Source organism: Panthera pardus, unplaced genomic scaffold (assembly GCF_024362965.1).
Source record: "Panthera pardus isolate Hobbes unplaced genomic scaffold, ASM2436296v1 HiC_scaffold_12, whole genome shotgun sequence".
Taxonomy (NCBI): domain Eukaryota; kingdom Metazoa; phylum Chordata; class Mammalia; order Carnivora; family Felidae; genus Panthera; species Panthera pardus.
In genome coordinates this window covers 9,746,792-9,806,306 of record NW_026526677.1, presented here as the reverse complement: position 1 = coordinate 9,806,306, position 59,515 = coordinate 9,746,792, and the positions used below count along the sequence as shown (strand labels likewise).

Genomic DNA, 59,515 nt, shown 5'->3' with positions numbered 1-59,515 from the left:
GCATCGGCTTGCTCTCCAGCGAAGTTTCTACAATGGCTCCTTTCCACTGACCTCATTAGAGAGAGGCAGGGTGATGTCCGGAAGGCGCCCGGCTATGTCACTTGCTAGCTTTAAGCATTTCATCTTTCTTAAACCTCAGTCTCTCCACACCGTATTAGCTGTAACAAGATGGGTCCTGTTTGTCATGGAACCCGTACCCCATCTGTTTGTCTCGCAACAGGCCAGTAAGTCGAGAGACAAGGTGTCGGGGCAAGAAAAGCAACTTTATTGAAGAATACCAGCTGACGGAGAAAATGATGAACGAACGTCCTGAAAGGCCATCTTCCTACCCCAGTGCCATCAGGAGTTCTTCGAGGGGGAGGGAAGCAGAAAAGAAGAAACGAGCTACAGTTGCCACGGGCGCTTAAGCAGTCAATCAGAAGTCTTTAACATAGGCCAGGTTGGGGGCACCTGGGTGGCTCAGTCAAACATCCTACTTCGGCTTGGATCGTGATCTCTCAGGTTTGTGGGTTTGAAACCTGCATGTGCTGTTAGCACAGAGCCTGGAGTCTGCTTTGGATTCTGTGTCTCCCTCTTTCTCTGCCCCTCCCCTGCTCGTGCTCTCTCTCTCTCAAAATAAATAAACATTAAAAAAAAAACCAAAAACATAGCCCAGGTTCTTCAATTTCCCTTAAGAAACTTTAATTTCTTTTTGAGAGAGAGAGAGAAAGACAGAGCATGAGCCCGGGAGAGGCAGAGGGAGAGGGAGACACAAAATCCGAAGCAGGCCCCAGGCTCTGAGCTATCAGCACAGAGTTCGATGCAGGGCTCGAAGCCATGAACCCTGAGATCATGACCTGAACTGAAGTCCAATGCTTAACCTGCGTAACCGACTGAACCACCCAGGCGTCCCTCCCTCAGAAACTTCAAACAATTGATAACTATAAGCTTATCGTGTGCTTATGGAGTGACAGGGCAAGAATGTTCTGTACTTTGTGCAACGTGTTCTGTCTTAATTCAGTACTCCTATTGAAACCTCAGGTCAACAGATGTCCCAAGGGCTTACAGTGCCAGACAGGTCTAGTGTGGATTAACAAGCGAGGGAGAAGTGTCCGGGGCAAAGTGAATTCCAGATGGAGTCAGTTTTGCTACATGTTCACCTCGCAGGGTTGGGGTGAGACACCCTCATCAGGAGAGCGTGCCGGCGCTCGGGGACCTAGAAACCATCCCATTGAAATATGAGGGCCCCTCCTTTACTCCTGATTCCCAAGGCTGTCCTCAACCCCACACCCGGTTTTCCTTACATCCCACTTAGCCTCAGTCCACCTTCAGGATCCAGGGCTCCAGGCGAGACCTTTCGCTCTGGACACCCATCCAGCTGGAGTCTGGGGGCCTGCCTCCCCACCTAGCCTTTAGATGCCTCCCCCTTTATTTCCTGGAGTCTGTATGCAACACTACTGTCCAGTGTGAGTCGTGTGTGGTCCTGTACCGCACGCCGGTTCCGTCTCCCACCAAAGACCGTGCGCTTCCAGAGTCCAGGGCCAGGACCGTCCGGATCAGCGTCGCGCCCCTCGCTCCCCCGCCACCACCATGGGCGCCTCGCACAAAGAGGCAGGGCGGAGGCCCCGCAATTCTTTTCTGAGATCTCCGCATTACCAGGGTTCCGAGCCCTGGGCGACGCCGAGGCCGGCTCCAGGGAGGCTGCAGGACGGCGCCAGCGTGGAAGGCGGGAGACACCGGAGTCCCGATTCCAGCGCGCGGGGGGGGAGGGCGTCACCTGGGCCAGCCGCTGCGGGAGTGGGCCGGCATCAGGTGCAAAGCCCCGGAGCGGGGGGCGCGCGCGGGGCCCTGCAGCCACCCCCGCGCCGCCGCGCGGCTCTTCTGGCATCTCCTCCGGCGCCCCGGGGCTGGAGTGGGGGTGGGGGGCGGCGGGGGAGAGGAGCTGGTGGAGGGAGGGAGGACACGTAGCGGCCTCGCCGCAGGGCTCCACTCCGCGCGAGCGGGCGGGGGGAGCCGGGGACCGCCGCTCCAGCCCGCTGGCCTTCGAAAGATCCTCCTGGGCCAATGGCAGGCGGGGCGACGCGCCCGGATTGGTGCAAGCGCTCTGCTGATCACTGTGGAAACCCGGGCGGCGGAGAACGCGGGAGGATGCGGAGCCGCGGGCGGGGGGAGCCGGAGGGGCGGGCGGAGGAGGCATCGGGGTCCTGAGCTCCCCGGGAGTTTTTACTGGAGGCGAAAGTCCACCGCGGGCTGGCGGGCGGAGGGAGGGGCGGAGGGAAGGGACCGATTGAGGGCCCCGGGAAGCCGGAGAGACTCGGGAGGCAAGGCAGGGATACTCCCGAGCGCGGGCGAGGAGGCCTGGGGGAGGGGGCGCGGCGGGAGGAGGAGTAGGAGAAGACAAAAGCCGAAACCGAGCAGGGCCCGGGCCGCACACTCGGGCCGCCGGCGGAGGAGGCCGCAGTGCACGGGGCGTCCCGGGCGGCAGGCAGCATGGGGAAAGGGGGGAACCAGGGCGGGGGGGCCACCGAGCGCGAGGCGCCGATGCCCACCTTCAGCTGGGAGGAGATTCAGAAGCACAACCTGCGCACGGACAAGTGGCTCGTCATCGACCGCAAGGTCTACAACATCACCAAATGGTCCAGCCGGCACCCAGGGGGCCAGCGGGTCATCGGGCACTACGCGGGGGAAGATGCGACGGTAAGGCTCTGGGGGCTCCCCCGCCACCTTTCTCTGCTGCAGGCGGGAGTCGGGGGCCAGGAGTCCCAGGGCTGCAGACGAGACCTCCAGCGCTGAATGGAGCCTGGGGCGTCGGGGAGGAAAGGAAAAGTGTGCCTCCTGCGCTCGCCCTCCGCGCCCCCCCAGCCCTCATCCTTTAGGACGGCCCGGGCCACCCGGCTATGGGGGTCGGATTTTGCGGCGCGGGAGGCGGCGCCGCCGTGGAGATCCGGGCGGTGGAGAAGCGCGCGGGGTCTACTGCGCGCGCTGGGACCCACGCGTCCGCTCCTCCCCCCGGGTTCACACGGAGCTAGGGACTCTCCGAAGGGGGCAATCGGGCTTTAGGGGGGGTGGCACCCCCAACGTGGAAGATGGCGGCTCAGGGGCACCGCGGGACCGAGCGGGAGAGGGGCCAGTTGTGGACTCAGCGCGCGTCCCTCACTCTCCAGCCAGACAAGGGGGCGGGGAAGGAAAAAGCTCGTCCAGGCCGGGCTTGCTCCTGCTGGAATCCTTGTCTAAGAAGGTCCACAGTGGCTGCCACGAAGGGACCGCCCGGGACCTCCTGTTCCCAAGCCCTCAAGGACCACCGGGGGGTCGGTTCTTGGGCCCCCGGGGTGGGGAACTGGAAGGAGCGTTTGCAAAGCCCAGGTGGAGAGGGGCCTTGAGCTGCGTGGATTCAGCGGCACTAGGCGGGCTTGGCTACAGGTCCCAGCTGCACCAAGGTTACTCGCGGGCTCCTCAACTACTCAATGGTCCTCTGTTTCTAAATCCTGCCAGGAATGCCCTTTCCTCATCTGCACACCGAAAGGTATTGGGGCGATGGGGCCTCGGCAGGAGCCACAGCTGCCCATCTTACCCACACCAAAGGTGTGGCTCTGCCCCTGGGGCACCTCCCAGCCCCCTCCCCTCACACCCCCGCCCCCAGTCTGAAATGCTTGCATTTCTTTAAGGTGCAGCTGGAGCCCAGTGGACTCAGATGGGAGAGAGGGAAGCGAAGAGAGAGTCAAGGAGGGAAGAAAGCCTCTCTTGGTGGCAATGAGCTGAAAGCTACTTGCGCAGGGTGAAGAGGGGAGAAGCCACGGGAGGGATACGTAGATCATTGCAGCTGGACGTTTGCTGTCCGGGGCTTTTGCTGTCCTAACAGTATGGGCCCCTGGCGGTGCAACTTTTGATCCCCCTGCCTCTTTCAAGGCTCCTTGGGACGGGCCTAGCCAAGGAGGCCAGACCAGGCAGCTATAATCTCCGGCTGTTAATGGCTTGCTGCTTTGATGAGCAGGGTCCAGGCCTATGCGAGATCCCCAGGAGGGCCCACAGGAGAAGATGCTTACAGCTTTGGGGCCCATCCGGTCTCACCTGCTGGAGAACAGTGCCCCGGGGGCTGTAATGCGAATCATAACTTAGTGGACATGAGGTTTTCAGACCATCTGCGTTACGGCTTGGGGACCTTCCCACAAACTGTTGGGGGAAGTTGGGTAAGGGCGACTCAAGTAAAAAACCTGACTCCGGGTTGGGGTCTTTCCGCTATCAAACATATTTTCTTATGTGGAAAAATAATGTATTGTGTGGCAAAGCACTTCGTAAGCTGTAAACGCTAGGAAAATGCCACGGACAAAGCGTTATCAGACAAGTTGGAGAAAAATGAAGATTGTGTAAAATGAGCAACAAGGCGGCGGGGGTGGGGGGGGGGCAGTGGCAGCGCCTGGGTGGCTCAGTTGGTTGAGCATCTGACTCTTGAATTTGGCTCAGGTCATAATCCCAGGGTCGTGGGATCGAGCCCTGAGTTGGGCTCCACACCGAGTGTGGAGACTGCTTGAGATTCTCTCTCTCCTCTCTCTCTCTGCCCCTCTCCCCTGCTTGTGCTCTTTCTCTCTCCCTCTCTCCCTCTAAAATAAAATTTTTAAAAAGTAAGCAACGAGGAATTGGGAGGAAAGAAGTTTGAATCTATGCCAGCTTTTATCGGAGTAGCAATGCATATATACAACCCTTTCCCCCAAAGCTTACTACCTTCTACGACGAGGCTTTTATGGAGCGGTATGCCCTAACTGGTGGTGTGGTTGAGTTAACAGTGGAGTGTAAGACTGGATTCTCCCTCTTTCTCTCTCTCTCTCTCTCTCTCTCTCTCTCTCTCTCTCTCTCTCTCTCTCTGCTGTCTGGGACCAGGATGGGAAAAGGCCATGGGAAGCAGGGGGTGTATAAGAGGACTCGGAGAGGCAGGAATAGGTTAGGAATCAAGAGTTCCTTGGTTTTAAGCTGTTCAGCAGGTAGCTTTGCCCCTCAGAGCATGGACCTCTTCCTCAGAGCTTGGGAAGAGCCAGAGTGTCTGGGCCATGCAAGCTTGGGGAGGGACTGGGCAGCAGACAGAGACTGCCCCCCCCCCCCCCCCGGAGCACTGCAGTGCACTGTTTTGAGCCCATCGCAAGGCAGGAACATCCTCCCAAGAGGTCAGAAGTCAAGGAAGCCATTCTTGAGACCATTCGGGGCCTCAAGAAGGGATTTTCCTGCTCCTGGAGAAAGGCCTCAGAAGTCAGGAACACCTCTTTGTTCCTCGAAAGGACAACAGAGCCAAGGACCGTTGTCATTTGGCACTTCTGCAGAAGTTAGCACTTGGCGTTGCCTGAACTTGATTTTTGCAACTCACAGGGCACATGCCCGCGTGTTAGCTCAGCCCCATAGGTATCTCTCATTGCTCTCGGGTTTAAAGACCTCGCTCAAGTTTAAAATTTTGCTCAAGTGGCAGGGCTCAGCCCTAAGCCGAGGGTTTCTGAATCTTCCCACCTCCCCTTCTCCCATCCACCCTCCCTTCCTATTCTTTCTTCCTCTGGCCCTCCGAACTTTCCTGACTTGGGGCTTTTCATCTTCAACTACGATTCATCTGACACACGTATTCACTGTCTCTGTGGCTTTGGGCTGGGCCCTGGGCATAAAGATGGATAATTCAGGGACGCCTGGGTGGCTCAGTTGGTGACGCGTTCGGTCCTTGGTTTGGGCTCAGGTCATGAGCGCGTGGTTCACGGGATCGAGCCCCGCGTCGGTCGGGCTCTGTGCTCATAGCAAGGGGCCTGCTTCAAGTTCTGTGTCTCCCTCTCTCTCTGCCCCTCCCCTGCTCGCATGTGCTCTCTCTCCTTCACTGTCTCTCTCAAAATCAATACACTTAAAAAAAAAAGATGAATAATTCAGAGAGTGACCGCATCTATTGGGTTCGCTTCACTCCTTCCTCAAGCCCCCTCCTTCTAGGCACCAGCTCCCTCATTTCTGCCCCCTGCTCCTGCCTTGTCTCCAACTTCTCCTGCCCTGTCTGCATAGGTCCCCTCTTAGAACCGAGGGAAGGTGGGAAGAGGTCAGGATTGGTTCCATCTGTGAACCTGCTCCTACGCTGTTCTGAAAAGGCACCACACTGAAAATGGAACAAATCTCTGACCTCCTGTAGATAGGGCAGGGGGGCCACGGTTTTGAAAGGCAGAGGACCTAGAATCGCATCCCAGCTTTGTGAATCCCGCGGCAAGGCACTTGCTATGCACTTTGCGTTCTAGGTCTGTGAAATGGGAGGTCATCGCCAGGCTCAAATGGGTGTGCGTGAGTTCACCCCTTGAACTTGAGGACGCGCTCTGAGTGTGAGGGATCGGTACTGTACTTACTGTGTGTCCCTTGGCCTCCCGCGCACAGGTGGGCATGTGCATGTCCCCAGCACACATGGCAAGGGGGTTCAGGAAATAGGAAACGGAGTGTGAAGAAGAGAGACTTCAGTGACCCCATTTTTACCAAAGGAAGAGGCATTCACTGCATTTGAAATCCGTCTTCTGGTTGTGACTGGAGGGCAGCTGTACCTCCTAGAGCTGGATCGGGACCGAGCAGTCCCGTTCCCACTGACTGCGGTCTCAGGGAGGGTACCGTCCCCAGCTCAGCATCCTCCCACGTCTTAGCATCCGTGAGAATCTGTTGCCTTTTGCAGGCACCTGCTTCCTGTGCGACTGCACCCTTCCCACCCCCGGGGGGGGCGTTGCATGGGCCAGACATCAGCTGGCGCACTCCCCTCGAGGGCCCTCTGGCTGCCCACAGCCTCCACTGCCCCCTTTCCCTTGGCCCAGGGCCTCTGCTGTGCAGAGGAAGTCAGCGACCCCGTCTCTGGCCGGGAACTCAGGGTCCCTCCTCTGCTTCTCCCTCTTTAACCCCTCTTGTTCTCCAGAGTCCCTGCAACCCGGAAAACCTGAAATGCCCTGATTTTGCTGCTCCTGTTCTTTCCCGGTCCCGGGTTAAGGCCCCAGATGTCCAAAGCCGGACCGGAGACTAGCTTTGCTCTGCTGAGAAGGGGACATAGCCAGAAACAGATCATGGCACCCAACCGTTCGTGTGGTCGGAAGACCCTGGGGCCGGGCCAGGGAAGGTGTCTTCATGCAGAGGTTGGCTGGCGTTGGCCCTGGGTTGGTGGCAGAAGCAGGAAATGTGGCGTGCGTGTCTTCCTTTTGGGAATCTTTGGTGCTTCTGCCTGCGGCCTGCCCTCCCCACCCCCCACTACACACACCTGCCCACCTGCCCTCCTGGGGACAGTTCCAGTCTGCTCCCAACCTGTCCCCACTCCCTTCTCTTTGCCCCTGTCCCAGCCCTTCCTGGAAAGCCTTTGGCCTCCCTTCCTGTCGGGCTAGGGTAGATTCTGGTTCCAAGTCAACGTTTGCATTGCCTGTCTTGCCTTGCCTGGGGACCCACCTTACACCAGCCAGACCCTTCTGTAACCAAACAGCTCCCGAGAACTTTCTGTAAGTGCGTGAGGCCTGCCCACGACACTCCACGCTCCGAAGCGGGGAGGCCCAAAAAAGTGCTCAACTCTCAGGGAGGAAAAGCTCGTTTGGATTGACACCTGTGTACTAACATTGGAAAACTCTAGAAGTAGGCACCCCTGGAATGTGACGGTGGGCTAGCAGTTTCACCTTCCCCAGCCTCTTGTCTCTAAAATAGGACCTGCCTGGGGTGCCTGGGTCAGTCAGTTAAGCATCCGACTTAACCGACTCAGGTCAGGATCTCGCGGTTCGTGAGTTCGAGCCCCGCATCGGGCTCTGTGCTGACAGCTCAGAGCCTGGATGGAGCCTGCTTCCGATTCTGTGTCTCCCTCTCTCTCTGCCCCTCCCCTGCTTGCTCTCTCTCTCTCTCAGAAATAAACATCTTAAACATTTTTTTTAAACCTAACAAAATTAAATAGGGCCTGCCTCAGAGTTTGGTAAAGATTACTGCCTTACGTGCACAAAGCCTGTGACTCAGTGGCTGTGTCAGTGTGGGATGGTTCCACAGTCAGCAGCACGGGTGCTGGAGAAGGTGAAGTGTTCTGGGGTCTTAGAAGCACGAGCAAAGTTGCACCAAACGGCGCAAGAAGAGTCTGAACGTGATTGCAGAGTGGAAAGGCTTCCGCGGGGTCAGAGAGAGCACAGCTGGGGGGTCCTGGGCCCTCGCATTCACTTGTGAGCCCCTCCTAGGCACTGGGGTTGCTCGTAGTGAACCAGACAGTTGGGGTCCTTCCCTTGTGGAGCGCGTATCCTTGTGGGAGAGACCAGCGAGAAGGAAGTGAGTACATACAATGGCTTGCGAATTCGACAACTGTGAGGAAGACCACATAACAGGGCGAGGCCCAGAGAAAGGGTGGGACTGGAGGGCGGTTGGGAAAAGCCAGCCGGGGGACACTATGGGAGCAGGGCTCCAGACAGAAGGAAGAGCCGTGCAGAGACCCCGGCATGGGCACGAGCTTGGTGGGTTCGTGGGTGGTCCCCCCAGGCCTGCTCAGAAAGCGGTCAGAACTACTTGCAGACTTGAACTTCACCTCCCAGCGAGGAGTAGAGAGCAGCCGAGGAGTAGAGAGCAGCCGGCCCTCAGGAAACTGCCTCACCAAGGACTTCCTGTCATTTCTCGAAAGCCGTGGTCTGATGTGAGGACGGCCAATGGAGAGGCTTCTGTAGGCTCTCACTGGAGGGCAGCGTTGCCTCCATGGCACCGCCGATGCCCGGGCCCTGCCTTCAAAGCTCCCGGCCGGCCTTTCCCCGGGGAGCCTCGAACTTGGCGCTGGGAAGGTCCTCACTTCTCAGAGGGCGCTGAGGCTGGCCCAGAGTGGCGGAGCTGGTCAGCGCCGGCCCCCAGGCCCCCTCCCCTCCTGCCCGGGGCCCAGACCAGCATCACATCTCTGCTCTGAAAATATACTTGATCTGAGCCCTTTCTGTTCAGCTAGCGGGTCATGGACTTTTTTTTTTTTTTGCCTCCAAAACTGCACAAAGTGTTGCTTTGTAAGTCTGTTCTAGATACAAATGGAATAAAGACTGGGCAAAAAGACTTGATGCCAGGGATGCAGTGAGGGAGCGGGAGAGGCCTGGCGATTGCTGTCGTGAATACCTGTATTTCCTCAACCAAGATCGCAACGTTTTGCCACTTTTGCATTTCCCCTCTTTATGCGCGTGCGATTTTCTTTGCAACCTCGGCCCTAGATTCTTCACCACCTCCCCCTAAGAATAATCACAATGCTTTTGCTGCTATTAAGAAACCTAATAATAACTCCTTAATGTGATCAGATGTCCGGCCCATATTCAAATTTTCTCATTCAACTCCCAAAATGTCTTGGAAAACGGCTGAGGTTTTTTTTTCTTCCCCCCCCCCCCGCCCCCGCAATATGAGCCTTTCAGATCAAGCATTGCTGTTTTTATGTTTCTGCTTTTTAAAAGTAAATGTTTATCCATTTAAAAAAATTTCCTTAATCTTTATTTTTGAGAGAGAGACAGAGTGTGAGCAGGGGAGGAGCGGAGAGAGAGGGAGACACAGAATCCGAAGCAGGCTCCGGGCCCTGAGCTGTCGGCACAGAGCCCGACACGGGGCTCGAACTCACGGACCGTGAGATCATGACCTGAGCTGAATTCGGACGGCTGCTCAGCCGACTGAGCCACCCAGCCGACTGAGCCACCCAGCCGACTGAGCCACCCAGGGAGGGGAGGGCAGAGAGAGAGAGAGAGGGAAACCGGTTCCGAAGCAGCCTCTGCGCTAACAGCAGAGTCCGATGCAGGGCTTGAACTCCTGAACCGTGAGATTATGACCTGAGCCAGAAGCGTGCACTCAACTGAGCCATCCAGGTGCCCCAAGCATTGCTGTTTTTATATCTTTGTGTCTTATCTTTGTCGGTTTTTAAAAATCGAAACACCCACCTCCCAACACGCACACGCACACTTTTTTCTCCACTACGGTGACATTTCTGATGATTTCTCGTGGCGTCATTCTAGTCCCCTGCCCTGCAATGTCTCAGTTTGGTTCACTGCAGGGTAAATGTTGTTGACCACTGGGACAGCATGTTGTAGCCCACGAGGGGGACCTGATGCCAGCTCACCTCTAATGGAACTGCTGCATCTGTTATGAGGTGGCTTAGATAATAATGTACGTAACAGAGGGGCGCCTGGGTGGCTCAGTCGGTTAAGCGTCCAACTTCGGCTTAGGTCACGATCTCACGATTTGTGGGTTCAAGCCCCTCGTCGGGCTCTGTGCTGACAGCTCAGAGCCTGGAGCCTGCTTCGGATTCTGTGTCTCCCTCTCTCTCTGCCTCCTTTCCACTCGTGCTCTGACTCTCTCTCAAAAAATAAACATTAAAAAATAAAAAAAAAAAAAGTAATGGACATAACAGAAAAAAACCTGGAGAAAATAAACTAAAATATTAACAGTGGTGCTCACCGTCTGGGTGGTATTTATTTTTCTCTTTATTCTTCTGTACATTCCTTCAATTTGCCCAAATTAGGCATGCTATTACTTTATAATCAGAATTACGATAATATGATGATATGATATTACAATATTATTTTTTTATTTTAAAGGCAATGTATCCGTGTTAGAGAAAGTTGGAAAAGGAATGAAATCAACTTAACACGTAATAGTGTAAGGCTTCTCCAAGGTTTTTTTTCCATAATTTCAGTAATTATTTTCATACTTTTTCAGATTACGGAAACTTTTTTTTTTTTTTTCAGAAATGGTTTTTACCTAGTTCTGTAATTGTTTTTGGTTTGACGTGATCTCCTAAGCACGTTTTCTGTGTCGTAGCAGGCTCCAGGATTCTGCGGAGACTCTCATCCTTCCTGGGCTCTGCCCAGCTCTGTGCCCGCACAGTGCCTCTCCCTGGAGGGGCACATTTTTCTGACTCACTCGGCGGCATCCTGAATGTCCGCGTGCACCCTTGGTGAGCTCAGGGTGGCGACCCAGGCATGCCGCCGGTGCAGCTGGGCACAGAGGGATCTGCCAAGATGAGGCTGGAGAGAACATTTAGGGCCGGGTCCCGGGAGGCCTCAATCAATGTGGGGACACAGAGAGCCGGTGCTGGTGAGCCCTGCCCTCCCTGGGTTGAGGCCCCCACTCACCACCTGCTTTCCTGCTCCCCAGGATGCCTTCCGAGCCTTCCACCGTGACCTTGATTTTGTGCACAAGTTCATGAAGCCTCTGCTGATCGGAGAGCTGGCCCCAGAAGAGCCCAGCCAGGACCATGGCAAGAATGTGAGTGTGCCCAGACCAAGAAAGGAGGGGAGGGTGTGTGGGGAGAGGGGGAGGTGCTCGCCCCAAGACAGAGAGTGCCGGGGTGGGCCAAGGGAGCTTTATGTCAGTGCAGAAGAGCCACTGCCCAATATCTGGGGTCAGAGAGCACCCAGAGGCTCTGCAGTGAGCCCTCTTCTCTCACTGCCAGCCTGGGCTGGCCCCCTACCTTCGAGTAATTCATCCCCCACCTCTTCACCTCCAGGGTCTCAGTCGAGCTAGGCTGGCACAGGGTCCTTCCTTCTTGTCCAGCCCCTGAACCCCCCTTCCACCCCCCCACACATTCACCATTTTCTCTCTCCTTCCCTGGGAAATACAGGCCATTCCTTGTGCCCTCCTAAGGTCAACCTCCCTTCTGCCCTGGATCTCCACCGCTCTGCCCCTACTCTCCCCTTTCCCTCAAGGTCTGAGCGGGGAGATTGTCTTCACCCCTCCCTGGAGCTGACCTGGGGCTCCTTCCTCCCCCCTCCCCCCTGCACCACAGGCAGGCAGCTTCTCTCCTCTCCACAGTGTCCTGTGGGCTCCCTCCTTCCTGGCTTTGCTTCTCTGGCCCCCACCTTGTTTCCCTGCTCTCCCTGCTGCTTAAATGGTTGGCAGATTCTTCGACATTTATCACCCAGGCTCCCAAACCTGGCTTTCTCCACACACGCCCCGCCCCATCTACCCTTTCAAAGCACCCTCTCTCCTTGCCTGCCTGCCCTACCCCTGCCGCCCAGCCCCCTTCTGTCTCCCAGTCACATTCGTTTCCCCAGAGCCACCCCCAACTCCTCCCTGGTCTCCAGGGCCCCACATCCCCAGTGCCCAACAGGTGTCCTGCCTCCCTGAGCTGTCTGCTTTGTCTCCCCCACCGCAATCCCCTCAAGACTCGACAGAGTGCCCAGAACAAGTCAGGGCAGTGTCGGGGAGTGGGAAATGCAAGCTTGCATGTGCCTGTGTGTGTGTGTGTGTGTGTGTGTGTGGTAATATATACATATCCACAGCATCAACTTTACCATTTTAACCGTTTTTAGATGCACAGTTCAGTGGCTTTGAGTGCATTCAAACTTTGTCATGCAAACTTTACCACCACCCACGTCCAGAACTTTTTCCCCACCCCGAACTGCTACTGTCCCCGTTAGACATGAACTCCCCGGTCTCCCTCCCGCCAGCCGCGGTCAACACCATTCTACATTCTGTCTGTGATATGCCCGCTCCAGGTAACTCAGTTGAGTGGAATCGTACAATATTTGTCCGTTGGCGTCTGGCTTAATATCACAGAGCACGATGTCTTCAGGGTTCATCCGTATGGCAGCAGGTGTCAGATTCTCCTTCCTTTTTGAGGCTGAGTGATATTCCACTGTGTGGATGCACCACATCCTCCACTGATGGAGGCCTGGGTTGCTTCTGCCTTTGGCCTTGTGAATAATGTCACTGTGAACACGGTGTGTACAAGGCAGGCTTTTGAGTCGAGTCCTTTCTCCGCTACTCGACTGGCTGTGGCCACACGGTGCGGTCCCCAGGGCTGCGGAGGCCCAGGCGGGTGCCGTGGAGGCCGCTGATGCGGTGCACGGTGGCCGGGCTCCCTGGGGTCGCAGGCTTGTGGATCGGCCCCCCCTGGCCACCGCTTCTCTGGGCCAGAAGACGTCGGTCCCCTCCAGAGCAGCCAGGTGGCCGACACCTTCCCTGTGCTCTTGCTCAACAGTCCCAGATCACGGAGGACTTCCGGGCCCTGAGGAAGACCGCCGAGGATATGAACCTGTTTAAGAGCAACCACCTGTTCTTCCTCCTCCTCCTGGCCCACATCATTGCCATGGAGAGCATCGCCTGGTTCACCATCTTTTACTTTGGCAATGGCTGGATTCCAACCGTCATCACGGCCTTTGTCCTTGCTACCTCTCAGGTGACGTGTGACACCCTCACCGGTCACCGGAAGCCCCAACCGCCCCCCTCCCCCGCCTCCAGCTCACAGAGGCTGGTTACGGGTGAAAGCTGGCACTGTGAAAGCATCTCTCTCCCCAGACCCAAGCTGGATGGCTGCAACACGATTATGGCCACCTGTCAGTCTACAAGAAGTCCACATGGAACCACTTCGTCCACAAGTTCATCATTGGCCACTTAAAGGTAAATACCAGCAGCCCTGGGCGTCCACCCGTCAGTCAGCGGTTGGCACGGCACCATCTCACTTTGTGGAAGCCAGGTCTCCTCTTGGATCAGTGGCCGTGGCCTCAGGGTAACGAGGCAGAGCCACCTGTGAGCAGTCTCTTCCCACCGGGCTGCTCTGGGCTCTGGGACTGAGCACATCCTGCATTTCTCTGACCTTCCGAGCCCTGTCTCCATATTAAATTAGACCCATAAAACCAGCAAAAAAAAAAACAAACAAAAAAAAAACCCAGAGGGCAGGTGTATCCTGCTTTTGTATATTGACTCAATTGATTATATTGTTTACTCCTTATCTAAAGCCTTATCTAGTAAATTCCTTTTAATCTCAAAGGGAGATATTGTCATAGAAGTCTTTAGATAAGGGACATCAAATAGCATGATGATCAGCTGAGCCCAAGGGCCAGTGCTGTTTATTTTTTATGAAAAAAAATTTTTTTAATGTTTATTTACTTCGGAGAGAGACAGAGCATGAGCAGGGGAGGGGCAGAGAGAGAGGGAGACAGAGTCCGAAGCAGGCTCCAGGCTCTGAGCTGTCAGCCCCGACGTGGGGCTTGAACCCACAGTCATCGAGATCATGACCCGAGCCGAAGTAGGAGGCCCAGCTCACTGAGCCACCCAGGCGCCCCGGGCCAGTGCTGTTTAAAGCTCATGAGTAAATAGGTCCTCCTTTCTCACCTCCTTGCAGATGAGGGGGTGTCCCCACAAAGCTTTACAGTGAGGCAAGTTCGGAAGAGGACAGGCTGGCCTTGCCTGTGACCTTGTGCTCATCTGATAGCCGTATGTCCTTGGTTTTGGAAATAAGTCCTTCCCAACTCATTCTGAAACAGATCATCCCCCACTCAGCCCTTCCCCAGCAACCCCCAGCTGCTCCCTAAGAAAGGTTGTGTCCTAAACAATTCCATCCCTCCTCACCCTGGCGTGGGAAGAGCTATATGTGTGGATTAAGCATGTCCCCCTGCAACTCAGGCTGCACGGAGCCCTTGGCTTGTCGGCTGCGGGTCTGGTTGGGGGTGAACTGGCGACGAACTAGTAACGAGTTCCGCAGGAGTTCGCCTGGCCCTGAGCCTGAAGGGGCCTGAGAACCTGGTTTCTTTCCAAACATTCAGGGGTGAAGGGAGAGGGTACGTATAGTGGAGCGCTTTGTTTTGTTCCATACTCTTTTCTGTTGGAGAAAACCCTCCTCTGTATTGGAAAGTAACAATTCACTCCCAACCGGTGTCAGCCCCACACGCTTAACAAAGATGGGCCGGGCCGCCGGGTCCTGTTTCCAGACGCCGGGTGGGAGCCGGGAGGGAAGGCCTTTCCTGCCTGATGTCCCTCGGTCTTTGAAGGGCCCTGGAGCCTCGCTCTTATGTCAGATGGAAGACGAGGCCAGGACAGAGGACATGAGTTTATGAAATCAGAACCCTGGCACAACGGGCAGAGGTCGGGGACATGGGTTCCGCTCGTGCCTCGCCAGCCCTCCGCTAACCGTGTCCTTCCGGCTGTGTCTAGGCTAGTGGCACAGTCATGCAGTTCACCCCGGGGGGGGTGCTCAGGAGCCAGGAGAGTAACGGCTTGCCTGAAATCGCTCGGGCACCCCGTAGTCACACAGCGGCAGGCAAGTCTTGTAGGCCCACCTGTTCGTCTGGTCCCTTTGCTGGGAAAAAAGGGGGCTGGCTGCAGGGAGGTCCCCAAGTGCCCTGCCAACTTGGATGTTTTAGCACAAGCCGGTGAGGACAGAGAACGGCGGGCCGGGAGCCTCGAGGAGCTGGGACCTGATCCTTACTGGCACCCTGCTGTGCTCCAGGATTCCAGTGTGAGCTCCCCACATCCCGAGGGCCCCCTCTCCTTCAGCCCTGTCACTTCCAGTGGACAAGAGTTCTGAGCCATCACGCCTCTGTTGAAAACCCTTTATTTGTTATTTAAAAAAAAAATTTTTTTTTAATGTTTATTTTTGAGTGACAGAGCGTGAGTCGGGGACGGGCAGGGAGAGAGGGAGAGACAGAATCCGAAGCAGGCTCCGGGCTCTGAGCTGTTGGCACAGAGCCCGACACGGGGCTCAAAGCCACGGGCCACGAGATCATGGGCTGAGCTGAAGTCAGACACTCAACCGACTGAGCCACCCAGGCACCCCTGTTTAAAACCCTTTAATCGGTACTCTGCATCTGGAGATGGAAACCAGAAGACCGACAGCCTTTTCAGTACATCATCTCGGGCCACCAGGACTAGGGTTAAGGCGAGGGAGGCACTTGCCTCGCGCACACAATTTCGGGGGACACCAAAAGACTCAGTAATCGACATTTGAATGTGTTTTTTAAAAAAACGAAATTAATGCAAAAAACTTGCCCGTGAACAAAATAGCAGCATTTTAAAGAAAGGTCAGGGCTGTGCTGAGCCATATTGGAACCTGAGACAAAAGGGAGGAAAGACGTGGGGCGGCACCTGGGTGGCTCAAGTCGGCTAAGCGTCTGACTCTTGATTTTGGCTCAGGTCATGATCTCGCGGTCCATGAGTTCGAGCCCCGCGTCGGGCTCTGTGCTGATGGCTCGGAGCCCGGGGCCTGCTTCAAGTTCTGTGTCTCCCTCTCTCTCTGCCCCTCCCCTGCTCGCGCTCTGTCTCCCTGTCTCTCTCTCTCAAAAATAAATAAACATTTAAAAAAATGAAAAATAAAGGGGCGCCTGGGTGGCTCAGTCGGTTGGGTGGCCGACTACAGCTCATGTCATGATCTCGCGGTCTGTGAGTTCGAGCCCCGCACCCTGCTCTATGCTGAGAGCTCAGCGCCTGGAGCCTGCTTCCGATTCTGTGTCTCCCTCTCTCTCTGCCCCTTCCCTGCTTGCTCTCTGGTCTCTCTCCTTCTCAAAAATAATAAACATTAAACAAATAGTAATAAATTAAAAAAATAAAAAATGAAAAAAAAAGAAGAAAGTGAGGCAAACCAAAAGTAGATTCAGAAACTCTTGTTGATGCATTTGCTTGCTTCATTACAGCCAGGGGTACACGTTTTTCCTTTTCCCTCAGGCTCTGATATAGCTCAACCCCGGGATTACTGGCCTCGATCCTGGGTCTCCGACTCAACCAAAGGGCTTTTGGCTTCTGGAGCAGTCCACACTACCCCTTCCCTGACCCTCAAGGCCTGCCCCCAGCCTCCTCCCTCTGTCTGGAAAGCACCTGTCACTCACTCTGCCAGGCCCCCTCCTGCCCAGCCTGCAGAGCGAGCCAGTCCCCTCTTCCTGCAGGTTTGCTTCTCTTCCTGGGCCCCATCTCAGTGTGCTAGGGTGCCTTCCTCTCCTTCCCTAGTCAGGGGCTTGCCGCTGGATCGCTCTGCCTAGTGAAGAATGGAAAAGAATCGCGGCAGGGGAACAGCAAGATCAAACAACATTTTGTCTCTGATCTGCCCAGAGAGTGAGATAGCTCTCGGGCAGTCGGTCACTGAGTCATCCCCGGTGGCGGTGGTGGGGGAGGGGGGGCGGTTTCACAGTTCAGCCTTCTTTCTTTCACTTACTTATTCATTCAACAAACATCGCTGGGTTGGTGTATCCTAAACATCATGGCTTGCTCCTCAATTTCTTTGTGCCAGAGACTTCTCCATATGACCTTCCCCAGGAGTTGGGTTCCTTCCTTCTGGCTGGAAAGGCGAATGTGTCATCTGATTATCTGATTTTCCAGTCCTCTGAACTCTCGCTCACTGTCTTCTTTTTTTTTGTTTTTTTTTTTGGCTCTGATGGGTTTTGAGACTCACCTGCTCACAGGTCTCCACAAAGGCTACAGCTGCGGGTGGCTGTGCCAGCCCATGACTCTTAGTGTCCAGAGGTCGTGTGTGTGCCAAAAGTATCTTCCAAGTAAAATATTTGTTTTAGCAATGAGGCCTTTTTGCAGATGGCCGGACCCTTGGCCAAAGAGTTGATTGATCATGGAGTAGTTCACCAGTAAAGAGACAATCATCAGGAAGGTCTTAATTTCCTTTTGTGGGCCACAGGGCAACTTTGGGGGATGGGCATGTCTCCAAAGTGTGGCAAGAGCTGGAGTTGGTGAGCCAGAACTTTCTGACCTTGCGGGACATCCTTACATAATGCTTCTTGTCTCCTGGAATCATGGTTTTATATTTACATATTAGGGGCGCCTGGGTGGCGCAGTCGGTTAAGCGTCCGACTTCAGCCAGGTCACGATCTCGCGGTCCGTGAGTTCGAGCCCCGCGTCAGGCTCTGGGCTGATGGCTCGGAGCCTGGAGCCTGTTTCCGATTCTGTGTCTCCCTCTCTCTCTCTCTCTGCCCCTCCCCCATTCATGCTCTGTCTCTCTCTCTGTCCCAAAAAAAAAAAAAAAAAAAAAAAAATAGAACTGGGAAGCTATTACCTGTTCCTGTTAGGGGTCATTTCTTAAATCCGCCTTCTGGCCTCCCGGGTGTGACCTCACCCCTCGGTACAGCAGCCTATCCGGCTGTCGGGTTGCCTCTTGCCAACGGCTTATGGTATGTGCTCAGATTTATGCAACCGTCGTTTGGGGGAGCATCTTCATCACTCCCAAAAGAAACCTCAAAGCTCGCGGCCACCCCCTCCCAACCCCCTCATCCCTCCCCCCCATCCCCAACCCCAGCCCTAGGCGACCACGGCTCCTTCTATGTCTAGATTCTCTATTCCAGACATTTCATATAAATGGAATCACGTACGTGGTCCTTTGTGTCTGCCTTCACTCACTTACCGTGACGTTCTCAAGGTTCCCCCGCGTTGCAGTAGATATCCGTGCCTCACACCTTTTTGTGGCGTGGCCAAACGGTATCCCGCCATGCGGATCAACCACGTTTTATTTATCCAGCCGTCAGGCTGACGGACATTGGGTTGTTTCCACTTTTGGCTTCTTTTGAATACTGGGAACGTCGGTGTCCAATTTTGTGTGGCCGTGTTTTCATTTCTCTTGGGTACCTGCCTCGCAGTGGGATCCCGGGCCAAAGAGTAGAGACCACTTCTTACCGTCTCCTGAAACAGAAGTGTTTCTCCTTGTAGAACGTGGCAAGTGGGGGACATACAGAGGATGCGGGGGGTGGAGGCTCACACCTGGTGCTGGTAGAGTCCAGAGGCCACCCCACGCCTGCCAAGGCGCCCGCCTAGCACTAGCTGTCCTTGCCCGCCATCGCTGAAGGCGATGGGAAGACGGGCCTGGAGGGGTGGCATGGCTTGGCTCCACCCAGAAGTCCTGGCCTCTGGGGCCGCCCAGCGCTCTGGACTTAGTACTGGCAGGACTGCATTCTGATGTTTGGGGGGCGGGGGGTGCCCAAGGCCCCGTGTATGATGGTGAAGTCAGCCCTGAGCACTGGCGCTCCTAAGAACTGGTCCCCGCCCCCCCCCCCCCCCCGCCAGACAACTGTGCCACTCACCCCGTCTCCCCCCACAGGGTGCCTCCGCCAACTGGTGGAACCATCGTCACTTCCAGCATCACGCCAAGCCCAACATCTTCCACAAGGATCCGGATGTGAACATGCTGCATGTGTTTGTCCTGGGCGAATGGCAGCCCGTTGAGGTACGATGAAGGGTCAGTGTCGACGTGGGAAGTGTTTGGCCCGAGGGGGAACCAGGGAAGGAATCCTGCGGGTTGAATAGTCATCCAAACGCATCTGCATCTAATGCGTACGTGGAAACCTTTCCTGAATTACTCAAGCTGGAATTTCTGTGGCGTGGCCTCACGTACAAATAACGGATCAGCTCCTTATCGGTGTTAGGGGCCTCTCTCCCTCCTGTGGGCTGGGGGAGAATGCTTCCTGGCTTGTTTCTTCCTGGGGGCAAGGGAAACCTGATTCCGGTTTCGCAGGGAGGCACAGTCCCAGGGCTCGGGCGCGGTCCCCCAAGATCAGCTCAGGGAAGTCTTATTTGGAGAGTCAGTCCTCGATGCTGGGAGGGACCTTGGCCAACCCGCTTCACCATAGGTGACAAAGTGAGGCTCAGCGGAAGGAGGGGGTGTGTTCAGGATCACATGGGTTAGTGGCTAGTCTGGGACGAGGCCCCAGATCTGACAGCCAGGTCCTTTCCCTTCCACACTACCACACTGCCTTATTTTTATATTCGTTCCTTTTTTTTATTATAAATCTAGAACTTACCCATTACAAGCACTTAAGTGGTACAGAAATACACCAAGTGACAAAGCGAATCTCCTGTTACCTCTATTGTCCCCCTTTGCCCCAAAGATCATACCCCTGAGGGTGACCACTAATGACAACATAGCATATAAATTCTTCCAGATTTCTTTTTTAGAAACCAAGATTAAAACTTAGACATTCTTGGGGCCCCTGGGTGGCTCGGTCGATTAAGTGTCTGACTCTTGATATCAGCTCACATCTTGATCTCATAGTCATAGGATCGAGCCCCAAGTTGGGCTCCGGGCTGACAGTGTAGAGCCTGCTTGGGATTCTCTCTCCCTCTTTCCCTCTGCCCCTCCCCAACTCGTACTCGCTGGCATTCGTTCCCTCTCTCTCTCTCTCTCTCTCTCTCGTTCTTTCACTCTCAAAAATAAACTTTAGGGGTGCCTGGGTGGCTCGGCCTGTTAAACATCCAACTTCGGCTCAGGTCATGATCTCACAGTTCGTGGGTTTGAGCCCCGTGTCGGGCTCTGTGCTGACAGCTCAGAGCCTGGAGCCTGCTTTGGATTCTGTGTCTCCCTCTCTCTCTGCCCCTCCCTTGCTCACACTCTGTCTCTCTGTCTCTCTCTCTCTCTCAAAAATAAATAAACGTTTAAAATTATAAAAAAGAAGAAAGAAAGAAAGAAAGAAAGAAAGAAAGAAAGAAAGAAAGAAACTTAAAAAAAAAAAAAAGACAACGTAAAAAACCTTAGACATTCTATCCTGCACCTTGCCACCTTACCAAACATGGACCCCTTTCTGGGAGTCCCAAGTGCATCAGCCTTCGCTGGGGTCTGGCCAGTGCTCTGGTGTATTTCTATACCATAACATAACCCATGCTATTTTATAAGACAGGAAAATACATTGCCAATTCTCAACTTCTCTTCTCTAAGGTTTAATTTACCAAAAAAAAAAAAAAAAAAAAAAAAATCTACATATGCTTTGCTGTTTGTAAATATGGTGGTGAGATGAGTTTAGGAGATTTTTTCGTTGCTCTTGTACAGCTCGTAAGCGTCACGCTGCCGTGCACAGAGTAGGGACTCCGTAAGCATTTGTCAAGAGAGGCGCATCAAGGAAGGAGAGGGGCCTGGGATTCCCAGCGGTGCTGTGGTGTTTCCGACGATATTGGCATCCAAGCGTTGGAACAAGGAATGGAGAGAGCCTGTTCCTCCAGTTCTGGCTCTTACCCTGTCTTTCCCATTTCAGTTCCACCCAAGAGAACATCTGAGCAGAAACATGGGTTTTCCGTGGCCTTGTCAATGCAGAGGAAATTAGCCAAAATTCAGTGTTTAGAAGCGAGGAGCCTCTCTGGCCAGGCAGGGATTATATTCTCTGCCGAAGCACAAGCTTGCCCTGTTTCTTCTAGGAAACAGTTTGCTAGCTTTGATGTGAGGTGTCCGGGTAGCGGGGCCGACGAACTTGGGGCCTCGATGAGTGAGGACAAAGGCTTCCCTTTCTCCCTGAGGCTTCATGTGGTAGGGTTGTCGGCTGTCCTGCCAGATGCTCTCTGTGTCCCTAACAACACAAATCCAGTCTCACCAGCTCTGCTGGCAGGAAGCCTTCTTTCCTCTCCGTGTGGTGTCCAGGGAAACCTCTTTCAACATCTCATCTCCGTAGACACTTCTGGAACGCCAGCTTTGGGGCAGGTGCTGGGGAGGGAAGGTTCGGGGATCTGGTTATCGGATGGCCGGTAGCATTTGAGAGACCACAGCCGGGGCCACAGGGGCTCTGTGGAAATCCTCTGCTTTGACCCACGTGTCGAGGGAAAGGCCAGATGTCTGCTGGGTTCCTGACCCAGCCGTGCCCCGGTGTCCACAGGACCCTGCTGCCCTGGAAGGGACCCTGGTGACCATGGGTCTGATGACATTGTCTCAGGCCGGGCCCACATACCACACACCCCACACACCCCAGGGCCAGCCACCTGGCCCCAGATGGCCAGGTCTCAAGGTCTCTCTCTTCTTTTTTTTTTTTTTTTAACGTTTATTCCTTTATTTTGAGAGAGAGGAAGTGGGGGAGGGGTAGAGAGAGAGTCCCAAGCAGACTCTGAGAACTCACGACCTCACAAACCGTGAGATCATGACCCGAGCCAAAAATCGAGTCAGAAGCTTAATCCACTGAGCCACCCAGGCGCCCCCAGGCCTTGGGATCTTGAGAAAGCCTCTGGCCTCCAGAGCAAGGAGGCCGGGGCTCTTATCTCCAGGCCCCGATAAACAGACCGGCTCCAAAGGGCTGCCCGGCGCGCAGAAAGGTGAGCAGGGTGGGCCTCTTAGTTATCTGCCTTCTGGTCTTCTTTATGACTTTCAGGAGGATTTTGTTCGTTTTATGTACCAAGATGTATTCATTTCTTCCCCTCCTGCAGATTCCTTTCATTTCTTTTATGCTTTGAAAGTTCTTCAACAACAAAAAAAAAAAGATTTTAAGTAATCTCTACACCCCATGTGGGGTTTGAACTCACAACCTCAAAATCAAGAGTCGCACACTTTACCGACTGAGCCGGGCAGGCACCCCAAGGAAGTCCTTTGTACATATTATTTTCAGCGTCTTACTGCTTCACTTTGAATTATTTTGACTTTGGCCGAAGAGGCTGTGCGTAAGGCTGGCGTCCTCCCTCCGCAGTTTTCTGGAGTCAGCCAGTTTTTTCTAGCACCACCCCTGTCAGCGCGCAAGGCCCTTCCCATGTGGCGATGACGGAGCGGGGTAGGGGGGGCTCCCCCAAGCCCTGCGCCTGGGCTGGGCTGTCTGGCCTCAGGCAGGACACCGTCTGCACGACTTGGGCGGCCCTCCATCCACCCTAGGCCCCTAATAACTTACCGTAAGCTCGTTAGCGGACTGACGTTCTGTTCCTGGGAAGAATTGACGTCCTCGTACTCGATCTTTCCATCCAGCAGTCAGGCGTCTTTCTCCGACTGCTCAAGCCTCTTTTTATTTCTCGTAGACTTTTCTTTATACGTCTCATGGGTGGTTCTTGTTCAATTTCATGCTGGATATTTTCCATTTTTGTTATTGGGGTTTCGCCAGGGTTCAGGGAAGCTGTTGATATTTGATTGTCATCTTAGGTCCAGCTGCTTGTCCACTCAGTCCTCTTTGGGGTTTTTGGTGGTTTTTTTTTTTTGGCTTTTTAAAAAATATTTATTTCTTTATTTTGAGAGAGAGAACAGGGGAAAGGCAGAGAGAGAGGGAGAGAGAATCCCGAGCGGACTCCGTGCCGTCGTCCGCAGACCCCAACGAGGCGGGGGGGGGGGGGGGGTGTGGTTGGATCCCACAAACCGTGAGATCATGACCTGAGCCGAAATCAAATGTCGGACACATAACTGACTGAGCCACCGTGGCGCCCCCCTCAGGCCTCTTTGTGATTTGAGTTATTTCAGCTGCTTGTTCTGAGTTTCCTGGGTAGACAATTCTATCCTTGAAAATAATGAAGATTTACTCTTTCTAATAGCTCCACACTCTTGTTTCTGGTTTGGGTTTTCTGACATTACTGGAACTTCCAGAACAGAGTTAAATAGCGGTGATGTCAGGGGCAGCCTTCGCTCAGCCATTTGTCTATCTGTCGCATCCCGAGGGGAACGGTGAGGCCATTATCCCAGTGGCGCTGTAAGAGGCTTTCAGAAGCCATGAGTGTCTGTGCCTCCCCACCCGACATCCTCCTTTTCCGCCCATCTGGGACGGGGATGCTCTCCCGGCCCCGCCGCCTGTCTGCACCTGCCCCTCCAGGGAGACCTTTGTGAACGGGCCGAGTGACCAGCCCTCCCTTGGAACAACCACGGCCCTCCTCTCGGGGCCCACGGACCGGGGTCTTGCCATGCTGTGCATGCCCAGAGTGGCCACGTAGCTCATTTCTCTCTGTGAGTTTGCAGGTTCCCAGAGGCGGGGACTGGGCTTGGTGACAGCTCCCCTCCCCCAACCCTGAACGGACAAGGAAGGCCCTTGTTGTTCCTCAGACATTTTGTTCCAAAGCTGAAAAGTCCCCCGCACACGCCCCTGGCACCCACTCAGCCTGTAAGCCAAGCCTGGCCCGTGGTCTGCGGAGGGGCTGGGCACAGGACGGTCAGACCAGCCTGGGCAAAGCGGTAGGGACCTCCGGGAAGCCAGGCCACCAGAGCTGGCAGGGCTCCCCCTGCCCCTGCTTTTGTCCCCTAGGAGCCTCAGCTCGGGAATGAGTCAGAGGGAGCCCTGTGTGTGCCACCGTTTTGTCCTCTAGACCACAGGAGGCCACCTGGCCTGAGTGAAAGCACCCTCTGTCTTCTCTGCGTCTCACTTATGACAGCCCTGCCACCTGAGCTTTCTCCCTCCGTGTGACAAGGACTCTCCTGGAGGAGAGGAGGTGTGGGGGTCCTCCAGGCCCCGCACCCACTATGGGGGGGTTGCGGAGAGCAGACTCTGACTGAGTCGTGCGCCTAGCATCGGCCGAACACGGCATGCGACATATGGCTTAATCTTTGCTTAACCACGAGGCAGGAGCCCTCATCGTGCCCATTTCACGGATGGAAGAGCTAAGGCCAAGAGACCTGAAATAACTCGCTCGAGGTTGTAGCTAGAAAAGGCAGCAGCAGCATCCAAACCCAGGCTGTCCTGCCCCCAGGCCAGCGCTCCTGGGTCCTGCCAGAACCTGCCCAAGGTACCACCTGCTGGACATTAGGAAATGAGCTTGTGGGGCCACCCCAGCTCTCTGATGAGTTGAGATGCAGGGAGCAGGCACCTCCTCCCAGCTTCGTACGTTCTGACGCCCTCTGCCTGCCTCCCCTGAGCCTGGTGCCCTACACGGCTAGATGCTGGCAATGAGCTGAGCCCGCAAGTCGGGCACACATCGCCAGACCGGGCGTGCACTCTCTGGTTGTCAGAGGGCCAGCCTTACCCTGCCAGATGGCCCTGCCCCTGCTCCAGCTGAGGTCACCGAGATGGGAACGTGCAGTGATGTGCGGTGACGTTTTGTTGTGTCACCGCACGCCACACGTGTAGCTGTGACGACAGTTCATGGTTCCATTCGTGGTCCCAAAGTCCCATTATATCTGCTTCATGTGCTGGTCCCTCAACAGCCCTGGGATGTGCCCATCAGACCCCCCCTCGATGAGTGAGGAGCCCCAAGCTCATGACAGGGCAGGGGAGGGTGTGTGTGAAGCAATTTGCTCAAATACTGAATTGTTTCCGAATCCCGAGCCCCTGCCTCCCTAAGCCTGGGGACACAGGGTCTGACAGGGAGGCCCACCGCTGCCCAAGGGACAGCCGGGCAGGGGGCCAGGGACCCAGCAGCGCCTGTGGGACAGTCTGCAGCATGGGGGCGGGGCACCCACGGGAGCCAGTGGGAGCTGGGGGAGCAGCAGCCCATGTGATCTCTGTCACTCCCCAGAGGCCACCAGAAAGCGATGAAAACAGTGGCTTGCTACAGAAACGCAACGTCAGCTGAATTCCCTGGTGCCACCCCTAAGTCCTTCTATGGGGACCTTCTGGTCTACCCACCTGGCGGGCCTGCCTTAAGGGTCACTTCCCGAGTGGAGTCCAACTAGCCCGAGAGGGTCCTCCGGGCCTGGGGCCACCTCCTGGGATGACCTGTGGGGCCGAGATGTGATCGGAAGGGCCCCTGTCCAGGGCCGAGAAGCCTGCAGACTCAGGCTGGGCCTGTGGGCCCATTTCCTGGCTTCTAGGAGGAGGTTAGAACAGGATCCAGCGGCCCCTTCTGTAGGCTCTCCGGAACCCTGGACCACAGCATTCTTCCCCCACCCGTCAACTGGCCGCTGAGGAACCTTCGAAGGCTGCCTCTGAAGCTTCCTTGGCTGGGACCTCTCCGAGCCCAGCCGCAGCCCTGGCCTTAGTGACCGTCCTCGCTTAAATGGCCACACTTTCTGGGGATGAGCGAGACCCTTGCCAAGGCACAGGAGGCCAAACGGAACAAAGGGGTCACTTCTAGTGGTGCTTCAGCCAGATGTGTCATGACCAGGGCCCCTGGTGCCAAGACGCCAGTCCTGGGGACAGTCTGGGCTTCCTTCCCACCAGGGCCCCTTCTTTCAAGAGTCATGGGCCCTGCCTGTGAGCTTGACGGTCACTTTCCTCTCTCTCACCTGGAGATGGGGGCATTGGATGGCCAATATCCAGGGTCTCGCCATCTGTAATGTGCTCTCCTCTCCTGACTGCAGTAAATAGGAATGATCGCCTTCCTCTGAAGGTGGATGGATCCAGGGAAGGGTGGATGAGGGCCAGTGTCCCAGGGGCCAGCACCTGGCATTTATGCCCACGTTCTCATTGGCTCCTCTTAACGAACAGTGATTTGGGTGCCGAACAGGGCTCAGAGAGACTAAGTGATCTGTGCAGGTCTAAGCCCAGCCTCCCTGTGTGGCCCTTCAGCATCGGCACCAGGAGCAGGGGGCCACTCTCTGAGCATCACCTTACGGTCTCAGTCCCCAAGGAGCGAGGTGGGCCGGTCTCCAGAGGACTGGACCCTAGAATTAAAGGGCTCCAGGGACCCTGTGGGGCAGTGGCTCCCCTACCGGCTCGTGCTCAGCACGACCGAAGCAGCTATGTGCCCAGGCCCCAGCGTGGCCCTCCTCGTTCGGAGTGTCTGGGCGTCAGGGTGCCCTGGCTGGGACCAGATGGCTAGGCGTGGCCTCCCTGGCCTGCCGGCACCCTGAACAGAAAAGCATCCTCCTGGGGAAAGTGATTAGCTTTTGAAAATTGCGGGAGGCTCCAGGGAAGGAGCTGCTCCCACCCCGGTGACTGTTAACAATTCCCCTGGCCCTTACCTGGGTTCTCCCGGCTGCGGCGGGCTCTGGGGAGCTCCCTGGGATGCCCCGAGAGCTTTTCTCGCCCTCAAAGGGGTGGAGGCTGTCCAAGGAGCTCCCTCTGTGGGTCCCCATGTGAGTCATTCATTTGCTCACTCACTCCACAAACATTCGTTTAGGGCTTGCCGTGTGGACTCCGAGTCAGCTTTCTTGGGCCAGATCCCAGCTGGGCCCATTTTCCGTGTGGCCTTGGGCAATGATTTGACCCAGGTGCTCAGAAGCACCAGCCTCCTGGGCTGGCAGAGGCGTGGGTGAGCTCAGGCCTGCACGGGGTGAAGCTTGGGGTAGGCACCCTCAGCCCCGGCGAACCCGAGGAAACGGTGGCCACTGTTCGCCGGGGCAGCCAGGAGCCCCGAGGGGCAGAGGGGCTCAGCTTTGGGGGCCCAGGGTGCAGACTGACAGGAGAGGGGCGGTGGCCGCCGAGCGGTGGTGGTGGGGGGGGCACGGGCGGCCGGAGCCTGGGGGTGATGGGTGCTCATGCTCTCTCCGCTCCCCTCAGTACGGCAAGAAGAAGCTGAAATACCTACCTTACAATCACCAGCACGAGTACTTCTTCCTGAGTGAGTGCCGGGGCGCACCCCACAACCACACCCCACAAGGGCCATATATCCGCTCTCGCCCGACACCCCTTCGGACCCAGAAATCGCCCCCAAGCCTGTTAGAGCAGAAGGGGCCCCGGCAGTAAACGGCATCCCCAGCAGACGGCACCTGGCCTGTGATACGGATGGGGCACAGACCCAGGGTCCTGCACTCAGGGGGTGGGGGGGTGGGGTCCCAGATAGAGGGGAGGGCGGGGTGGGGGTGGGGGGCGTCTGCTCCACCTCTGCTCCTCGGGCACAGGTCGCCACCTCTGCCTGTGAGCTGAAGGGCTGGGCCCCCCATCCAGGGCTCAGCCCGACTCCCGCCCCGGACCGTCCAGGCTCTGAGCACCTCTGTTCTCCCCGCAGTCGGGCCACCACTGCTCATCCCTGTGTACTTCCAGTACCAGATCATCATGACCATGATCACACGCAGAGACTGGGTGGTGAGTCAAGGGGTACAGCTGGCCAAGGGTGTGGGGGGCACACAGGGGCAGGTGGGCCCAGGGGGCTGCCCTGTCCCCCCTCGGGAGGGGGGGCTGTCTTGTCACTCTCAGGAAAGGACCTCCTTTGAGGCTCCCAGGAACCGAGGAGACCACAGCGCCCCAGCCTCACACATTTCCCCCCTACACACACACACACACACATACACACACACACACACACACACAGTGGGGGCAGTGGGAGGCCACCGCCTTTGCAGAGCTCCCTTGGAAAGTTCCCAAAGGCGACGTGATGAGAGCCAGACTCGGGCCACCTGTCCACCGCTCCGGCCACTGCCTCCCGTGCGGCCCCGAGACCCCGTGAGCCAGGGCACACCATGCTCCGCGTGGTGAACGGAGAGCCGCCGGGCGCTGGCTCAGATGACAGGTGCATCCGGTTGCTACGGCCGTGCAAGAAAGGAGCACAGAGTGGCAGCTGTGTCCCACCACAGAGGGGTCGCTCTCGCAGTTCTGGGGGCTAGCAGCCAGAGGTGAGGTGTTGGGGATGTAGATCCTTCCGAGGGCTGTTAGGGAGGACCTGGTCCTGGCCAGTCTCCTTGGCCTGTGGACAGCCGGGTCCCCTGTGGGTGTCTCTCATCGTCTTCCCTGTATGCACCTGTATCTGTGTCCAGATTCCCCTTGGCGAAGAACGCCGGTCACAGTGAATGAGGGCCCACCCTGTGGACCCCAGCTTAGCTGATGACATTTGCAGCTACCCTAGCTCCAGACAAGCTCACAGGAGGCCCTGGGAGCAGGGTTTCAACGTACGCATTTTAGGGGGACACAATCCAGCCTGTCACATCGGGCTTGGCAGAATCTCCAGATTCTGCGTCCAGAGAGAGCTGTCCAGCGCGGCCCACGCCCCGGCCGTTGGCTTTACGTAGAGTGCAGGCGTGATTCTATGCACCAGGTTGATAGAATGACCCAGATGGAGCCATCCCCACTGGCAGAGCCTTGCCTGTGGCAGAGTGTGGCTCCCTGGGACTGGGACGGGGCCCCTGCCCTGAAGGCCAAGTGGAGCTGCACGTAGGTATTGCTGGTCTTTTTTTTTTTTTTTTTTTTTTTTTAACCCAGTTTCATAAATGAGAATATTGAGACTCTGAGAGTTTGGGACTTGCCCAGGATGACACCAAGCGGGGGGGGGGGGGGGGGTCTGGCACTAGAACCCAGGCCCTGTGCTCTCCCCTTACATCAGCCCCCAGTCTCTCTCAAATACTACCTCCTGTTTCTATAGCATTTGAACGGCTTCCGAGTACTTTGCCTTAACCTCTCTCGTTGAAATTGTGGGACAGGGGCCATGCCTGTTGATTCTGCTAAGGTCCAGGGCTGGGACCCAGGAGGCGTTGGGGTGGTCCGGGAGGCAGTAGATTCTGGAAGTCTCTGCCAGGCCTGTGTTGGCAGAACCCGTACCACCCGCTTCTGGGACATGATATTTTTCCGGAAGCGAGCGTTTCATCAGTACTTACCATGTTCCAGGAACAGTTCAGCACGGCCACCTACCTTATGTTTTACCCTGGTTTATGAGTTAAACGGCACAGGCTGGAGGATGGGAGTTTCTGGGTCAGTTAAACCATGGGAATTTGAACCCACACCTCCCGCCTGCGGAAACTGCTGTTTCCCCTGGGGACCCCGGGCTCTGGAAGGGATCACACAGCTGAAAAGGAACTTGAGCCCTGCCGTGTGGGGTTTCGCGGTGCTGCTGGAGGTATTTTTTTTTTAGTCTATTTATTTATTTTGAGAGAGGGGCAGGGGAGGGGCAGAGAGAGAGAGAGAGAGAGAAAGAGAGAGAGAATCCCAAGCAGGCTCCGTGCTGTCAGCACAGAGCCCGGTGCTGTCAGCACAGAGCCCGATGCGGGGCCTGAACTCACCAACAATGAGATCATGACCTGAGCTGAAATCAAGAGTCGGACACTTAACCAACTGAGCCACCCAGGCACCCCAGCTACTGGGGGTATTTTAACCAGCTTTCATGGCAGATGACTCCTGCCTGAATATTTCCTTTTTTTTTTTACCGTCCTTGTTCCCCAAGGGACAAAGTACTTGATAAGGACAGCAGGAAAGGAAATGAGGCTACGTACCTCAATGGGATCAGGTGGCAGAACCAGGGGAATATGATAGGACCCCTCAGCGCCCTGCCCTTGCCCCTGCTGGGGAGTCGGGTTCAAGCTGGGTGAGAGGGACCGGCCTCCAGCCTCGGGCTCCTTCTACAAAACAGGAGCTGACTGCGGTCAGGTCCGGTGCTGGGGATTCAGGGCAGTTAAGATCCAGGGCCACGCCTGGGGTCCATGACTGCACAGGGCATGGGACAGACATGTGTCCTGCAGGGGCTTGGGGCAGTGGCTTGGGGCAGTGGTCCGCCGCAGGAGCGGTTCTGCTGGGCCAGCTGGCAATATCTGGAGACATTTTTGGTGGTCACAACTCGGGGGAGACAGTGCGACTGGCATCTGGTGGGCATCTAGCCGGGGACGCTGCTAAACGTCCTGTCACGCACGGGACAGACAGGCCCCCGCGGTGGAGAGTTAGCCCCAAAGGCGGTCGGTCGTGTAGAGGATGAGAAATCCTGGCCTGGAGGGGAGGGCTTGAGACACTGTCAGTCAGAGCTTCAAGGAGAGAGGTGTTTACTCTCCGGCAATGTTGCCCGTCACCATATCCTGGAGGTTCTGGGTCCGACGCCACGAGCCACTCTCTCCTGAGATTCTCTCCGTCCACGTCCGCGTCCTACCTCTGCTGGTTCTCCTCCCTGTGCTTCCCTGCCCCTGACACCAGTGGTCCTGCGGTCATGTGTCTCTCCGCACAAAAAGAAAGAAGCACGCACCTCATTCATATACATGTACTTTCTTTTTTTTTTTTAATTTTTAAAAAGTGTTTATTCATTTTTGAGAGACAGTGTGATAGTCGGGGAGGGGCCGAGGGAGAGGGAGACGCAGACTCCGAAGCAGGCCCCAGGCTCCGAGCTGTCAGCACAGAGCCCCACGCGGGGCTCGGACCCACGAACCGCGAGATCATGACCTGAGCCGAAGTCGGACGCTTAACGGACTGAGCCGCCCAGGCAGCCCCAATATACACATACTTTCTACTGTACCACGAACACACACAAGAGATGAAAATGAACGTGATGGAAAAGTTGGAGCAGAACTCGGAATGCTCGCTTCTCCCACCGCCTTCAAGACCCCTCGCTGGATCCCAAGGTCGTGCCCTCCTGGCCTCCCAGCTGCTCCCCTCTGCCTTTCCTGCTCAGCCGATGGCACCAGTGCAGGGACCAGCCGGGATTCCTCACGACCAACCAGTCCTCAGATGCACCTGCCTCCACCTCCTAAATCGTTCTGGAATCTGTATCTCCTCCTTGGGACTGGGGGCCCTGCTTCGAGTCTCCATCATTTCCTGTCTCAGCTACCGAAATAACCTAATCCCTCCATCTCCAGTTGGCAGGGATCTATTTTAAGATTCAAATGGGACTGTGTTCTTCCGATGTGTAAACCTCTCAGGAGTTTTCTGTTGCCCGAGAGGTAGAAGTCAGTGTCCCAAGGCAGACGGGACCTGGTGTTGTCTCCCGCCCCCACGGCGAGCACTTGGGCTGTAGCACATGGGACGTAAGATCTGCATATAAACCCAGCCCCTGCCCCCCGCTCACCTCCCCACCCCCGCGCACCCCACCATCTCTCCTGTCTGGGCTTTTTTTCGTATCGTCGCCTTTCTGCAAATGTCTCCTACAGTTCTTTGCTTGGCTGCCCTCTGGTTCGTCCCAGCCCAGCTCAGGCACCTGCCTCCTAAGGAAGGCCTTTCCTAAATCCGAGGATCGTGTCAGGACCCCACCCAGTGCTCCCCATTGCTTCTGTCACCTTCCATCCAGACGCGGGGCTCGTGAAGGACCTCCTTTTGCTCCTAGCACCCAACTCAGCCTCTGATAGAGAGGAGGCATTCAAGGAGGAACCTGGCCAGACTGGGTGGCTCAGTCGGTTGAGCATTTGGCTTCAGCTCAGGTCATGAGCTGGCGGTTCTTGAGTTCGAGTCCCGCGTCGGGCTCTGGGCTGACAGCTCAGAGCCCGGAGCCTGCCTCAGATTCTGTGTCTCCCTCTCTCTCTGCCCCTGCCCTGCTTGCACTCTGTCTCTCTCAAAAATAAACATTACAACGACAACAACAATAGATATAGGATGAGTTGGCCAAGCAGACAAGGGGAGAAGGAGCCTCCAGGTGGGTGCAGCCTGGACGCAGACCCTGAGCTAGGTCGAGAGACTGGCTACATGAGGAGGCCAGGTCGGTGGGCAGGCATGTGAAGGGCCCATGCGCCCTACCCAGAGGCTAGGGCTTATCCTTTATCTAGTGGGGGACGGGGCGAGTGGTGGCTTTGGGGGTGGCAGTGTCATGATCCAAGTTGCGTTAGGAAGATCTCCGTGGTGACAGTGTGCAGGGACTGGATTGGAGTCGTTCAGAGCTTATACTTGTAGGCTTCACTTACTGTTGTAATAGGTGGTCAACCCATGTCCAACCTCGGTGGGAGGTTCTCTCCCTGTCCCGCAGATGAGGACACAGAGGCACAGCTGGATGAGTCACCCACAGCTATACGGAGCCAATGGTGGAGATGGGACTCACACAGGCAGCCCCACTTAGAGGCCGCGCTGAGTCTCTGGAGAGGAAAAGTGATGGGGGAGAGCAAACAGTGCAAAGGCCCTGGGGCCGGAATAAGCTGGGTCAGGGTGGCTGGAGAGAGAGTGGTCCCTGATCCTGCAGAGCTCTGCGGGAGAGACAGGTTCTGCTCAGGGCTGAGAAGGTGGCTCTGGTTGCCATGGTGCACGAGGAGAAGCAGGAGACCGATGGGAGGCATGCGGACTCGGGTCGGGTTGCAGCGAGGCAGTGGAGAGAGAGGGACCCGTTCCACAGAGGGCCTACCCGTGGGGCTGCCGTGGAGGGTAGAGCAGTGGGGACAGCCGAGGGAGGCACTTGCCCAGTGACAGAAGACAAGCAAGCTTGCGATGCTGTTGTCACCTTGGCGAGGGGCAGGCCGGGAGAGGGGACAGGAGGAGAATCAAGTGTGTGGAGAGGACCAGCAGAGTCAGAGCCTGCTGGGAGAGCCTTTCCGTGGAGGACGGACGGTGTCGCTGGTCTTTGTCCTGCAAGGAAGGAGATCCCGGGTCCCAATGGGAGGACACGGCTGAAGGGCAGCTGTGGGGGGCATTATATGCACCTTCAGAATCCCCGGGACCAGAAAGGGGCTGTTCCTTGGCTGGCGTCTCCTGCTCCCCGCCCTGTTTCTTTCCCTGAAGCAAAGCACCCAGCCCCCTCCTGCTGCACACACATTCAGCATTTCCCGGAAACAAAGACGGCCACCAGCCCTGTGCGGGCAAGCATCGCATCCTCCGCGGGCCTGGTGCCCCACGTCCTGAGGCCACCTTTGCCTAGTGCGGCGCGCGAGGGGCTGTGGGCACACGTGTGGTCAGGATGCAGCGCCCGGGAGGATGGCTGTCCCACATCTAATCTTGTTCTCTGTGCAGGACTTGGCCTGGGCCGTCAGCTATTATGCTCGATTCTTGCTCACCTACAGCCCTTTCTATGGCATCCTGGGGGCCGTCCTTTTCCTCAACTTCATCAGGTACCTGAGCTTGGCCTTGACAGGGCTTTGACACGGGGGGGGGGGGGGGGTTCCGTGCGGAAGGGCTCAGAGCTCCCCACTTCCTGCCCTGGGCCCCACGACGTGGCGCCTCGGCAAGGGCCGTGGCTCGCCCCCCGCCCCCGCCCCTGCCCCGGGCCGTCTGTGGCTAGGGGAGAGGCTCTGTTCCTGCCACGGCTGGGCCCCACGGGCAGCAAGACTCCGTGGCTCCTGCGCTGAGCCGGACTGTCTTCCAGGTTCCTGGAGAGCCACTGGTTTGTGTGGGTCACGCAGATGAACCACCTCGTCATGGAGATCGACTGCGAGCCTTACCGTGACTGGTTCAGCAGCCAGGTGAGGGCAGCAGAGCTGGTCACCCGGGCCCCACAGCGTGTGCGGGTCCATTTCCCGGCCTCCAGAACTTGGCTGCCCCGTGCGCCCGGTGGGGCCTCCCTGGGGCTGCCTGTGGCCTCCCACTGGGAGGGCTGAGGTCTCTAGGCAGGGCCGTGCGAGAGGGAGGGGTGGGCCTCGGGGGGGGGGGAAGGAGGTGAAGCCCTCATTCTCCCTTCCGCTCCTGGCCTCCCGCCCCCTCCCCTCTGCAGCTGGCTGCCACCTGCAACGTGGAACAGTCCTTGTTCAATGACTGGTTCAGCGGGCACCTCAACTTCCAGATCGAGCACCAGTGAGCGCGGGCGGGCAGGCGGGCCGGCGGGGAAGGTGGGTGGCACAGGGAGGAGGCCACCAGCCCCATTCGGGCTCGGGCAGCACCTCGGGGCGACCTCTCTCCCTCACCCTGGCCAGGCTCCCTCCAGAGCACCGAGCTCTGCAGCCGAGGTCAGGGAGGGGGGCTCACTGTGCACCGGGGACGGCCACCCCTCACGTGTGGCCCAAGCTTTGTGATTCGAGAGCTTGTAGCAACGGCCTCCCTCGATCCTGTAAGCCTACAGGGCAGGGGGATCGATCCCTTTGCTGACAGGGGAGCTGAGGCCCAGCTGGGCCCCACCGCCCGAGTGCCGGCTCCTCTGGGGGCACAGCGGGAGAGCCCTCACCGTGGCCCTGCTCCCCCCAGCCTCTTCCCCACCATGCCCCGGCACAACTTCCACAAGGTGGCCCCGCTGGTGAAGTCTCTGTGCGCCAAGCACGGCATTAAGTACCAGGAGAAGCCACTGCTGAGGGCCCTGCAGGACATCATCAGGTAAGGGGGGAGGCCACGGGTGCTGGGGCCCAGGGCCGAGACCAGCTGTTGACAGCTGGGGACTGACAACAGCAAGGGGGCCGCGCCCTGCCAGAGCGGGCGTCCCCACCAGGCCACCTCCCTTACTAGGGATGGCCTGGCTTCTCTCTGGGCTGGCTGAGGACCTTCCCTTTGTCCTTCCTAGGTGGGGGTGGGGGTGGGGGGAGGATCCCGCCCCTCCTGGGCCCTGACTGTCCCTTCCTCCTCCCAGGTCCCTGAAGAAGTCCGGGCAGCTGTGGCTGGACGCGTACCTCCACAAATGAAGCCTTTGGGGCGCCCGCGGGGAAGGGGGAGCAGGGGGGAGTGCTGGCCACAGGGTGGGGGGGTGGGCTTTTGTTCCGAGGGGTGTCCGCGAGGCCGGGGTACACGCTGGCCCACAGACCCCATTTTTGGTCTTTCTCTCGTTTTCCCTCTCCTCTTTCCCTTCCCTTCTCGCCCTCATGGGGCTGCCCTCTTGTCAGGCGGCCCCTCCCCCTCTCCGCCCCGCCCCCAACCCCAGGAGCAGAGAGAGGTGCTCCGTCCCAGCCCCCACCTCCTGCCCCTAAACTTCTGTCGGGCCAGAGGTCCACAGATGCGGCCCGCGACACACCCGCCTCCCCAGCCTTGCTGCCTGGCCTCTGGGCCTCACGCCTCCTTTTCTGCCTCAGATGCTCTTGGGGTCCGTGGGCCGAGGTCCTCGCCGGGCACGATGCTCTCCCCGGCCCTGCAGGCCCCGCTGCCTGTGTCAGCCGGTGTCAGGGAGCCTGTGTCCTCCTCGTTCCCGTCTCCCGCCCAGCCCACGCTGGGACCACCGGTGCTCGGGGCCTCCCTGCCGGTGCCACCTCTCTCCGGATGTCCAGGGTCCTGGCCCGCCTCCCGACTGCCTTTGCCTGAGCAGCGCAGCCAGCTCAGACCCCCCCCCGGGGTCCCGGGAAGTGTCCTCGCCCCTCCGGTGCCCTCTGACCCAGGGCTTGTGCTGTTCCACCCGACGTCTTCCCGGCCGCAGGGCCTATGACCTCGGGTCCGAGGGGGCGGTCCTGAAGGTGGGCTCAGCGGAGGTCCCCCGTGGCCAGGTCAGGCAGGTCCTGTCAGGTCCCAGGAGCATCAGCCTTGCGCCCCGCCCACCCTCTTCGGGCTGGGAGACCTAACATTCTGGAGCTATGGACCCCTTCTCCAAAGTGCTCCCTCACCTGCCAGGCAGCTCCAGCCAGTCTCTCCGCCTGGCCAAGTGGCCTCGGGCCTTTCCAGCTGCAGGAGGGCGCCCGAGGGAGGCCTCACGCAGCCCCTCCCCTGAGTTGGGGCTGCCAGTGTGGACATGCTCACACTGTCTCCCGCTGTCCCATCTTCTGGTGTTTTTAACCTTTTGCTATACGGTACATTCTGACAGGCGGGTGGCAGCAGGGCTGGGCCTTGTGACAACTTTTACCACCTGCCCCTCACCGCCTCCCCAGGCCCCGCAGTCGGCTGAGCCGGGCTCACTCAGCCCACGGTGGCCCTGACTGCGGGGGGCTGCTGGGGCCGCTGCTGTCGTCGAGGGGGCAGTGGGGGCACAGAGAGAGGCAGTCCCGGAGGAGGTGACCCTGAGCAGCTGGGCAGGGACGGGGTGGGGGGTGCGGGGGGACTGGGAGGGAGGTCTAATGAGGGCCGAGTAAACACTGCAACTAGGCATTTGGGGCTGGAGGCCAGGTGGCCGAGGGGATGGGAAGTGAGAGGGAGGAGGCCTCCGGCCTGGGGCATTCGGAAATCTAACCCACTAACCAATATTTAGCGTCAGGGGAGGGGAGCGGAAGCAAGCTCAAAGTGGGGCCTTCGGGGGAAGGCTGTAGTCCCCCTGGCTGGGGGGGACCAGCCTCTAGTGTGACAAACCTCCGGCTTGCCATGGCAGCGTGGGCCCGAGGCCCCCCCCCACTGAGACCGTGAGGCCCAAGGAGCTGTCCCTCCCCCAGAGACAGAATGGACCCATAGGGAACTGATCTTAATTTTTACCACGTTGTTTCCCTGCTCCCCCTACATTTTTTGGAAATAAAAGTAATTTTATTCTCACTTTCTTGATCAGCGGATGACTTTATGAGTGTTAATGCTGGGCAGGGTGTCGGGATTGGAGGAAGGGGCTTTGCAATCAGGGTCCGGGGCACCAGGGAGGAGGCTCGTGCTGACACAGGCGGCCTTTTCCCTGTCCCCTCCCCAGCTGCAGTCACCCCACCTCCGCCCCCTGCTGCCTCTGTTCTGGAGAGAACTTCTCTCCCCCTTAAGTGCATTCACACAAACCCAACTCCAGACGCGGCCACCGGAGCCACAGGAGGCTTTCTGGAAGGTCTCTGGAGGGCAGCAAGGAGGAGCTGCCCGAGGCCACCTTCCTGCCATCCCCATCTCTGTCCCCAGTTTATCCTCAGACCAGCTGTCTGCCCACAACCTCACCGGTCAACTGGCTTCTGCCAGACTCCCTTCTCCCCATTTCCTGGTCGGTGCACAGAGCCCCGGGGGCAAAGAAACTCTCAGAAGGGGCTTTGGAAAGTCCTGGAGACCTACGCTTCCGTCTTGTGGCCCGTGCCGTGGCTCATTGGGTCCCCACAACCTGGGGAGACAGCCATGCCATCTCAGTCCAGGGTCACCAGCTCAGAGGCAATGGCAGAGACTGAGTCCCACGCCTGGGAAAAGTCCAAAGGGATGTGCCAGGGATCCTTGCTCGGTTTGCCTCCCATGCTGCTCTGCTCCCCCGCTTCTGGGTGGGCTCACTTGGCAGGTCAAGCCAGGTGTGCCAGGAAAGGGCCAGGAAGTTCAGCACAGCCAGCACCTCAGGGGGCTCCCCATTTAGCCTTGCATCTCCTAGCAGGGCTGGGGAGGGCTCCAGAGTAGACCCTCGTCCCCCTCTTGCTTTCCCCATGACTTCAGTATAGCCAGCAGTGACAGCCAGGTGTCCCGAGTGGGGGGTGTGTATGTCCCCAGTGGGTGCGGGGACACTGCAGTAGGACCCAGGATTGCAGAAGGAGGCCTGAGCCAGGAGGCAGAGACCCACCGAGTGGCCTTGGGGGAGTCCTTTGCCCCTATTCTCTGGGCCACATTTGTCTATTGAAGGCACCGGGCTACAGTGATCTGACCTGCGAGCCCCTGCCCTGGCCCTTCTGGGAGACCCTTTAGAGGCTCTTGAGGCTGAAAGACCTTCAGGAACACACTTCCCATCCCTCTCACCTGGGCCTGTGTTCCACCTCCTGCCTAGGCTGGGTGTGGTCCCCTGTGTCCCGGGTGGCCCTACCACCCCACCGGCTGGAAGCCCAGGGCTCATCACCTGTGACAGCCCGGCTCCTGGGGAAGGGGAGAGTGGTGGTGGGGTGGGAGTGGGGGGCGGCTGGGGCTATGAGGGCACCCGCTAAACCTCGGCTCAGGTCAGTGGGCATGTGGATCTTCTCTGTGACTCCTTCCCACCACACCGTCCTTGACCTGAAGTATTACCCTTGGGGCAAGAAGCTGGGGACGCCCATACCTGCTCTCTGCCCAATTGCTTCTCCTGTCCCCGGACCTGGCAGAGAGAATCATGGGGGTCGGATCCCCACCCCCTGCCAAAGTCATGACACCCTCACATTCAAGGCTCTGAGTGATGATAAGACTGGAAGCTTCCATTCACAGGTGAGGCTGGAACGGGAAGGGAAGGGCCTGGCCTGAGGCCACTTGGTGGCAACAGCTGGGTCCCAGCTCCTCACCCAGCACTCTGCCTGGGCATCTTCTTCGCTTCCTTGAGGGAAAGGCTGTCTCCCAGAACAAGGCACCTCCCCACAACCCCCCCCCCCCCCCCGCCGACGCACACAACATGTCAAATGCCAGTCCACTCCCGAGAGGCCAGGCAGCTGTCTAGGGGGGACAGAGACAGCAGGCCGAGTCCTTGCGGAGAGGAGAGCACACTCCCAGCAAGGTGGCCACCCTGGTGAATAGTATCAGTTTGCTGGGTGGCCCGGGCACGTGCAGGGTGCCAGGCCCCGGAGAAGGGGTCAGCAGAGCAGCCCGGCCTGTGCATGCTCCCAGAGCCCCAGAGGTGGTCAGTGCCCTGGCAAGTTCCTTAGGCCTCTGGTGGGACCCTCAGAAACCCTCTTGGCCCACTGGGAGGAGAGAGGAGGCCTTTGGTGACAAGGGGCAGGGCAGAGGCGGCAGCCCTGGGCCCGGATGGCCCTTGGGAGCCATCGGCCACTGCTCATGAGACACCGTGCTTTGGACCAATCAGGACTCCTCAGCTGTCCCAGCCGCACCATCCCCAGAGAGCTGTGCCCCTCTGGACAGGACATAACTTCTCAAAGAATCCTTGCTCTGACAGCTGACACGTGGAAATGATAGGCTGTGGACCCCAGGAGTGCGCACAACTACTTGCGAAGAAACTGAAGCCCCTGGGGCACCTGGGTGGCTCAGTCAAGCATCCCAGTCAAGCGTCAAGTTCAGGTCACGATCTTGCAGTTCGTGAGTTCAAGCCCCACATCAGGCTCTGTGCTGACAGCTCAGAGCCTGGAGCCTGCTTCAAATTCTCTCTCTCTCTCTCTCTCTCTGCCCCTCCCCTGCCTCTCTCGAAAATAAACAAACATTAAAAAAAAAATTTTTTTTTTTTTTTTTTTTTTTAAATAAGAAACTGAGGCCCGGAGAGGTCTGGAGATCCAGAGCTCTCTTGGCCGCATTTGACATTTCTAACCAGACTGGCCCAAGCATACACACAAGGGGCCACCTAGCATGCTAGCATTTGAAGGCCACGTCTCTATGGTCCTCTGCCATTATAAATGTGTTTCTTTGTATTTTGAAGGCATTTAGTTCTTTCTTCCAAATTCAAGGGCCAGTACCCAGGAGAATTAGTGACAGGTCCCGAGAGCTTGGAAAGGACCAAGCAGAAGAGGCGGCCGGGTGCTCTAGGACGTGTCCAGGGAAGGGGAGTGTGGGAAAGACCAGTGAAAGACAGCAACCTGTCCTGTCCCAAAGGAGTCCCGTTCATAACTGGGACCAGCCATTCCCAACATCACAGGCAGGGCTGGTACTTGTGAATCTCCTTTTCTGCCATCTGCCCGGGCTGTGCAGATGTAGGCAGATGGTAAAGCAGGGATACGGGGTTTCTTGGAGGCTCCGCCAAGGCCCTTCCTTCCTTCCTTCCTTTTACAAACCTAGCCCACGCTCCCTAGGTTTTTGTTCCATGACTGCATAAGACATCTGATAAGGGGGAGCTCAGCCCAGGAGAGGCGTGATGACCTATCCCCAGAGGTTCTAGCATGGGGGACAGAGTGGAACAAGGATAAGGATGACCCGCCAGTGAAGGATTTCAGGCAATAAGGAGAGATCGGTGGCTATTTGAGGCCAGGCGTCTTCCCTAAGCGTCCTCGGAGGAGGAGGTCCCTAGGCAACCACCCATTTGCAGGCGGAGAGAGCACTCCCCGCGGCCACCACCAGGGGCAGCATGGAGCGTGGCCTGCCCCACAATGGTGCAGATACTCTGGATGCCCCTAGGTGGCGTTGCAGGCTCAGCCTTCCCCACGGTGGGGACTGCTGCCCTCAGGTCTGTCCCTCCGAGCCACTGCAGGAAATGCCGCGATTGTACAGGAGATGGAGGGAATGCCATCCCGGGGCCCGCATGGCACCGCTCAGACAGCCACGGGCTTGTCCCAGGTCAGGGCAGGTGGGGCCCCAGGGTGTAGGGCTTTGTGCATAAAACTTTTTACATTTCAGAGGCCTGTTGCCAAGCCCTATGCAAAGAGCCTTCCATACAGCATCCCTTTTACCTTCCGTCACCCTCGGGGATCATACTACCGCTCAGAGAGGTTGAATAACTTCCACAAGGTCACACAGCTCTGAGTCCAGGCAGAGGTGGGACTAGTCCCCTGGTTTACGGAGGAGAGGAGGGTGGGAGCTGCATGGGGTGTGGATCAGGGTGGGGCCGGGCAGTCCTGGGAAAAGACTGGACGAGACCCCCAGCACGTGTGCCCCTTCCACCTCCCCGAAGAGAACCCAGTCCAGGGCAATGGGGGCCTTGACAAAGCGAGGGGCAATCCTGTGGCTGGTGGGGAGGACTCCCCGTTCCCACTCCAGAAAAGGCCTCAGAGAAAACCTAGCTAGCTCAGCACTTTGTTTTCTTTAAGCTGCTTCCAGCAGGCAAGCACCGGGTCCCAGGGAGGCATGGGAGAAACCCAGGGTCCCCTCCTGTGGGCCACTGAACACAGTCAAGCTGCACCCCTGCCAGCATGATGCTGGGTGCAAATGCTAAGACTGGCAGGTGGCCCTCGGAAGCTCCGGGAGACCAGTGCAGGGCGGGGCGGGGGGACATCCTGGCTTCCCCTTCCTGTGCTGGGTGGGGGGGGGGGGGCGCCTGCAGATGTGGCCTGAGCCCTGGTCTGCCGGACCGGCTCCTGTCCCACCTTGCAGAGGACCAAAGCGAGTGAACCCAACGTGACGGCCACAGGTTGCTGGTGAGTCGGTGAAAGGACAGGAAGGGAGGGACCGTCACAGAGACCCGAGCCTGGGCCAGCTGCCAGCTTCCCGACCCAGGGCCACCAGTCTCTCCCCCTGCCCCCCTGCCCCCCCAGCACCCTGATGGCCCAAGTGGCCTAAACTCCTCTCAGGAAGCCCCGCTCCAAGATTCTTGCAGATTCAATACTCCACCGTTTTTCTGTGTTTGTTTTTATATAAAAATAACCGTTTTCCCTAAATTTTTGCTCTAGGAAAACATGCCATGCTGTGTGGCTTTATGTACTATCCCCCTAGCCCTGGTCCTGTTTGGCCAAGAGCCATGGCCTTAGGGCTGCCAAGCAGACAGGTGAGGGGGGTGGTGAGGTGAGGACAGCAGATCCAGAAGGGTGGGCAGGGCCCCCTAGGCCAGGTGGAGGGTGGGGTGCGGGTGGGGGTGGGGCGGAGTGGTCAAGCCTGCCTGGGCCGGCTTGGTGGTCGCTGGGGCCCTGGGTGCCGCCTTCACTGGTGGAGGTAGGCTTCCAGCCAGATGTCGCCAGACTTCTTCAGGGACCTAGGAGGCAGAGGTGGGGTGGGTGTCTTCTCTCACCCCTCCCCCAAGACAGTCCTCCGCGCGTCCCATTCCCCTGGGCCAGGCAGCTGGGGTGGGGGAGCAGAAGGGGAGACTCGGGGAGGGGGCTACACTCTCATCAACTGGAGTAGAATCTAGACCTCGGGTCGGGGGAGACCAAGGCCGGGCAGCAGTCAGCACGGGCCTGTCCCTCTCTCTTTGGTCTCCTTCTGCGAGGCCCTGCGACCCTGGAGCCCGTGTGTAAGGCACAGAGGCTGCCCACCAGGAGCCCGATGACAGGCAGAGGAGCCAGAAATATCAACCACTCGCCAGGAACCCCTGAGCCAGGTGTTCTAATGGGACCCTGCCCAGTGGCAGGGGCTCGGACGACGGGGCTTGGAAGGGTCATGAAGGGGAAGCAGCAAGAGTTCAAACACCAGCCTAGAAGGAAGGGCCTGCAAGCAAAGGGAACAGCATGTGCAGAGCGCAGAGGTGGAAGAGCTCTGGCTGGGGGAATCTGCCCTCTGCTCCCCACTGCCAAGGCCACCTCCATTGTCCCTCACCCAGACGGCTACAGGGACCCCTGCACTGCTTCTTGCTTCAAATCGAGCCCCATCGGTGCACTCCCGGTCAGGGCATCCAGGTCCCGCGTGTCCCTCCTCCACTCACACCAGCACACGCCTGCCTCACGGCCTTTGCACGGCTGTTCCCGTGCCCCAGATGCTCTTCCCCCCGATGTCACCACTGCCAACTCTCTGCCCTCCTCCCTGTCTCTGCTTACATGTGACCTTCTCGACCTACCTTGCCACCCTACTGAAACTCACAAGTCCCCTCTCCTGCTCCTACTCTTAGGTTTTATGGTTCCATTTCGCCAAAGCATACCTTCTCTTCCCACAGTTTCTGTAATTTACTTAGTTTAACTGGTTTCCAGATCTGCTAGGCAGGGATCTCGGCCGGTTTTGCTCACTGATGTTATCTATAGCCCTCAGGACAGGGTCTGGGCCCATGGCAGATGCTGCCCTAAACCCCGGCAGTGTGAAAGAGCCCTGGGAAGGGAGGGCAGGCACAGGCTGAGGACCGAAAGGTGGATCAGACGGGCCTTGAATGCCAGCTCTTGGGCTCAGAGAGCCAGGTACCCAGGAAGGGGCGCTGAGCGGGGGATCCTTACCCAACGATGTCCACCAGGGCGGTGAGAAAGGGCTTCACCTCGTAGTTGAGGCCGTGCTTGGCACACAGCGCCTTGACCAGTGGGGCCACCCTACGGTAGTTGTGCCTTGGCATCGTGGGGAAGAGGCTGGTGGGGAGAGCGTGTGCTGGCACCTGAGGTGACGGGTGACGGAGGGGGCCCCCACCCCACCCATCGCCACCCAGGCCCCTCCCCGCCGTTCACCACCTCTCCCCAGCCTCCAGGGAGTCCAGGGCTTATGTCCCGGCCTCCCTGGGGAAAGACTAGACACAGGGGCCCCTCATCAGCTCCTGGGCTCAGGACTCACTCCCACCCCACACTCACTGGTGCTCGATCTGGAAGTTGAGGTGCCCGCTGAACCAGTCGATGAAGAGCGAAGGCTCCACATTGCAGGTGGCTGCCAGCTGGCGGAGGTGGGCGGGGCACAGGTGAGAGAGGTGGGCGTGGGGCCCCCACCCCCCTCACTGGGTCCCTGCCCGGGCCCACCCCTGCTGCCCACCTGAGAGCTGGCCCAGTCCCGGTGCTTCTCGTGGCCGATCTCCTTGGGGATGTGGTTCATCTGCGTGATCCACACGAACCAGTGGCTCTCCAGGACCCTGTGAGGGGAGCTCAGGCACTGCCCATGTCCAGCTCACCCCCTGCACCAGACCCGGGCCTTGGCTTCCTCGTCTGCACCACGGGATCACGGGGCCCCTTTCCCAGTGGTGTTTAAAGAGGCTGAGCAAAGCAGGGTCCATTGCCAGGCAGAGCTCGGAGCAGCCCTGCTCATGAGGGCGGACATCCATGGGGCTGCTTACAAGCCAGGCCACTTCCTGCAGACCCACTGTCCCTGGGGTCCTGTCACTCGTGTTTCCCAACAACCCAGGGAGGCTGCACTGCTGTCCCCATCCTGCAGATGGGGAAATGGAGGCTCTGACACTGGAGGGCTGTGGTCAGGGTCCCCTGCTGCCTGTGTGTGGCCTCCCCACCTCGCTGCCATCCCGAATCTGGCCATACCTGACAGCGACGAAGAGGAGCAGCGCCCCAGGAACGCCGTAGAAGGGGATGTAGCACAGGAAGAAGCGGGAGTAGAAGCTGGCAGCCCAGAGTAAGTCCTGCAGAGGAGGGTGGAGGAGGGCAGAGGCCCCCGAGGCAGCCGGGAAAGGGAGCCGGGGTCATCCACCCCTTCTGCCTGATGTGCCTCGGAGCCCCGGACGGGTCACTACCCCTCTCTGGGCCTCTGTCTTCTCAGCTACGTAAAGGGACAGGATCCTTGCCCTGCTGGCCTCATGGAGGAGTGTGCAATGGGGGAACCCCTCCCCGGGGACAAGCGCCTGGCAGAGCCGGCCCAGGGGACCCCCACCCCGAGGGAGGGCACCCCGACCGGGAGAGCACCGCGCGCCTCGCGCACACTCGCACAAGTACACACGCATCACAGCGGCACGCGCGCGCACATGCGTGTGCACCCGTCTGCATCCGCGGACGGGGCCGCCCCCTTGTGCCCCACGTCCCGCCACCACAACGGCGTCCCCTGGGGGGCCTGCGCAGAGCCCCCACTCACCATCCACCGCATGCACACCAGCATGTACGCCAGATTCTCCACTTCAAAGTTCACCAGGGTGAGCAGCGGTGGGCCGACTGCGAGGGGCACAGGAGGGCTCAGGAGCAGGGCAGGGGTGCCAGGCAGGCCAGGCCGAGGGAGTCAGGGAGCGGGGCGGCGCTGACATCCCGGGAACGCCTGTGGGGCCTGGTGCCGGTCCCGTCCAGCCGGCTGACCCTGCGTCACCCACGTGGCCTCGGCCACCCATCTTCCCTTGGCCTCTGAGCCTCCCCGGGCTGGCCCTCGCCCCACCGCCTCCGTGTTCCTCCTGAGGAGGCCAGCCTCCCACGTCCCCTTAAATCTTCATCCTGGCCACCCCGACAACCCCCCCCCCCCCGCCCCGGGGCCCTAGGGCTCCAGGCCACTCTGGCGTGCGTGCAGGAAGGAATCCTGAAAACCCCGGGGCAGGGCCGGGGGCCAGCAGGGCAGGGGCTGGGAGAGGTGTGCCGGCGCCATAATGAGGGGGTTTGAACAGGTCCGCCCCTGGCCCGGGAGGGGGTGGAAGCAGGCAGGGGCAGACAGGTCCTGGCTCCAGCTGTGCCCCCACCCCCGGGAGGACCGAGGGACACTCACTCAGGAAAAAGTACAGATGCTGATGGTTGTAGGGCAAGTATCTGCGCTTCTTCCTGCCGTACTGCAGAGGAGACAGCCAGGGCTGGGGTCAGGGGGCAAGGGCAACCCTGGGTCCTAGCAGTTGGGCCCTTCACCCCCGGCAGGCTGGGAGGTGGGGCAGGGGTGCCCTTCGGGTAGGGACTCAGCGTGGAGTGACAGTGGGGGGGCTCCGTCAGGGGCTCGGTCACAGTGACTCAGTGGCTACCGCAGATGGGAAAATGGAGGCTCTGACGACGGAGGGCTGTGGCCAGGGTCCCCTGCCGCCTGCCTGTGACCTCTCCGCCTCCCTGCCTGAGGCCCAGACGAGTGAGTCCACATCCTTCCCACACACCTCGACCGACGACTCCCCCAGGAGGAAGACGGGCGCTACGGTCACATCCGGGTCTTTGTGGAAGATGTTGGGCTTGGCGTGGTGCTGGAAATGGCGGAAGTTCCACCAGTGGGCAGAGAAGCCCTACAGGGGACAAGGGGGGGCTCTGAGGGCGGGGGCCAGGTGCCTGACCGCGTGGGTGGACCCGGCGGGGCACCCCCAGCTCAGCCCCACGGCTGCCCACCACCCACCCCCACCCTCACCTTCAGCTGTCCCATCACAAACTGCTGGGCCAGGTGGTTCCACTGGGACTTCCGGAAGACGGAGATATGGCCCAGGTCATGCTGCAGACACCAACACTGAGCCTGGGAGGGGAGCAGGGTCAGGAGCCGGTGGGAAGGGGCCCCAGGGTGCCCTCCCCGCTCACAGGACGCGGCCGCCGCTCATGCTACATCTTAAGACCCTGTGGGCCAACTTCCTCTTTTAACAGATGAGGGCAACTGAGTCTCGGGAGGTCTACGGGCTTGCCAGTCCGTCACGGAGACTTCTGGTTCCCTGCCCTGAGCTTCCACGGCTCATTTAAAATGCAGCTTGACCTACAGATAGAGCCGTCACGGGGCCTCTGGCCGGTCATTCATACTCAGCAGGTATGTCCAGAGTGTCCCCACGGGCCGGGCCCCACGTCTACTGGGCAGTTCGGGTGGCGGCAAAAGAATGCTGGAGTCACCTGGGAGGTGGCCAGGACAAGGGCGGCGAGGGTGCTGGGCACCCAGCCCGGGCCGAGGAGGTAGATGGTGAGCCAGGCGAGCACCTCCATGGCCAGGATGTGGCCCAGCAAGAGAGCGAAGAAGGCGGGCTTGGCCTCAAACAACTTCATGTCCTCAGCTGCCTGGCGCAGGGCTCGGAAGTCCTCAACCAGCTGGGCCTGCCACGGCCGAATGGCTGGTCAGCTATGGAAGCCGCCCTCCCCTCCCCCCCTCCCCCCGGGAGCCCCCAACAGCGACCCACGCTGCAGCCACTCCCAGTGTCAGGCCCAAGGGGTACAGCCCAAGAGATGGAGGGGCGAGAGCACCGGCGTGGGGTCTGAGCTGGGGAGCCGGCTGGTGGCAGGGGCTCACCCCGCCAGAGGTGTGGGCACACAAGAAGAAGAGAAAGGCAGAGCTGGGCAAACCCTTAGAGCCCAGTGCTTCAAAACCCTCAGTGTCGATGGGGATGCCGGACCCAGAGCAGGAAGGGGCTTGCCTTCAGCAGGAAGGGAAATGGAACGTGGCAAATGCCGGCCCCGCCAGACCCGGGCCTTGGGCTCCTGCGGGCCTCCTACAGCTCTACCTTCGGCTGCTGCCCGGGAAGGGAAGGCAAACCCAGCCCAGGACCCGGGTCCCCCCCGGAGTAATGTGGATGGCGTTGCTACCGGCGATGCTCCCCGCCCCTCCAGGCCCCCGCACTGGGGGCTTAGCCTCCACCGGGGCCCCGCTCACATTCTGGGGTCCATCCTGGCTGGGCTCCTCCGGGGCCAGCTCTCCAATCAGCAGGGGCTGCAGGAACTTGCGCACGAAATTGAGGTCCTGGTGGAAGGCGTGGAAGGCATCCTGAAGGAGAGCAGACAGTCAGGTGGACGGAGGGGCAGATAGAGACGGGGTAGAAGGCAGAGCAGACAGACGGAGAAGCAGCTGGTCGTTCAGGGGTCATAAAAAGAGGGCCAAATGGGTCAGCCTTGCCCATTAGCCCTGCCTGGTCCTCCCTAGGCCCTGGGTGCCCTGCCTGGTCCTGCCCAGGGCCTGGGTGCCCTGTTGGGTCCTTTCTGGGCCCTGGGTGCCCTGCCGGGTCCTCCCTGGGCCCTGGGTGCCCTGCCTGGTCCTGCCCGGGCCCTGGGTGCCCTGCCTGGTCCTCCCCGGACCCTGGGTACACTGTTGGGTCCTCCCTGGGCCCTGGGTGCCCTGCCGGGTCCTCCCCAGGCCCTGGATGCCCTGCCAGATCCTCCTCAGGCCCTGGGTGCCCCAGGCCCCAGCTGCTTCTCCCAGCACAGGGCACCCTTCTCCAAAAATCAGTCCAGGGCCACACAGACTGGGTTCTCAGGTTTGCAAGGAAGATACACAGTTCAACTCATTTGATTTTAAAAGCAGACGTGGAAACGATGGGTTTTACAAAAAAAAAAAAAAAAAAAAAAAAAAATCAAATAAATATGGAACATTCCTGTGATTCTCTGGAACAGCTGGGGGTGGGGATGGGGTGCAATGCAACAGGGGTTGGAAAGTCGAGAAAGACAAAGCGCTGGGGTCAGGGACCAGTTAGGAAGTGGCCCAGGCAGCACTGGAGTGTGAGCCAACTCGGATTGCCCCGCCGGGCTCCCTCAGTCTCTCTAATCCGGTCCTGGTGTGCCTGGCTCGTTACTGTTCCCAGCTCTTCAATGGGTCTTTCTCCCTGGACTCTCTCCGAAGGGACTAGTCATCCAGCTGCCCGAACTGTAGAAACACCACGGGGTGGGTGTCCCCTGGGCCTTGGGAAGGTGACTGCGTGCGACCAAAGGAGGCACCTTGGACCAAGGCTGACAACAGGGGCCTCCCGTCGTTCTCTTGCTAGGGAGCCTACCAGAAGCTGGGCCCCTACACTCACTACCGGGACTTCCCCACAGTCCTGGGAGGAGGAAGCACTTTAGGCCCCTCCGGGCCCCCACCCCCCACCCCCCACGCAGAGGCACCACCTGCAAGATCCACCTGAGCGGTCCCCTTTCCTGTTGTCTGCTCTCTTGCTGGCCCAGGGCAGCCCAGAGAGCTGGGGGGCTGGGAGGGTGCTGTTTCTGGAACAACCTAGACTCCCTCCCTGAGCTCCTAAGAGGGGAGGGGGGCTGTGTACTACCGATCTCCCCGCCTCTCTGGGATGACCTTGATGGAGGGGCAGGACATTTGGGAGTGAGAAAGTGTGGGGGAGGCTGGCCCCCACCCCAGGAAGCTGCTGACGGGGTGGGGGGGTACCCCAGGCTCCTGGGGAGCTGGGAGGGAAGGCCGCTCTGGGGCTGGCTGGGCTGACCCCACCCGCTGCGACCTTGAGCGAGTCGACCCTCCAGCTTGGGACTAGACAAAAGAGGGCAAGACTCCGGGGCCTTTCTGGCTCTGGACTTCAGAGCAGTAACTTTTTTTTTTTTTTTTTTTTTTTTTTTGCCCCTTAATTCACCGCTTTCACCCTTTTTAAGTGTGCAGTTTAACGGCACTGAGTGTGCTCACATTGCTGGCCATCCATCACCACCGTCCACTTCTAGAACTTTCTTACCTTCCCCAACTAAAACTCTTGTCTTCATGAACCACCAACCCCCCACCCCCACCCCAGCCCCTGTTAGCCACCACTCACTCTGCTGTCTCTACGAATTGGACCACTGGAGGGACCCCTGATAAGAGGAATCAAACAGATTTGTCCTTTTTTATGCCAGACTAACATGTCACTCAGCATAACGTCTTCAAGCCTCACCCCTATTGTAGCAGGTGTCAGAATTTCCTTCCTTTTTAAGGCTGATGAGCAGGCGCTGGGGAGTTTCCGCTGAAACTCCCTCGTGGCACATGGGGCCCACGCGTGCCTACTGTGGCCACGGCCCCAGGATTTCTTCCTTCCTCTTCCAGTCCTTCTCTCCCAGCCCTTCTTCCCTCTGTGTCTTCTGGGACCACCCTAGCGCCCAGCAGATCTCCGGGGGGGTCCAGGGCCAACTTCCTGGATGCTTCTCCCTGGGTCCTGATTCACCCAGGCCAGGCCTGGAGAAGCGCTGATGGACAGGGCCACCCGAGGGCCCTCCAGCCAGGTCTATCCCCTGGTGTGGCAAGGGGAGGTGTGAGCCCCGGAAGGGCTGGCGGGAAAACCCCAGAGCTCGCAGACCAGGCTCCGGCTGATGGGAGGGGATGGGCGGGGCTGTGGCGGGTCCTTGGGAAGCAGGTGGGCACCACTGACCCTATCGCGTTCTCGGCACCAACAAGGTGGGTCGCCGGCCTCAGACCCAAACCCGACGCACCAGCAAATCAGCTCTTGCTGGAATACTTGCTGGGACCAACGGACCAGATCCTCTCTGGGCTACTGCTTAAGGACCCGGGGCCTGGGCAGAAGACTCAGAGAGGTTAAGCCACTTACAAAGAGCACACAGTTCCATTTGATGGCGAGTGGATCAGAACCCAGTCTGACTACAAAACTGGGCTTGTGGCCGCTCCTGGGCCAGGAGGAGGCAGTGGGTCTCCTGTGAGTGTGTGTGTGGGGGGGGGGAAGGTTGTAGTGGGGGGCCTCACCATGAAGCTGTTCATCAACCGACACAGCCAGGGACCTGGCTGTTTAGCGACTGGACTGTAGGGGACAGGAGGGTGGTCCTGGCATTTCTTGGGGCACTCACTGCAGGAGGCCCCACCCCCACCTACCCCTGGTGCACCTGGAAACATCCTCCCTATGATCCTTCCCCACCTAACAAGTGGAAGGTGGCACTCGGGGTCTCTCGCGGGGTCTGGGAAGAGAGCTGGGTGAACCCGCTGGTGGCAGTGACAGGCTACGGTCACAGAGCGTCCTCAGAGCCTGGCAGGGCAGGGGCTGGACAGCAGGTGTGAGTGAGTGGACACGAGCCAACCATCCACAGCCAACAAGGCAGGGATATGAACCAGTTTCCTGGAACAGAGGCTCGGAGTGGCAGGGGCATCTGCCCAGGTCAGAGCTTGTCATGACAGAGTCGGGATGCGAACCCAAGCAGCTCTGTGATGTCCACGCCCTGCCAGCCCCGCCTCGGTCCCTGGAAAGCTCATAGTGGCTCCTGCCCTGCCCCCATAGCCCGACACGAGCCCCAAATAGCAGCCAGTTGAGGGGCGGGAGTGGGGGGCTCAGCGCCAGCCTGCTGAGAAGGGAACGTGAACAGCTACTTATGAGCCACAGACAAGATCGCACTCTCCTCCACTCAGTATTTTCGCATTAGTAAATCAGAAACCGCCCGTGCCCATCTCGTGAGGCTGCGGGGAGGACTGAGTCAGTGCAGGTAAAAGTACACTTAGAAGGGCCCGGCGTCCAGCTCTGGCCGAGGCCCCGCTGGCCTGATGCGCCCTTGTCCCGAGTCCACTCAGACTTAGTGGCCTTGGAGGGTGGGCCTGTAGGCGTGAGGGAGGAGAGCGGGGTCCACCCTGCCGGTCGGGCCCTGGCCAGCCTGAGGAGGAACAGACTGGGGAACGGACTGGGGAACAGACACACGGGATGGGGAACATTTCTGGTCACTCCCCCAAAGAATCGGGAATGTTCCAGCTCAGGAAGGGAATGGAGCGGGGCTGTGGGCGGGGGTGGGGGGGTGGGGGTGGGGCGCTCAGGAGGTCTGGGTCTGTCCTTGCTGCCTCCTTAAGCCTTTGTGGAGGAGGCAGCGGTGGGTTGTGAGGATGGGGAGTAGGGGGGTAAGCGTCAAGGGACACCCCAGGAATCCCGCCGCCCCTCCCTCTCGCAGGTGGAAGATGCAGGAGACCCTCGTGCCCAGCACTCATGCTCTTTACCATCCCCTCCCCACATCATTCCTCATCAGAGCCAGCGGAAAAGCACTATCAGTGCATCGTTTTGCAGATGAGGACACTGAGGCACAGCTCCGAACGCGACGCGTCCAACTCGCACCCACGCGGGCGGGGGCAACTCAAGGACAGACCCTCCCGGGAAGCCTGGTGTGGCTGGTGACGGGCCAGCACACACAGTAGGGCTCCTCCCCCCAGCACCCTTGACTTCCCGAGTCAGCGACCCCAAAGGGGCCATACCCACGGACACTTTCTCCACTACCACTCTCCAGTTCCCTCCTCAAGCCCTGGTTCTCCCTAGCTGTTTTCTGCCATACAGAGTAGCGCTTGGGTGCCCTGGGGAGGAAAAGCAGGACTGCCAGGGTGCCCGGCCCACCTCTGTACCGCGTTCCTGCCCAGCACTCCCCCAGGGGGGGAGCTGGGCACTGTGACTACCCTGGGAAGGGGCCTGAGTGGGTGGGGACATTACAGAAACCACCTACGGAGCCCGGAGAGGTCACACTTCATGGGGAGTGGCCATCAGGCAGCAGGGTTTCCAAGGCAGCCAGCGAGGTGGGAGGAAGCCTGAGCGTGGGCTCTGGGGCCAGGTCATCTGGGTTCATGGCCAGCCCCTCTCTGAGGCCCCACCCTCACTCTGAGGCCTGGGATATGCCTCACTTCCCCCCAGCTGCTACCCAGACACAAGTCCCACCCTCCGAGCCCAAGGACCTGATGCCCTGCCTTTTGAGGGCCCCAAGAAGGTCCCTTCGCATCACCCATATTCAGCCTGTCGCAAAATGGGCGAACACTCATACCCGCTTTCTTCCAATCGGTTGTTGTCTGAATGCCACGCGATAGCCGCTCTTGCCTTCTGCCCTGGCCATGCCTGCGTTTCGGAGCCCAGGTGAATGGCCACCTCTTCTGAGTGACCTTACCTGGGAGAATCATCCCACCATCTCTTCCCTTAGCCTCCTGCCTTTCTCCAGGAAGGCTCTGTCTTCCCTAAGGATCCTTTTAAATGTTTATCAGATTCCCCTGGCTTCCCTGCTCTGCCCTCCAAAGATCCCCTTAGAATAAACCAAAGTCCCGCTTCCAAGGACACAGAAGCCCAGCCAACTCCTGTCACCTCTGGACCTCGCTGCCTGCCCCCTCCCAGCCACACCATACCCTCACTGTTCCTTGAGTACCGTCCCACTTCTGAGCTTTTGCTCTAACTTCCTCCTTGAGATGTTTTGTTCGCAGCTGTATCTTCAGAGGTTAGAGCAGAGTTTGGTGGCTAGGACCTGCTCGCTGAATATCTGCTACTGGGTTTACCGATCCAATAATTGCAGAATGAACGAATGGAAAAGCCGGTGAAGTCACAGGGTAGCGTGGGGTTAAGAAGATGGGCTATGGATTCAAATCTCAGACCCACCACTTAATTTCAATTCACTCTGCTTTTCTGAGCCTCAGTTGTCCCATCTGTAAAGTGGGAAAAACCAGTAATGTACCTGCCTCCTAGGGGTATCCTGGGGATTAAAAGAGAGTATCCATAAGTCAAGTGCTAAACCCGGAGCCTGGCACAGAGCAAGTACTCAGTACCCAGCCCTGGTATACTTCTGGTCAGCAACAGCCAGGCCTCGCCCCTCCCTGGCTGCCTCCACTAGTCTCAAGCCGCCTATGACTCTTAGAGAAACCTGGCTCGGGGCCCAGAGCACTCTCCCCAGGGTACCCAGTTTTGTATCCCAGGATGGCCACAGGCTGACTTCATGGCACAGGAACTCTGGGAATTTCCTGGCAGGAAGGCTTCTGTTGCCTGGACATGAGAACAGCTGATGGGCGGCTGGGGCTAGTGAGAGATGGCCTCAGGAACACAGCCCCGGCATGACAGCTGCCCCACCCCTACCTGCGCTCCACGGCCCGGAATGGGCGCCTGGGGGCTGGGCCTGACCACACACAGCAGTGGGCCGGTCTATAATCTGTCCATCTGTTTGCAGGACACGCGCACACTTATCAGCCAGCAACGTATACCGACCAGGAAGGACTACTCCGTGGGCAGGCCTGGGGCCACAAAGTTGAAAAGGCAGGGTCCTGCCCACAGCTGGCTCACTGTCTGGCCCAGCTCTCCCCTCTTCACAGATGAGGAAACTGAGGCTCAGAGGAGTGACACCTGCTTCAAGGTCACACAGAGTCTCCACTGGCAGAGCCAGGACCGAGCCCCAGGGAGCACACAGACTGCTTCTCTGGAAATGGGCAACAGACCTTACCGGTGATGAATCAGTGAGAAACCTGCCAGATGGAGGTCTCAGGGTCAAGAGATAAGCGTCTGATGGGGTTCCCCTGTGAGAGGCCCCCAGCACTGGCCTGGGCACCAGGCAGGAAAGAACATTGAGAAATGCCCTCCGTCAGCCTTTCCTCTCGCCTGCCTCCACTCTGCCCTTCAGCTCCGAGGTTGAAATAGGCCCGAGCACGCAGCCATAGGATCCCTCAGGGGCGGCGAGGGCACAGCCAGCTGAGGGGGAGGGGCAGCGGCACCCCAACCACCCCATACCCCGGCAGAAATGCATACGCGTCCAACCGTGCACACGAATGCGTGCAGCGCTCACGCGCATACAGACCTGTGCGTGGCCACCCACTTGTTGGCCCATAGTCGTCTTCAACTCCATGGCCACCACCCGGCCCGTGGACAAGTCTGTCAGTGTCTAGCCTTTCAGGAGGCTTCTGCCTCTAAACCCTTAGCTTCTTAGGGGGGAAGTGGGGAAGAGGGACCTTTCCCTTAGAGTCTTTGGAGACTGTCCAACCTGGAAGTCCTGGTAAACAGGACCTCCCGGGACAGGACACGCTCTTCTGCTGCCGAAAGTTCTGCCACTTAGGGATTCGTCTCCTGGAATCTTGAAGATTCCTGGTACCCAGTGTGGCCCATCTCGAATGTTCCACGGTCAAGGCAGAGCATCGTGGTCTCTCCAGACGAGGGACCGCTGGACCACGGGAAGGGGCTGGTGAGGAGGCTCCCCGCACAGGCTGCTCTACCACTGGGCTCCGGCCAGATGCTCGCACTGGACCGGGTCACAACCCTCCTTGGCAAGACACGTCTAGACATGGGCTGGGAAAGGGAAGTCGGGGTTCCCAAGGGTCAGTCTATTCCTGGGGTGACTGTGCTTCCCGAGGAGGCCCACCCAGCCTGGCTGGCAAAGTTCTCCCACGTGCAGCTGCCAGCCCAGGAGAGGTGAGTCACTGCCCCTCAAAGCAGTTTACAGCAGCTCTTGGGAAAGCCACAGACCTCTGGGCACTGCCCAAGCTTTACTGCCCAGCCCCCAGCCTCTGGTGGCACAGCCTTGCCAGTCCCCTGGGGACCCCACCCTACCCCTGGCACTCGGCAGAAGCAACCTGGCCTGGGGGACCCAGAACCGAGAGAAGCTCAGAGCAGCAGGGAGGGCTCACGCTTCGGGCCGGCTAGTCGGCCATGGCACACCCACCTCTGAGAGCCCCTCACTCCCCCTACAGCCCCGCTCCAGCCCAGCCCCCACCCCGTCCATGGCGGGGTGTGCAGGTCCTCCGCGCAGGGACGTGGCCTCCTCAGCCCACATCAGGCCCTGGCTTGTCCATCCCAATTCTGGGTCCCGGACCAGGAGATCAAGGGTCAGCGAAGAGTAGAAAGGATGCCAGAGCGTGCAAGCAGAGCGGATCGCAGTGCCCACGACCAGGCCCCAGCGAGCTCCAGGCTCCAACCCGGCCAGCGGTGGGCTTCCTTACCGTGGCGTCCTCAGCGCCGTGGTGGCCAATGAGGCGGCTGCCCCCCGGGTGCCGTTGTGCCCAGCGGCTGATGTCGTAGACGCGACGCTCGATGACCAGCCACTTGTCGCCCGGGAGGTTGTGCGGGCGGATCTGCTCCCAGCGGAAGGTGGGCAGCGGCGCCCCCGGCTGCGCGGGCCCCCGGCCGGGCTCCCCGACGTCGCCCATGGCCCCGTGCAAAAGCCCTCGGCCCCCCCGCCCCCTGCCGGTACCTTTCCGAGGTCCGACAGAGACCCCGAGGGGAGCGAGTCGCGTCCCCGGGGGCGTCCTCCGCTGCCACCCGCTCCTCCGCGGCCCCGCCCTGCCGCTGCGGCCGCCGTACGAGCGTGCGCCTGCCCGGCTCCCGGCGCAGGGAACTTTTCCCTCCCTTATAACCGCGCTGACAGCGCTCGCCTCGCCTCCTCCCCTCGCTCGGCCCCGCCGGCCCGCCCCGCGCCCGCTCCAATCCCCGCGCAGCGCCTCGGCCTCCATTGGCTGCGCGGCTCTCCGGGCCGGCGAGGGCGGCGTCTGGGGGGGCCCGCCCCGCCCGCGGGGGCCGCGGCCACCACGCCCGGCGCTGCCGGGGGTGTCGTCCGCTCCCGGCCCCGCGGGTGGGGCGGGGGACACGGGAGAGGGACGGGGACTTTACACCCTCGGCCGGCGCCGCGCGTGCCCTCGGGGCCCAGATCTGTGCCGGCGGGGCTTGGAACGACAGTCTGCGCACACGGGGTTTCGAGCCACGCGTCCTGGAACGTTAAATCCTGAGCGCACAGAGGTGGGGACGCTACCTCGAGGCGACTGTAAACAGCTTTCCACCAATCGGGGCGCCCCAGCGGCGGGGCGACGAGGCCGCCGTCGGGGCTGAGGATCGTGGCCGGGCCAACCCGCCCCACGCGGGGCCGTCTGCGGGGGCCGTTGGAACTGCAGGGTTGGGATCCCGAAGGGTGGCCGGTGGCGTAGAAGGGGAGAAGGGGGCACCGGAGTCGGGGGCGGGGCGCTGGCATTCACGGGTGCTCTGCTGGATGGCTTGCCTGTTACAGTCCCCTTCCCCCACTTTTGGCTTAAATAAATTCAAGTCCTTTTGAGGGTGTAGGGGGCTCCCCAAATTACTTTGTGGGTTTTTTTTTTTTTTTTTGAGATAAAGACACCTGTTCCTAAAAGTGAAGCGTTCACACTCAACGTGAAATGAAATCAGGCTGAGGTTATGTGGCAGGGTAGCAGATATCAAACTTGACCGCATCAGAATCATGGGAGAGCTTGTCATGACAGGCTGCTTGGGCTCACCCGAAGAGTGGGATTCGGCAGGGCACGTTTGAGGGCAGAGAACTGCATTTGGAACGGGTTCCAAGGGTGGTGATATTGATGTGCTGGCTCAGAGAATGCACTTTGAGAACACTGAGGGTATTTCTCTGATAACTTTATTTTTTAATGTTTATTTATGTTTTGAGAGAGAGAGAGAGAGACACACACACACACACACACACACACACACACACAGAGTGTGAGTGGGGGAGGGGCAGAGAGAGAGGGAGGCACAGAATTCCAAGCAGGCTCCAGGCTCTGAGCCGTCAGCACAGAGCCTGACTCGGGGCTCGAACCCACGAACCGTGAGATCATGCCCCCAGCTGAAGTCGCACGGCTGAACCGACTGAGCCGCCTGGGTGCCCCTGATACACTAACTTTTTATCTTGGTTTCACAGTTTGTAGGATATCATGATAGCTGGAATTTGTGGGGCAGGAGGCCAGGCTGCCAAGAAAGGCTGAAGGGGCTTCTGGGTTCTCCTTGGTACCACCAGACCTCTATTCGGTTGCCAGGACAACCGGTCAGGCCTTGGGGTCACTATGGCCCTGGATGGCCTGAGCACCGACTCCTCCTTGAACCGCTTCCCTGAGCATGTGTGCGTGTTGGGGGCCGGGTGGATAGAGGTGTGTGGCTGGCGGCTGAGGTGGGAGGTGACAGCAGAACCCTACCAGGTTTGCACAGAAGCACCAGGATAGCCGAGGCAGGCTCTTAGGGGACCTGAAGCTCCCGCACCCAAATCCAGCTCCCCCCCCCCCCAGGGGCATGGCCCCCCCACCCCATCTTTAGCAGCCCTCCATGTTCCCCTGATGCTGACCCCTTCCCCCACCCCCCTGGTCTCAGCCATGTGCAAGGCAGCTGGGGGACTGGAGTGGGTTAGAACCTCCCCTTGCCCCAGCTGCCCCCAGAGAGGTGAGGAAGATGAAGGCCTGCACAGGGTCCCCAGGAGGTAAAGCAAAGACAGGGCTCGGGGCGGTGCCACCCTTCCAGCCACTTTCTCCCAGCAAGGAGAGAGAGGTCGTGGAGCTCCCCTGCCCCCTGTGGCTGTGGTCCCCTAAGGCCTGAACTGGGGGTCTCTCCCTCATAACCCAGCCAACAGCTTCCCACGTGTGATTTCTCTGCAGGCCTCGAGGCTTCCATCGGTGGCTTGACCACTCCAGGCTTCCACCCAGGGGACTTTGCAACGCTCCTAAAATCAGGGGGTCTGGGAGAGCTTGAGACTCCATTATCCCAATCCCCACACCCTCCATGTCAGGGCATCTCGAAGCCTCTCAGACCACTTGGAAAGGGAGAGGCTCCACTTGGCGTTCCTGAGCTGCCATTGGGCCACCGCCAGGCCCTGGGTTTAGGCAGGGGGAGGGGAGAACTAGCTGAAAGACAAGGGAGGGTCTGGCCAGCTGCAGCATTTTGGAGGGAGGGTTTTTGTGCTTGTGCTTGAGGTTTGAGGGGAGCCCCTCGAACCACTGGCTGGCGCCTGTCCCGGCCCCTGCGGGGCCTCTCCTGGCCACGAGCTGGCACACGGGCCTCTCGTGGGACACACTCGCGTCTCCGCCCGCTGTGGAACCACCAGCCACTGTCCTAGAGCCGAGTGAGACTCGGGCAGGCCAGCGGGCAAATTTACCCCCAAAAGCTCTGGGCCTACCGGCAAGAGCAGTCACCAGGCCCAGGCACGTGCTCGGCGGCAGACACAGGTCAGAGCTTCGCAACTTGGCTTTGAGTTAAAGTTCACCACACCGTGGGCTTGGGGACCGGGCCCGGGACACAACTCTCCGGCGAAGGGTGCAGTCTGAGGGGGCCAGGGCCACAGAATCACGTACGAGCTATGGCCCCACCAGCCACGAAAGTCTGTCCCTGACGGCGTCGCTATAGCACAGGCTCCTCCGAAGGTCCCTGAGTAAGAAGGCGGCGCATAGAAGTGGCCGACGAGCGTATGAAAAGATGCTCAGCACCACTGATCATCAGAGCGCTAGACATCACGACCGCAGTGAGCTATCACCTCACAGCCATGAGGGTGGCCATTATCCAAAAACACCGACGTAGCAAGCGTTGGCAAGGGTGTGGAGAAATCGGGAACCCCCCACCCCCCCCGCGCTGCCGGCAAGATGGTAAGACGGCAAAGCTACTGTGGAAGACGGTATAGAAGACACAAGTCAACAAACTGAAGACCACATATCGCCCAGCAGTCCCGCCTCTGTACAAATCGCCAAAGGAATCGAAAGCAAGGTCTCAAAGAGATAAGCGCGCTCTCCTATTCATCGCAGCACTATTCACGGTAGCTAACGGGTGGAAACAACCCAGATGCCCCTCAAGGGATGGGTGGGTAAAGAGAATAGTAAATCGTATGTGTTTTTTGCCACCATAAAAGACGCGAGAAAGGGGTGGGGGAGCTGCGAAGCTCATTTAGTCCCATCCTCCCAACTCACAGATGAGAAGACTGAGGCCCAGAGAGGAGCCCATCGCCCAGGTACGCGATCCTGGCAGCATTACATGAGGGCAGGCTTGGCAGATTGCAGACTGTGACACAGCAGAGCAGTGCGTAAGGCCAGCGTTTGGCTGGGCTCGGGCTCAATGGCTATGGTTGGAGCTAGCTTTTAAGAGGTGGCCACGTGTACCAGGAGCACTTGGAGAGGCCCGAGTGAGTTATCTAGAAAATTCACTTAAGAGGCACAACTCCCGTACGGCCGATGTCAGTTAATCCTCTCCCGACTCCAAGAGCCAAAGCCCTGAGCCCCCTCCAGAGAGCCCCTGCGCACCCCCAGAAGCCTGAAGAGCTGGGGTGGGGGCGGCTGTAAGCAGGGGAAAACGTGGGAAGCCAACTTAGATGGAAATGCACTTCTGTCACTGCCTGACACTCGGTGTCTCCGTCTCTGGAGAACAGGCCTAATCCAGCGCCAGGCACAAGGCAGGTGTCTAGGAAAATGATGCTGGCTCTGGGGCACCCGGGTGGCGCAGTGGGTTGAGCGTCCGACTTCAGCTCGGGTCATGATCTCGCGGTTCGTGAGTTTCAGCCCCATAAACGCTGTCAGCGTGGGGCGCGCTTCGGATGCTCCGTCCTCCTCTCTCGGTCCCTCCCCCACTGGCGCTCTCCCAAAAATAAATATTAAAAGAAAACAAAACAAAAGAAAGGATGCCGGCTCTGGAGCTGGTCTCATCCATTCCTATCTAGGGCCACCGTTTCCTGGGTGAACTCTCAGTGCCTCGGGGGCTTTATCTGCAAAATGGGGAAACGGTACCTCCCAGGACGGCCCTGAGGGTTAAATGTGTTAGTATCAGCTACTGTTGGGAGATACTGAGGCCAGACTGCGTGTCCCTTGGTCCCTCACACGTCTCGTTGCCCACCACAACCCTCTAGGCCTGACAGGAAATCCTATCACAGGGCCAGGCAGAGCAAGTCTGGGGTGTGGGACCCGCTGCCAGGGCTCTGAAATGTTGTCCGGTGTCTCCTTGGCCCTGGGTGTGGCTTGTCCGGGGCCATGGAAGCTGGGGGCGGGGATGGGAGGAAATCTGCGAGGCTGGAGATCAAGAGGGACCAGGCTGGCGGCTGGACAGGGTGACAGGGTTCGGTGGCCTTGACAGAGTCCCGATCTGCTAGCTGAGAGGCCCTGAGGCCTCAGGCTAATCGGGGCCCCTTCAAGGTATCACCAGCCCCAGCACACACGGATTTCCGAGGCTGCTATGCCCCTCCCCCTCCCCCACTGGCCTGGACCCACACCCCTACAGGTGGGGAGGGGATGTGGAATCACAAGACACCTCTCCAGGCCCACCCTGTGACTACTTTTCCTTGCGAAGAAACCATCTAAGAGCGGGAGTGGCTGGCAAGGCCACAGCTGTCACATCCCTGCCTGCGCTGCCTGCAGACATCACCAATCGATCCCCGCACCACTGTCCTGCACTCGCCAGGCAGCCCTGAGGTTTTGACTGTGAACTCCAACCTTCCATTAGAAAGAAGCAGGGAGGGGGAGCCTGGGTGGCTCAGTGGGTTGAGCATCAGACTTCGGCTCAGATCATGATCTCACGGCTCATGGGTTCGAGCCCGGCATCGGGTTCTGTGCTGACAGCTCAGAGCCTGGAGCCTGCAGCCTGCTTCGGACTCTGTCTCCCTCTCTCTCTGCTCCTCCCCCGCTCATGGTCTGTCTCTCTCCGTCTCTCAAAACTAAATAAACATTTAAAAAAATAATAAAATAGGCAGGGATACCAGAGGGGGATCTGCCCAAGGTGCCCCTGAGACGGCTCCACTCTCCCCACA

At 58.8% G+C, this 59,515-nt stretch overlaps 2 protein-coding genes across 3 annotated transcripts; one reads left to right on the top strand and one right to left on the bottom strand.

Annotated features, from left to right (window-relative positions):
* The first annotated feature begins 2,170 nt into the window (after positions 1 to 2,170).
* Positions 2,171 to 36,122, top strand: FADS2 (fatty acid desaturase 2). Of its 2 annotated transcripts, XM_053899638.1 has the most exons (12): positions 2,178 to 2,676; positions 11,077 to 11,187; positions 12,905 to 13,102; positions 13,222 to 13,323; positions 18,731 to 18,856; positions 26,721 to 26,781; positions 27,169 to 27,245; positions 32,772 to 32,869; positions 33,124 to 33,220; positions 33,469 to 33,548; positions 33,936 to 34,061; positions 34,312 to 36,122. In XM_053899638.1, exons 1-12 carry the CDS (start codon positions 2,470 to 2,472, stop codon positions 34,361 to 34,363), a joined length of 1,335 nt encoding a protein of 444 aa, XP_053755613.1. In that variant the 5' UTR covers positions 2,178 to 2,469; the 3' UTR covers positions 34,364 to 36,122. The 2 variants fall into 2 exon arrangements, with proteins under 2 accessions (XP_019270180.1, XP_053755613.1); XM_019414635.2 differs by lacking the exons at positions 26,721 to 26,781; positions 27,169 to 27,245 and having other exon boundaries at positions 2,171 to 2,676.
* Positions 36,123 to 40,155: 4,033 nt separating this feature from the next.
* FADS3 (fatty acid desaturase 3) lies at positions 40,156 to 54,361 on the bottom strand. Its single transcript, XM_019414641.2, has 12 exons — positions 53,952 to 54,361; positions 46,218 to 46,328; positions 45,467 to 45,664; positions 45,003 to 45,104; positions 44,761 to 44,883; positions 44,391 to 44,451; positions 43,779 to 43,855; positions 43,235 to 43,332; positions 42,738 to 42,834; positions 42,563 to 42,642; positions 42,221 to 42,346; positions 40,156 to 41,055 (listed from the first exon to the last, which is right to left on the bottom strand). Exons 1-12 carry the CDS (start codon positions 54,156 to 54,158, stop codon positions 41,004 to 41,006), a joined length of 1,332 nt encoding a protein of 443 aa, XP_019270186.1. The 5' UTR covers positions 54,159 to 54,361; the 3' UTR covers positions 40,156 to 41,003.
* Between the last annotated feature and the right edge of the window lie 5,154 nt (positions 54,362 to 59,515).

Bases quoted from the DNA above. Each gene is read 5' to 3' on its own strand.
- FADS2 (XM_053899638.1), top strand. From the start codon at position 2,470: ATGGGGAAAGGGGGGAACCAGGGCGGGGGGGCCACCGAGCGCGAGGCG. The intron at 13,324-18,730 runs GTAAATACCAGC...CTCCCCCCACAG, and splicing joins TCATCATTGGCCACTTAAAG to GGTGCCTCCGCCAACTGGTG. The intron at 27,246-32,771 runs GTGAGTCAAGGG...TTCTCTGTGCAG, and splicing joins TCACACGCAGAGACTGGGTG to GACTTGGCCTGGGCCGTCAG.
- FADS3 (XM_019414641.2), bottom strand. From the start codon at position 54,158: ATGGGCGACGTCGGGGAGCCCGGCCGGGGGCCCGCGCAGCCGGGGGCG. The intron at 42,347-42,562 runs GTGAGTGTGGGG...TCTCCCCACCAG, and splicing joins AACTTCCAGATCGAGCACCA to CCTCTTCCCCACGATGCCAA. The intron at 41,056-42,220 runs GTAAGGATCCCC...TCTGCCTCCTAG, and splicing joins GCCCTGGTGGACATCGTTGG to GTCCCTGAAGAAGTCTGGCG.